This window comes from Grampus griseus (genome assembly GCF_964374135.1).
Source record: "Grampus griseus genome assembly, chromosome: 2".
NCBI classification, from domain to species: Eukaryota; Metazoa; Chordata; class Mammalia; order Artiodactyla; family Delphinidae; genus Grampus; species Grampus griseus.
In genome coordinates, this window is record NC_139018.1 from 107,848,363 (window position 1) to 107,918,078 (window position 69,716).

At 53.9% G+C, this 69,716-nt stretch overlaps 2 protein-coding genes across 2 annotated transcripts; one reads left to right on the top strand and one right to left on the bottom strand.

Annotated features, from left to right (window-relative positions):
• Positions 1-7,910: 7,910 nt before the first annotated feature.
• Positions 7,911-14,371, bottom strand: PIF1 (PIF1 5'-to-3' DNA helicase; the record flags this gene model as incomplete). Its single annotated transcript, XM_082649273.1, has 12 exons — positions 13,784-14,371; positions 12,794-12,926; positions 12,584-12,709; positions 12,312-12,465; positions 12,106-12,220; positions 11,924-12,030; positions 10,569-10,708; positions 10,090-10,196; positions 9,301-9,388; positions 8,999-9,144; positions 8,181-8,372; positions 7,911-7,970 (listed from the first exon to the last, which is right to left on the bottom strand). Exons 1-12 carry the CDS (start codon positions 14,339-14,341, stop codon positions 7,911-7,913), a joined length of 1,926 nt encoding a protein of 641 aa, XP_082505399.1. The 5' UTR covers positions 14,342-14,371.
• A 10,901-nt stretch (positions 14,372-25,272) lies between these two features.
• PLEKHO2 (pleckstrin homology domain containing O2) lies at positions 25,273-47,867 on the top strand. The gene is made up of 6 exons (XM_082649747.1): positions 25,273-25,378; positions 31,470-31,619; positions 36,479-36,595; positions 40,867-40,971; positions 42,487-42,585; positions 44,905-47,867. The coding sequence occupies exons 1-6, from the start codon at positions 25,367-25,369 to the stop codon at positions 45,928-45,930; spliced, it is 1,509 nt and encodes a 502-aa protein (XP_082505873.1). The 5' UTR covers positions 25,273-25,366; the 3' UTR covers positions 45,931-47,867.
• Positions 47,868-69,716: the final 21,849 nt, after the last annotated feature.

A 69,716-nucleotide genomic window follows, 5' to 3' on the forward strand; every position in this document is an offset into this window, starting at 1 on the left:
AAACAGTAAGGGATCTTAAAGACCATCTACCCAACCCACTTGTTTTACACAAGAAAACTGAGGCCCAAAGAGGGAAAGGGGATTGTGCAAGGGCAAACAAGAGGTAAAAGGTAGAACCAAGCTAGAAAGACCCTGAAAAGTTCAAGGACACCCCACCCCGATTAAACACTGAGCCGAGTTTCCTCCTATAATTGACCCTTCTTCCCCTGGGATCAAACCCCACCTGAGGTTACCAGGGGTCCCAGTAAGACCCAGCTCAGCTTCTGTCTCACTGTGAGCCCCCGGGGCCTCTCCTCCTCTTCCCTGGGCCACAGTTGCTCATCTGTGAAATGAGGCCATTGGACCAGCTGACCGCATTGGCCCCTATCTGCTCTATGTGCCCAGAGGAAGACAAGGCTAGGGCTTCTTCCTCACTCTGGTCCCCCACCCCCTAGTCCAGCATGACACTGACACGCGGGTGGGGCTGGCCTCTTGGGGCTTACATGCCTGGGGAGGCAACATGATCTGTAAAGGATCCCTGACCCTCTCCTTTTGAACCCCAAAGAGGGCGTCTCCGTCATGTGAGGACCACAGGGGGATTAGCCACTCTGAGATGGGAGGCTGCGGAGGCGGCCAGGACACCTGGGGGAAAGAGGAAGAGAAGGAAGCGGGAGAGGGAGGGCCTCCGGGCCTCAAGGGGGAAGAACAGAGTGTCTGGGAAGGGCCCTGCGGGGGGTCCTGCAGTGAGAAGGAGCCTAGCCTCGCTGCTTCACTCCTTCGTAGGAGTGTGGGACATGCCACTTTCTGGCTGTAAGTTTCTGAGTACGTGACCAAGTTAAGGTGAGCTAAGCCGGGGGCCAGGCCAGAAGCAGGGGGATGCCTGGGCCAGGAACCTGGGAGGAGGGGAAGGAGAGGTGTGGTTGGCCTGGAGAAAAGAAGAGGGAGGCAGAAGCAAAGGAGTCAGGGTCCCTGCCTGAGAGCTATGCAGGCAGGAAGAGTGTAGGGGGGACTTGGTTTTTGTTTTCGTTTTTTTAAATTTATTTTTTATTTATTTATTTTTGGCTGCGTTGAGTCTTCGTTGCTGCACGCAGTCTTTCTCTAGTTGCGGTGAGCAGGGGCTACTCTTCGTTGCGGTGCGCGGGCTTCTCATTGCAGTGGCTTCTCTTGTTGTGGAGCACGGGCTCTAGGCACACGGGTATCAGTAGTTGTGGCTCACGGGCTCTACAGCGCAGGCTCAGTAGTTGTGGCGCACGGGCTTAGTTGCTCCGTGGCATGTGGGATCTTCCCGGACCAGGGCTCGAACGCATGTCCCCTGCATTGGTAGGTGGATTCCGGACCACTGTGCCACCAGGGAAGTCCCGTGTGGGGGACTTTGAATGATGCCTGGTCCCTGATGAGTCACTGTCTGGTGTCACATACAGCCCCAGACACAAGGAGACCTGGCATGGAGGGGCAGAAAGCATAAATTTGGAGCAGAGCGAGGCCTAGATTTCAGACCTTTCCACTCACTAGTTGTGTGGCCCTGGGCTGGTCTCTTGGCCTCTCTGAGCCTCTGATTCTAGAAGGGAATAGCAGTTGTTTCATCCTTACTGGCAGGCTGTGAGATCAGATGTCAGTCTTACCCCAGACCCTCCCACTCCCCTTGCTGGTCAAATGCCACTTCTTCACCCAAGCACGCCACCCCCCAGGCCTTGGGAGTGGCATTATTCCTCAGTCTCCCACACCACCACAGTCCCTGGGGCTACAGGAAGCCTTCTGGGAGTGCCCCAGTCCCTCTAAAGGGGTTGGAGCCAATCCAGGGCCTGTGCAGTGAGGGGACCAAATGGGAGGCTGGGGTAGGGAGTGCAAGGACCCTCCCAAACCTGCTTCACCACCGTGTTCCCCCCACTCTCTGATGGGATATTTGCAACTCCCTCCCCTTTTTCTAAGCTCAGGCCCTGCTTGTCTGTTCCACAACAAGGAGTGAATGTTATTTAAAAGGAGATCAGGAGATTTGCCTTAAATAGGCATGGAGTGCAGTGCCAGGGCCCAGGGTGCAGGGCGGGGGAGGAGGCCACCCTGGGTGTTGGAGAGAAAGGACTGGAGCTGAACAGAGAGAACACCCTCCCTAAGGGTGTGCACAGCCCTTCACAGTTTACCCAGATTAGTCCTGGGCTGTGGTGGATCGGTTACACGGGACTTATTCTCACCCTACCCCCATTCTGAGGATGGGGAAACTGAGGCCTAGCTGACGGGTGTGCTAGTTGCCAGGTGGCATCTGAGGAGGATGCCATGGTCTTTCTGCTTCAGTCCCCAGGAGCTGGGGCCTCCAGCAGCAGGGAGGAGGCCCCTGCAGGGTTGGGGGGTAGGTCCTGAGGCCTCCCCCTGACACCTACCCCCACCACCAGGTCCCAGGCCTTTGGCTCCTGCCCCTGGGTTGCCCCTGCTTGCCCTCCCAGCCCCAGCTTGTAACTGGACGCCCTCCTCACTCGACACCTTCCCAGGTGAGCTGGGGCTCTGCTTACTGAACCCAACACCAGCTGGGGGAGGGGAGTGAGGGGGCACCCCTGGCGCGGGCATCTGCCGGGAGGCTGCGAGGCTGCAGGAGGGAGCTGGAGGTGGTGGGAGTCCAAGGAGTGGAAGGTGGGCTGACTATCAGCCTCCTCCCCGCAGGGCTAGTCTGGCACCCGGGTTCACTGCCCCATTCAGGGTCTCCTACCAAGCCCCTCCCCTTCCATCTCATCCCCTCCCAGCCATTTATGTCTCAGCAGGTGATGCTCTTGGAATCCTAAAGAAATGGAGTCTTGAGTGTGGGGTTTCAGGAACAAAGCTAGGGGAAAGGAAGCAGCGCCTGCTTCCTCCTTTTTGCAAAGGTCCTGAACACCAAGGTGAGGCTTCAGACACCTGGGTGCCATCCTGGCTCTGCCATTTACAGCCCTGTGACCTTGAGCTGCCCACCTTCTGTGAGCCTCCTCTGTAAACTAGGTCTAAAGATCCCCCTCATAGAGTCATCAAAGATGCTCAGATAAGAAGGTGGACAGAGGCAAGAAGAGGGGCAGTTATGATACACACAGTCACCGACCAGGGCTGGGACTCAAGTTTGTTTTGGGAAGGAGAGGGGACAAGACCTCATTCTCCCCTTCCCCTTAGAGGCTGGGCACAGCCTGGGTCCTCCAGGAGGGAAGACTGAAAGAGAGTTTACTCTGGGCTCCTGCTAATTCTCTTTGTTATTCTCTGGCCACCCTAGAGGCTGGGGGACAGGGGGAGGGAGAGATGAGGAGGGTTGCAGGGTGGCCTCTTCAGGTAAGTGCAATAAAGGCCAATAGGAACTAACCATGAGGGTTTACCACATGCCTGTCCCCACCCCAGCTCTTTACCTGTCCTAACTCCATGGCTAATGATGAAATTTGGGCTGAGGTTTTAGGCAGCATGTCCAAGGTTACACAGCAAGTTGTGGAGCCAGTATCTGGCTTCAGTGCCCTCTGCTGACCTTGCAAATATCCCAGGACCCTGGGACTTGGGTTCCAGACCCAGCCTGCAGTGTGACCTTGGCCAAGTCACCTAACCTTACAGGGGATTAGTTTCATTTCCCCATAAGGTGGGGATAATGTCCCACTCTCCTCTTGGGGTTATTGTGGAAAAACAAGGGGGCTAATGAACTCAAACCATGAGACACTCAACAGATACCTGGTACTAGCTTCTCAACAAAGAAGCTTCCCTATGCCTACTGGCCGCCCCAGCTCCTGAGGTGGCCCACCCAGGCACAGAGACTGGAAGACAAAGGACCCGACAGGTCTCTGGGCAGAGACCGACTGACAACTTGGCGCCACCTAGTGGTGTCTGGTGTGTGGTGCTTGGGGAGCAGGAGGCCCACTACTCTGGGATGCAGCGGTCTGAGCACCACCATTGGCCCTGTAGGGGTGAGCAAACTGTGCCAGGATCTCAGAAAGGAGCAGCTCATGCCTCGCTAAACCCTCCCCATGCCTCCGACTGAGGGTAGGGTGAAGGTGGGCCCTCCACCAGTCCCTCTGTCTCAGCCCCACCTCTTACTCCCTTTGGACAGCTCTGTGAACACCAAGTGGAGTGCACAGGGTTCCAGTTCCAGCTCTGCCACTGCCTAGCTCCCCAGGCCTCAGCTACCTCCTCTGCAAAATGGGAGTAAAAATCCCCACCTCTCAGGGGATGGCACTGTCCCTGAATTCTTTAAATATCAAACATTTTATGAAGTGTCTCCTTTCTAAAGTAATTGTGCTCAGTGCTTTGGTGCACAAAGACATCTAAGCCAGGTCTCTTGCTACTGTGGGGTCTCCAGTGTCTAGCCAGCACCTGGATAAATATTTGTGAAATGAATGAATGAATAAATGAACGCACAAGACGGGCAGGAGGTCTCCTTTATCCCAGTGTGACAGGATATTACTGAGGATGTTTTCTTGGTTCTGTCGGTCCTTATCCCTCCACCCTGCCCCCAAATTCTAAGTGGGGTCACCAGGCTTCTTTGTCTCAAATCTGGAAGCTATCTGAGGACGCAGTGTTTCCTGGCTTTTGCATCCTAGGTCCACTTCCTTGAGGGGATTACGTTGGGGGTAAGGAGAATCAGAGAGGAAGGTCTCCAAGACAGGGGAGGGTCCAGTGATCAGAGGGTCCCCTGGGAGTACCACAGGGAGATGCAGGGTTCCAGAGGGCATGGTGTGAGGCCCCCAGAGAGGTTATGGCTCTGGGAACGCCCTCCCCCACCCTGCCCCCGGGCCTGGGCAGAGTTATGGCCTGTGGATGCTGGTCACTGCGGGTGTCAGCAGCTACCACGAGGCCCTGGAGCTGAGAGGCCTGCTCCTATGAGGCCTACTCCTGCCTGTATGACCCTGAGGGTGGGGAGCCCCCAATCCTGACTGAGATAGGGGTTTCCCTACACCCCCCAGGGATTCAGGTTTAAAGTTAGATTAAATGAGATGCCAAGAAAATAAAGAACTGGGAGGTTCCTTGCACACCTCCCTCATGAGGCAGTCTACTCTCATGATCTGGCCTGAGGGGCAGGGATGTCTGGAGCTCCCCCTCCTATGAACATGTTTGCCCTCCTCCAGGGGCCTTCAGGAGAGCATCCACACCTTGAGAGAGGATTGCTAAGGACAGGACTTTCTGGTGCCCAGTCGGTCTCATGAGGAAGACATCTTTAAGCAGGGTGAGTTCATCTGAGAGCAGGGAAAGCTGAAATCAGTCCCTGCGGAAGGGAAAGGGGCTGGAGGTGGTGGGGATGCCTCAGCAGTGTAAGTTGAGGGGCGGGGTCAGAGAGGAGAGTCCCAGGAGAGTGTACAGAAGAAATAACTGCATCTCCAAGACATCTTCAAGAGCCTGGCTCTGGAGGATGATGGGAGATTCATCTCTGGGCAGAAGCCCTGGTCCTTCTTGCACCCTGAGAGCATATTCAGCCTCTTGTCAGTGGCTGCAGGCTCTGCAGGAGACCAAGCTCAACCAGAGACATGCCCACCTGTGTAGCTCAGGACTCCTTCCCTGGTGGCTGTGCTCGCTGTCCAGGGGTGGTCTCAGAGGTCCTCCTGGCCAGCTGCTCCCAGCTCCACCTTCAGTGACTAGCCTCCCTGGTTCCCACTGGTTCCCAAGCCTGGGTTTCTGGGCTTCATATCAGTTCTTTGCGCTAGGCTTCTGTTCTGCCACCTTCCTTTCCCGCTCAAGTTATCTTGACTTGGGAACACCCTGATCCTTGAATGGTACCGCATTTAAAAGCCCCCATGGTTGCCCACTTGTGTGTGTGGGGTCACCCTGATGGGCTTGGCTTCTCCTAAGACTGTCTTGTATTTGGGGCAGAGGAAAGGGTTCATGCCACAGAAAAACATTTGATTCCTCAGGGTCAGGAAGGGTGGTGGCAAGTGCAAGGCAGGCAGGGGTCATCCAGGGGGCCTGGCTGGCACCCCTTTAAGGCCCCACATCTTGTTTGCCAAAGGAGCCAGTGTAGGAACAGGCAGGACTGTGCTCTACGGACACCACGGTGATGATAACCATTAGTCATCATAAATTTCATTTATTTATTTTGGCTGCGTTGGGTCTTCGTTGCTGCACGTGGGCTTTCTCTAGTTGCGGCGAGCGGGGGCTACTCTTCGTTGTGGTGCGCGGGGTTCTCATTGCAGTGGCTTCTCTTGTTGTAGAGCACAGGCTCTAGGCGCGCAGGCTTCAGTAGTTGCGGCACGTGGGCTCAGTAGTCGTGGCGCACGGGCTTAGTTGCTCCGCGGCATGTGGGATCTTCCTGGACCAGGGCTCGAACCCGTGTCCCCTGCATTGGCAGGCGGATTCTAAACCACTGCGCCACCAGGGAAGTCCCATAAATGTTAATAACAGCTACTGATTGACCTCCTGCCATGTGGCTGGCCTTTCTCCCAACAAACCTATGTGGATGTCAGTTACCACCTGCACTTTATAGGTAAGGACACCCTCTCAGAGTGGTTGTGTAACATGCCTAAAGTTGCACAGCTGGTGAGTGGTAAAACCAGGATGGAAAGCCAGGTCTCTCCCCAGTCTATAACCATCAGTCAAATTCTCCACAGGCTGTGCCTCCTCCACGAAGCCCACCGTGAATGTCTGAGGCCCTGTAGCCCCTCTGAAACACCATGGCACTGAGCCCCCATTTAAGCAGACACTCCCTGAGCACCCAAGCTTTGTGTGCTGGAGCCTCTGCTGGCTTTTGGGAGACAAAGACAAACACCTTCAAGCACCTGAGATTTCATATCCCCTAGCAACCAGCATGGTTTCCGCCTTCTTAAGCTCTCCCACCATTGGCAATTTTACATTTAACTAACCGTTGCTCTCTAGAGCTGCCACTGCACGCTTCCACTATAACCTGTATTTATCAGCCAGAACTGATAACCTTTTCACTCATAAGCAGTGAACCTTAATAGTCTTTGCCAGCCTATGAGGGCCCCTGAGCAATTTACATATCAGCTGAAGCTATGATGGTCAAAACATCCAAGCTGGAGCCCCAGTAAGGCACAAAATGAGAAAGTTTCAACCGAGGCCCCCGGCATTTGGACATTGTGACAGGCCCATTTCCCATCGTGTGAATTCTCTAGTGTGTCCTTGTCAGACTGTTGGGTGACGGCAATTCGCTATGAGTCACCAACCTCAGGTAACTCAGCTTTGCCAAATAACCAGTGATACTAACAAAAGCTCATATAAGGGTGCTCTGAGCTCAGCCATCAAGGCGTTAACAGACACCTCTGTGTGACCAGGTATGCGGGGTGGGGTAGGGGTAGCACCCCGGAAAGGGTCAGCCAGTGCCCCACGTAGGGGTTCTTAAAGGGACCATAAGACTCAACTCACAGTCCTCACACAGTTCACAGGTTTATTTGTCCAAAATAAATACAGTCTGAGAACATCCATTTCAATACTCCTACACACGACTTCTTCACCAAAAGAGCAGCGTAAGATACAGACACACAGTTCGCAGTGCATGTTCTCAGGTTAGGCTCAGGAGGGTGTTTGCCCTGGCTTGTGCTGGGCTGGGTCTAGCTGTGAAGATCCCCCCGCCCCCAGCAAGGTTCCCTTCTCTGCTTGGGACCTGAGTGCCCTGCCAGGACCCCTACAGCCTGTTCCTGCTCCTGGAGGACCTGCCACCTCTCGTCTCTGCAGCCTAAAGAGAGCGGCATTCACAACCGTGTGGCCCTGTGGCCAGCCCCTCGCAGAGAGCTCTGTCCTATAACACCAGCTACCGCTGCAGGCCCATTGCCGACTCCTGACCCCGGAAGCAGCTCACCCCGGGCAAGGGGAAAAACTGAGGCACAGCTGGCAAATGGATGGGAAGCACTCTCTCCTGAGCCCTGCCAGGAGACTGAGAGCCCCTGATGAAGGGAGAAAGGGACATTCACTACCCTCCCCCAGGTATCCCCTGGGGCCTGGCCCACCAGGGAGCAGGAAGAGGGGGAGACCACCCTTTGTCCTCTCTTTGCAGATCAAAGGTTCGGGTCCACGTTCTCCTGGTCTGAGGCTGCCTCATCGTCATCTGGGGACTCCTATATCAGAGCCAGAGAAACCCAGTCATGGGCTTGTGCCACCCCCGGGTCGTAGCCTGGGGGCCAGCATCTCCTTCCTCTCGGCCCTGCTGCCAACGGAGCCAGAGGAGGCTCTGCCACCCCCTCCCCATGGTCCTTTGGCCTTCCCTCTGTCCTAGCTCCCAGGCTGCCCACGGCCACATGGCCCACCATTGGGTGACTCCCTCTTACCAGGCTGAGGCCCCTGTCCTGCCGCAGGGTAGCATAGAAGCTCAGCACACGGGGGTCACAGCGAATCACCATGGGGTCAAAGTCCAACACACATAGGCCCTGCAGGCTGCGGGCCCGGGAAAGGGCCACATAGGCCTGGCCGCTGGCAAACACACGGCCCAGAGAGATCTCCACGCAATCCAGGGACATGCCCTGGGGGATGGAGGGACAGGGCTGGAGCCAGCTCAGGCTGAATTCACTTGTGCCCAGGAACCTGACCCCACCTGGACCTCCACCAGCCCAGCTATTGCCCCTGATCTCCTTGCCCAGTCCAGAGATTCTGAGTCAGAGAGACAGGATGATGGGTGTCTGAGTAGGGGGGTGTCCAGGAAATACAGATCCAAGATAAGAGTAGAGGGATAAGGGTGAAAGGCAAGAGCTCAGGTCTGGGTCAGACAGGCATAGAAATGAATCTTGGCTCTGCAGGGCACTAGCTGTGTGACCTTGGACAAGTTACTTAACCTCCCTGAGCCTTGGTTTCCTCTTCTGTAAAACAAGAACAATTATTACAACTATACCTCCCACAGTTGTCGTAATACGTTAAAATTAACATATCCAATAGTGGCTCAGAAAATGGCAGGGCCCGAGATGACAGAGGGGAAGTGTATGTGTCTAGGAAAGAGAGAGGAAGTGGGATGGGAAATGCACTAACGAAAGGTTTATTCTACAGCTGGTCTGGAACTTTCCATCCAGGGCAAGTTCAACCCTCACAAAGCCTCTAAGACCCCCCCACCCTTCAACATGCCCCAGGCCTATCCTGCCCCCGTCCCCACACTCACCTGGCTCTTGTGGATGGATATGGCCCAGGCCAGCTGGAGGGGCAGCTGCTGCCGGCTGAGAAGCCGGCCCCCAGTGGCCTGCACCATCCAGCGGTCTGCACGGATGACCTCGGTGACTCCACACAGGAACCGCACCTGGGGCAGCCCTGAGGGAGGCGTGGAGAAGTCCCACCTTTCAGTCCCGCTCCAGGGCTCCAAGGTGAGGACAGGCCTCACCTTTCCATGCTAGCCTTTTCCTCTGCACACTAACCCCAGGGCCCTGCTGCAAACCCGAGCAGTAGGACTGCTCCCCTATCACTTACCTCTCCCCTCGGCTTCAAACCCAACTACTACCCCTCGGGCACCATTTACCAGGCCCCGAGACACTGCCAAGTTCTTCACCAGCATCACCTGCGAGAGAAGGAAAACTGGAGGCATGGACAGCAGGGCATCCCTACGCCTGGCCTCAGCTCCAGGGGTCGCTTCGGCAGATCTCTGAGGCTGGGGTCTGTCACGGAGGGGCACTGAGTCTGCTGGGGCCCCTGCGACAAACTGCTTTATTTCCTTAGGTCTCAATTTCCCCTTGTGCCAAAGGGGAATGACATTTGCTCAGTTTGCCTCAGAAGGAGGGGGTAAAGAACAATAAGGTGACAGGGCACAATGACCATGTCTATTAGAGGGAATGTGTATGGACCTCGATCTTGAGGGATAGCCCTCTTCCAACCACTGTGCCTGCATTTCCCCCTAGGTGCCCTTTGGAACCTGAGAAAAGGATCCCACCCGCACCATTGTGGAAGGAAGGAGGATGCTCACAGTAGAGGCGACACTACAGAAGACAACTGAGTGCGGTAGGTATTTTACTCTGAATTTAGAGATGGGGAAACCCAGCTTCAGCAAAGGAAAAGGATTTGTCTAAAGCAACACTGCCTGGAGCTTCAGGTGGAGGAAGAGGAGGGCAGTGGAAAATGGAAAGCAGGAAGGTGACTGGGAACAGGAGGGAAGAAGTTTGCTATGGTCACATCTGGGCCCTCTGGCTGTGGAGCAGCCCGTGCAGAGGGGCTAGGATCAGGGAGGCCGATGCTCACAGGGTCTAGGCCCTGCTTCCCACTCACCTGAGCCCCCAGCTTTAGCTGAAGGAGCCGGCTAACGGGACATTGGGCATCCAGGGTCTGGGCTTGCTCAGGGTCACTGTCCATGGCCTCAAAGCTGTGTACCTCACCTGGGAAAAGAGAGTTGGGCAAACAGATTACAAGTCACTGACTTGTGGCTCAATTTCCGAAAAAACACATTAGACCAGGGCATGGAGAGAGGTAGTGAGCACAGCTCAAACCTAGCTGGGCTTTGGAATCAGAGGCCTGGGTTCAAGTCTCATTTTTAGTGTTTATTGGCTGAATGACTTTGACCCAGGAAAGGTCACATCTCTCAAAGACACAATAACATCTGCAAATGTAAGGGACTTTATGGTCACAGGGGCTGGGACCGAGATATCTGAGATATCTAAATGACACCAAGGGCCCAGGCTGCCTGGGGGGCCATGCCTGCCTGATGGCCTCTCCCAGCTGGTCTGGCCCAGCCCCAGCTCCCTGCTCACCTGGTAGTTTCTGCAGCTGCCTCTCGTTGGTAAGGGCCACATCATCCTGGTGGGTGCAGAGCCTCGTGGCCACAATCCCATCTCGCCCCACCCTGTGGGCAGCCGTGGCCCGGAGCTGGCGGGTGACCTCATCTGAGCACCTGCAGAGGCCAGGCTATCAGGGCAGAGCCTACCTGAACACCAGGGAAGGCGGGGCACGTGGGTGATACGGCCCATGCAGCAGGCCGTGGACCAGGCTTGGGGACTGGATGGGGCACCAGGGCAAGATTTGCTGGTTCCCCAAGCTGGCCAACTTGTTCCTTCCTCACGTGGACCCCAGACATGGAGAATGAGCACGGGGGTGGTGCTTGGCTGTGATCATGGGCAGGCACCCTTCCCTGTGTCTGCCCCCAGGTTGGAGCTAGCCGCTCCCCTGAGGAAGTTAGATATGAGGAGTGAGCATAGGCCAGAGATTTAGAGACTGAGGTGAGGCTCTGATGTTGATACCCTGTAATACTGGTACCCTATAATCAGATCGGTCTCCAAGCTACAATTTTCTAGCCCCTTGCCTGCTGCCTTAGGGGAAAAAAAAAATCTAGCCTGTGTTTCTATTTTCCCCACTTCAAGCCTTCCTCCAGGGAAGTCTGGGTGCTGCAGCAACTCAAGTGAGAGGAGGGGGAAGAAGTTGGAAACACCTCTCACTGTTCTGCCACTCAGCCTTTCTCTTGTCCCCCACACTTGCTGGTGTATGCTGTGCACCTTCCTACCTGCCTCCTGTCCCCAGGCATAGAAAGCCCCTCACCACCACCACCTGCTTCCTTCATCCCATCCCAATCTGACCTGGGTCCCAAGACCCAGCTGCGGTCCATATCTTCTGCCGTCCTGGCCTCCTTTCCACTCCCAAGTTAGAGTACCTGTAGCATTTCAACCTTTTGTCCTAGCTGGGGTGGGATCATGTCTGCAACCTCCTCTCCCCCACCAAGTGGCCGCACAGGCTCAAAGAGTAGAAGGAACTTGGGTTTTAGAGTCAGACCTGAGTTCAAATCCTAGCTCAGCCACTTACTAGCCATGACTTTGGACAAGTCACTTCACCTCTTTGAACCCCAGTTTCTGCATCTGTAAAATGGGAGTGTTAACATCTCTGAATAACTCTTGTGTCTCCATCTGCCCATAATTCCGAGATGTACTCTGTGCCAGGCCCTGTGCTGGATGATAGGGACCCAACCCTGGGGGAGGCTGGGCCCCAGTGCTCACAGAGTGACCATCCCCAATGGGGCCATGAAGCATTTCTCTCCCTTCTCTGGGTTCCTGTGCTCCTCTCTGACCCACGCTTGGATCCGCATCCCATGGCCCCTTCTCTATTCAGCGGGGCCCACCTGCCCAGCCGCACAGCTTGCAGCAGAGAGATGAAGGTCTTGTCTGTCTGCCTCCACACCTCAGTCAGCTCCAGGGTCACTGGGACACATCTCCTCCAGCTCTTGGCCTGGTGGGGGCAAGATGGGGCGTCAGGGAGCAGAGCAGACCCCTATGGGGGTTAGGGCCAGAGGGTGAGTGCTACCTGGAAGCAGAACTGCGGGGGCTGGGATCCCTTTGTTACAGGCGGCAGCTGCAGGAAGTCCCCACAGATGATGAGCTGGATCCCTCCAAATGGCTTGTTCTGCTGCCGGACAGCTCTGGAGAGGAGCATGTGGTGCTTTAGGCGCTGGGGTGAGCGAGTTCCACATGGAAGACCACCAGAACCCAGTCCTCACTGCCCATACTGACCTGGCCACGGCCTCCAGCTTATCAAATAGGTCCGCTTCCACCATGGAGATCTCATCAATGACTAGCCGCTGGCAGTTCAGCCAGCCCTGCCGCACGCCTGGCCGCTGGGCCAGGGCCACACACTGGGCCAGGGGAGCCTGACCCGAGCCAATGCCTGTGAGTGACACTATTCAGCCTGGGCTGAGATCCCAGCCCTGTCTCAACCCTGACCTCCCCTCTCTTCCCACCTGCCTGGCTTGCTCCCAGCTTAAGTCCCAGAGGCTCTCACTTACCTGCAAAGGCATGGAGGGTAGTACCCCCGATGTGGCAGGCTGCCACCCCAGTGCTGGCAGTGGCCACAGTGCCTGTGGGAGGCAGTGAGCCCAGGATACGCTTCAGCAGATAAGACTTCCCCGTCCCTGGGCAGAAGGCAAAGTCAGGGCCACTTCTCCTCCATCCTAGCACACCACTGTTCTCCCCACACCCACTCTGCCCCCGACTACCTGCACTCCCAGTGAAGAAAATGCTCTGGCCTTTCAGGACAACCCTCAGCACAGCAGCCTGTTCCCTGGAAAGCTCTGGTTTGGTGGGGGGCAAGCTCAGCTTCTTCACAGGCAGGGGCCACCTTGGGACTTCCTGGGGGGATAGGGCTGTCTCAGGGCCTCCCCACATTCCCTAGGCATTGCCCCCTCCCTTCTTGGCCTGGTAGCCCTTTGTGTCTCTGCTGGCTTCTCTCCTTGGAGCCCTTGGGCAGCCTCGGTTCACCTGGAGATCTTGCCAGTAACCACAGGGGTCCAGGTCTCTCCTTGAGGAAGGGACCGAGGCTGGATCTCCACTGACTCCTGGTGCCCTGAAGACCCCAGTGTGCAGGTCCAGATTCTCCTTCAGCTTTCTCCCCTGGGTTCCCTAACTCTCCTGGTTCTCTTACCCATCCTTCCTTCTCACTACCCTTCCTGTCACAGATGTGTCTCTCTTGCCTCAAAACACCCAAGCAAAACCCTGCCTAGCCAGGGCGCCTTCTTGCCGCATCTCCTTCTTCTCACCAGCTTGTCTCAAACCTCTGTGGTCTGTGATCCATTTGTTCCAGTTCCCGAACACTGTCAGACCCACCAGACTTTGTCCCCCTATCTGATTGGACCTGTTGGCTGCCCCTACACAGCTGACCGCTTCGTTCTCTCCAAAACCTCCTCTCCTCCTCCAGGGCGACCAAGTTCCCACTTTTCTTCTGAAGCACCTTCTCTGCTTTCTCTTTTAATGTGACCTTGGCCCCCTTTTCCTAGTCTCCTTACTCAGTCTCAGGGATTGCACCATGAGAAACATGCACAATTCCCATATTCCTGTCATTCTCATAAGTCTGATGAGCATCTCGTCTGAGATAACCAGTAGCCATCTGAATACCTCCACCATCTTCCCCCCACACTTGGGCTTTCTCGGTCTCTTCCGTCTCAGTGGCACACCCACTCCCCAAGGCGTCCCCCCTTTCCTGTCCTCACGGTGCTGGGCTTGGCCCCGGACCGGGACTCCGTGGGCTGCTTCACCGGCGTGGAGTCCGTGACCCAGGTGGCCGCCGCGCGCCGCAGTTCCTCGGGCTGCACCGGGCTGATGGTGACGAAGTCGCGGGGCCGCGGGCCAAGCAGCTGCGTGCGGGCGGAGGCCGGCCCGGGACCCGGGGCCGCGGCCAGCTTGAGGCGCAGAGTGCGCAGGAAGCGGCGCAGGCGGTCAGGGGGGCAGTCGGAGAGCAGCAGCTGCACCGCGCCGGTCCGGGGAGCGCCGTCGGCGGGAAGCCGCAGAGTGCTGCGCCCGGACGCGGCGAAGCGCGTGAAGAGGCGCGCGGCGCGCAGGGGAAAGCACCGCGGCCGCCCCGCGGGCCCGGGCGCCTGCAGCCTCAGCATCAACTCGCGGCGCTCGTTACGACCCAGTCTCAGCTCCGCGGTGCGCAGGGCCTGGCGCCTTCGCGGCTGCCCGCCCGGGCTCAACTCCTCCACAGCAACACGGCACCGCAGCTCCGCGTCCGCGCATTCCGCTGCCACTGCCTGGGTGCCCGACAGCATCGCCACCAACTCTGCAGGTCTGCAAAAAGACCGGAGCGCAGGGGTCATCACAGGTGGTATAGAGGTCAGGACGGAGAGCCGGGTCATGGCCACAAAGGGTCCCGGGGCTGTCACTGGTAACACAAAGAGTTCACGGAGAAGGTAAAAGGGTCCTGGGGCGAACCGGAAATTCTCTTAGAAATTACTCTCCTACACAATAATTTCCAGAGCGGCGGATGGGCGGCGTCGAGTACACCCAGGGTTGGGGAACCTCGGCTGTCCGACAAGGGCCACAGAAGGGATCCCCTGAGCAGAAAAGAAGCCTGCTTCCAAGAGACCCAGGGCGGGCACGAGAATCCTGAGTCTCCCCCCCCCCCCCCCAGGAAGCAGGGGACGTGTGGAGGTAAGCAGGGGACTGACATGTAATCAGTGCCTTCTGTCTTCCAGGTACGTTCACTGGTTTATATGCAGCCAAGCAGGTCTCACTATTCCCCGTGTACAGAAGTGGAAAACAGGCTGAGAGAGGCCACAACGGCTGGTGGGAGTCAGGGCTTGTGTGATTCTGAAGCCCCGGCGCTTCCCATCTCCAAGGTGGGATGGGGTAGAAAATATTTGGCTAGGGAAATCGCGGAGGGACCCTGGCGTCCGGCTTTCCGTTCACCCACCGTCTGACCCACTCGTACGCACCCTCCCGGCAGGGACCCCTTGAAGAGGCAGGCGCTCTGCCTCCCACCTCTAGGATCGGGTGAACACTCACTTGCGCCAGCACTCGGGCGAACAAGCTGAACAAAGTCGGCATGCAGTCAAAAGTAGGGACACTAGAAACTTTCAAATACTGGGGGTAGAGAATCACCCTATCACCGGCCGGATCTTTAAATTTTCCAGCCAATCAGAGACACCGGGCGTGACAACGAGAGTGTCTTTCTTTGGGTTTCAACTCGCGGGGCTTGGGCTGTACCAATAGCACGCCGGAGGAAGGAGGCTTATTGTGGTGGCGGAGCATACCAAGTCGCGCGGACTAGTGGGTGTGGTGGGAGGGGGCGGGGACTGCAGCGGGGCCGCGCGTGGTGTTGTGTCACCAATCGCGTCTTTGAAGGTTTATTTTCAGAACCATACCTCCAACGCGCACTCCCTCCTCTCTAGCCCTCGCACTAAGGCTGAACTTGGCCTTGCGGAAGAGCTGCCTCTGATCCCTCTCATCTCTGTTTACACTCACTGGACCTTTGCCCATTTCTGGGCAGACCCCCCCAAACCTTCGCGCGCGCGCGCGCGCGGACACACACACACACACACACACACACACACACCCATGGCCTACTGCTGTCGCTGCCCACCCCGCCCCCAACAGCTCTTTACACGCTTATCTGTCTCTGTAACCATCATTTTACGCATTTGTCTTTCCCATGTGTCTGAGACCCGTCAGTGAGGAACTCTTGAGACCTGTGGCCAGGTGCTCAGAGAGTACAAGGGAAGTGTGTGGGCCGCTGTCTTCGGGAATCCGCATCCCTCTCATTGAACTGAATGCTTAGGGAATTCATTTTTAATTATCTTTTTCCTTCCTCATTAAATCTTGGAATGACATAGCTAGAAGGCATCTTACAGGTGAGTCAGCCTGCTCATTTATTGAATTGCCCCCATTTTTCAAATGAGGAAACCAAGGCTCCAAGAAGTTTTACCAGATGTCACATAGCTTGTAGATAGCAAAACAAAGCCTTGAACCCAAGTCTAAGCCTGCTAGTTTAACTGCTACACCACACTGCTCCCAGGTGACTGGTCTAACTTGGTGAAGGGAGTCCAGCCCTGGACTGGAATCTCAGCTCCTGACAGCCAGTGCATTGCCCCAGGCCTGCCAGTCAGATGTTACTCTAAGCAAGTTTCCTTAATGTCTCAAGCCTTTGTTTCCTCATATTTAAAAATGGAGAAAGATGAAGATGTGATGATTGCACAACTCTGTGACTATACTAAAAAGCATTAAATTATTTGCTTTAAATTGTATGGTATGTGAATTATATCTCAATAAGACTGTTAGGAAAAAATCATGAGAAATATTTTTCCTCTTAAGTGTTGTCTTGACATATGAGTACTAGTGGCACAGGAAAATTTTTAATGTCACTGTGGTAGGCAGAATAATGACCCCCCCGCCCCCACCCCCCGCAAACTGCAAAGATGTCTGCATCCTAATCCCCAGATTCCTTTTGTGAATATGTTACCTTACATGGCAAAAGGGACTTTGCAGATGTGATAAATTAAGGATCTTGAGATGGGGAGATTACCCTGGGTTGTCTGGGTAGGCCCAACTAGGATTCTTACAAGGGAGGCTAGAGAGTCAGAGAAGGAGATGTTATGAGGAGGAAGCAGAAGTGTGTGTGTGTGTGTGTGTGTGTGTGTGTGTGTGTGTGTGTAAGAGGGAGAGACAGACAGAGAGAGAAAGATTGATTTGAAGATGTTACTGCTGGCCTAGAAAAGAGAAGAAAGGGCCATGAGACAAGCCATAGAATACAGGAGGTTTCTAGAAGCTGGAAAAGGTGAGGAAGTGGGTATCCCCCTCTAGATTCTCCAGAAGGAACACAGCTCTTGATTTTAGTCTAGTGAGACACATTTTAGGCCTCCAGTACTGTAAGATAATAAATTTGTGTTGTTTTAATCCACTAAATATGTGATAATTTGTTACAGCAGCTATAGCAATAAGAAACAAATACAATCATAAGCTAGAAAGCGAAAGCTGGGATTATGAACCCATGTCTGTTTATTTCCAAAGCCTGTGTTCTCTCTTTCCACTACCCTCTGCTCAGTGGGCCTAGCACACTCACACTGTCGGCTACCTTCTCCCTTCTCTCTGTGCAGTACCCCAGACCAGTTCTAGAGAAAGCATGGAGGCTTCCACATGAATTTTCCCCTAACATTTTCTTTCTTTTGGCTTTCAATTTTTTTTTTTTTTTTTTTTTTGGCCTCGTCACTCGGCTTGCGGGATGTTAGCTCCCGACCAGGGACCGAAACCCGCCCCCCGCAGTGAAAACCCCGAGTCCTAACCCCTGGACCGCCAGGGAATCCCCTCAAGTTTTTTTTTTTTCCCGGTACGCGGGCCTCTCACTGTTGTGACCTCTCCCGTTGCGGAGCACAGGCTCCAGACGCGCAGGCTCAGCGGCCATGGCTCACGGGCCCAGCCGCTCCGCGGCATGTGGGATCCTCCCGGACCGGGGCACGAACCCACGTCCCCTGCATCGGCAGGCGGACCCTCAACCACTGCGCCACCAGGGAAGCCCCCAAGGTTCTTTAAATTGTAAAATATACATAACGTAAAATTTACCACGTTGACTATTTTTATGTGTACAATTCATTGCCATTAAGTACATTCAAATGTTGTATAACCATCACCTCTATTTCTAGAAAAGTTTCATTATTCCGAAACAGAAACTTTGTACCCATTAGACAATGGTTAGACAACCATTAGACAACTCCCCATTCCTCTCTCCTCTCAGCCCCTGGTACCCCAAACATTTTATTCTGAAAATATTCCAACATATACAGAAAGATAGAAAGACTTTCACAGTGAACACCATATACCTACCACCAAGATTCTACAATTAATATTTTGCTGTATTTGTTTTAACACATCTAACCATCTATCCATCTCCCCATTCATCAATCCATTTTTTAAAACATCTTTATTGGAGTATAATTGCTTTACAATGTGTGTTAGTTTCTGCTTTATAACAAAGCGAATCAGCTATACATATACATATATCTCCATATCTCCTCCCTCTTGCGTCTCCCTCCCACTCTCCCTATCCCACCCCTCTAGGTGGTCACAAAGCACCGAGCGTCAATCCATTTTTTTGTTATTCATTTCAAAGTTGCAGACAACAGTTCATTTCACGTCTGAACACTTCAACATGCATAGAATTAACTAGAGTTTATGCTTACCTTTTAAAAAAAAGAATTTATTTATTTATTTGGCTGCACCGGGTCTTAGTTGCAGCAGGCGGGTTGTAGTTCCCTGACCAGGGGTCCAACCCTGGCCCCCTGCATTGGGAGTGCAGTCTTAACCACTGGACCACTAGGGAAGTCCCTATGCTTACCTTTTTTTTTTCTTCTTAAATAAATTTATTTATTTATTTTTGGCTGCATTGGGTCTTCGTTGTTGGGTCTTCGTTGCTGCCCGTGGGCTTTCTCTAGGAGCAGCGAGCAGGGGATACTCTTCATTGCGGTGCTCGGGCTTCTCATTGCGGTGGCTTCTCTTGTTGCAGAGCTCAGGCTCTAGGCATGTGGACTTCAGTAGTTGTGGCTCGCGGGCTCTAGAGCGTAGGCTCAGTAGTTGTGGCACATGGGCTCAGTTGCTCCGTGGCATGTGGGATCTTCCCGGACCAGAGCTCAAACCTGTGTCCCCTGCATTGGCAGGCGGATTCTTAACCACTGAGCCACCAGGGACGTCCCAGTTGGTTCCTTTTTAATGCTGAGTAATACTGCATTGTATGGATATACTACAGTTTACCCATTTTCCTATTGATGGAGATCTGGGATTTATGCTTTAATTTCTCTTGAATAAGTTCCTAGGTGAGAAATTGCTGGTCGTGGAGTTTATAATTTAGTTTTATATGAAGCTGCAAGAGCTTTTTCCAAAGTGGTTTTCTGCCCACCAGGTTAACAGTGAGTCTTTGGAGCGAAAGAAGTCGGAGGAAAGCTAGATACCGCCTAGCTATAGATTAACGGTCTTCAGACTCCGCCCTCCTCCCCGCCCCTGCGCCACCGGCCGTCAGCTGGATCTTGATTGGCCGGTGGAGGAGGGAGGCGGAGGCAGAGGGACTCCTCAAATCTGGGGCCGGACTTCCTCACATCTGGGGCCGGACTTCCTCCCTCTAGGCTCTGGGCCCTCTTCGCATCCGCGGGGCTTTTGCTCGCTGCTGCCGCGAGGGGTCAATTCCGAGTGAAGCGCAACACTGCTCCCGATCTCCTCGCCTAATCCAAAGCCTGGTTTTAACGCAAGCTGTCAGGAGGAACGGGTTTTCTTCGCTATGAAATTTCCTCCTCCAGAACTCTTTCTATACGTCTTACCTGCTTTCTCCCACTGGCGGTCTCAGTCCAATCCCCGGCTCACTAATAATAACGACGACATCAGCACAGGACTAGGTGGTTTACTAATTGCACTCTTGGCGTTTTCTCATTTGATACTTGAAAGAGCCAGCCCCTTCCTTCCTCTCCTCCTGCGGTCCTTTCTCGCTGTGCTTTTGCCCTCTCCACCTTTACAGCCCTCAGCTTACAACAGTCTGGCAGAGGAGCTGAAAGGGTGTTTCGCGGGCTTCCAGCTTCCAGAGCACTTCACCTCGTGTAGCTTCTTCTTTGGGCAGCTGACACTCATTTTATTGAGCCTCTGATCTGGTACAGCTGATTATACCTCATTGAAATACTCTCTTAACTTCCACAACATGCTCCCCTCGTTTTTCCTACATATTGGCTGCTTCATGTCTGTCTCCTTTGCTAATCCCTTTCCCTCAACCAGACCTCTCAGTGTGGGAGGACTTTCTTTTTTCCTATCTTTTCCAATTTCATGGCTTAATTATCAGCTACATGCTGATTCTCAATATTATAACCCCAGCCTGCCCTTCTCCCCTGAACTCGACTGTATTGCCATTTGTCCTCCTGATGATATCTCCATACAGATGCCTAAATGGCATTTTTTTAATTAATTAATTAATTTACTTATTTTTGGCTGTGTTGGGTCTTTGTTGCTGCGCATGGGCTTTCTTTGTAGTTGCTGTGAGGGCGGGGGGGGGGGAACTACTCTTCATTGCAGTGCGTGGGCTTCTCATTGGGTGGCTTCTCTTGTCGCGGAGCACCGGCTCTAGGCGTAAGGGCTCTAGAGCGCAGGCTCAGTAGTTGTGGCGCACGAGCCTAGCTGCTTTGCAGCATGTGGGATCTTCCTGAACCAGGGCTCGAACCCGTGTCCCCTGCATTGACAGGCGGATTCTTAACCACTGCGCCACCAGGGAAGCCCCTAAATGGCATGTTAAACTCACTCTCTCCAAAACAGAGCTTTTAATCTCCTTCAATACCATATAGACCTGTTTTTCTCCTGTCTTCATCATCTCTGTAAATGGCACCTCCATTTTTGGCTCAAGTTAAAAACCCATACCATATCCTTGATTCCTTCTTCACCTACCACGTCCAATCCACCATCGAAACCTGTTGTTTCTGCCTCCAAAATGTTTCGTTTTTTAGAATTGTAGTATAGTTGACATGAAAAGACAACCTATGGACTGGGAGAAAATATTTGCAAAGAATGCGACTGACAAGGGCTTAATTTCCAAAATATACAAACAACTCATACAACTCAGTAATAACAACAAAAAAACAAACAACCCAATCAAAAAATTGGCAGAAGACCTAAATAGACATTTCTCCAAAGAAGACATATACAAATGGCCAATAGGCACATGAAAAGATGCTCAACATCGCTAATTATCAGAGAAATGCAAATCAAAACTACAATGAGGATCACCTCACACCGGTCAGAAAGGCCATCATTAAAAAGTCCACAAACAACAAATGCTGGAGCAGGTGTGGAGAATGCACACTGTTGGTGGGAATGTAAATTTGGTGCAGCCACTGTGGAAAAGAGTATGGAGATTCTCTACAAAACGAAAAATAGGGCTTCCCTGGTGGCGCAGTGGTTGAGGGTCCGCCTGCTGATGCAGGGGACGCGGGTTCGTGCCCTGGTCCGGGAGGATCCCACATGCCGCGGAGCGGCTAGGCCCGTGAGCCATGGCCGCTGAGCCTGCGCGTCCGGAGCCTGTGCTCCGCAACGAGAGAGGCCACAACAGTGAGAGGCCTGCGTACCGCAAAAAAAAACAAAACTAAAAATAAACTTACCATATGATCCAGCAATCCCACTCCTGGGCATGTATCAGGAGAAAACTCTGATGCAAAAAGATACATGCACCCCAGTGTTCATAGCAGCACTATTTACAATAGCCAAGACATGGAAGCAACCTAAATGGCCACCAACAGATACATGGATAAGGAAAAAATTGAAATATAGTTGATTTAAAATGTGTTTCAGGTGTATAGCAAAGTGATTTTTATATATATATATGTATATATAAATCATATCCTTTTTCAGATTCTTTTCCATTATAGGTTATCAAAATGTATTTTGAATCTATTCACTTCCCTCAACCTCCACCCCACAACCTAGAACTAGCAACCTGTCAGCTCTCCCCTGGAGTACAGCAGTAGTCTCATAATCTCACTGGATTCCTAGATTCCACTCTGGTCCTCCTACAATCTCTTCTCCGAACAGCAGCAGGTGGGATCTTTTCAAACACATAAATCAGATTTTGCTACTGCTCTAGTTAAAAGCTCTCAATGCCTCCCCAGGCTATTCCTTTTAGAATAAAATCCACAGTTCTTACCATAGCCTGAGGCCAACTCCCTCCCCTTTTTCCTCTGTGATCTCAAATCTACCACTTTCTTCTTTACTCACTATACTTCTGTCACACTGGCCTCCTTGGTGTTCCTTGAAGACCCTATGCCGGAGGCTTTGCATTTGCTCTTTCTTCTGCATGAAATATCTTCCGCCTTTCACTGTGACTGTCTGCTACTTTTTGGTGACTGTCTCTTTCTCATCTTTCAGGTTTCAGCTGAAATTTCCACTCTGTGGAAAAGCTCCACCCCACCACTCACACCATATCTAAAATTGGCTCCCCAATTATTATTTTATTACCTGTTTACTTTCCTTAGAGAACTTATCACATTCTGTTGTTATTGTGGTCATTTGTTTATTTGCCTATCATCTCTCTCTTCCGGCTTCAAGAGGGCAGAGATCACCCCTGTCATGTTTATGGCTTTGTGCCCTGTGTTTAGAACAGTGCCTGAGACATGGTAGCCTCTCAACAGATATTTATTGAATGGATATTTATCAATGAATAATGAAACCATTCTCTCCAAGTCCCGACCCCTCTATCTCTACTATCTTTTGAATCTGCTCCTGCCATCCTTATAACCACTGGCTTGGTTCAAGCTCCGTCACCTCCAACCTGGATTTCTGTAACAATCTCTGACCCAATGGGTCTCCATGTCTCTCTTGCCCTGTCACCGTTCTTCACACAGCAGTTATGAAAATGAGGTTTCAGAATGAAAATGATGTCAGGCCCTGCTTCACTGCTTCAGTGGCCCCCAGCTCTTTGCAGGAGGAATTTCAAATCTCTCAGGTCAGCACTCAAAGCCCTTAGTGCCCTAGCTCCTGCTGCCTCCTTGGTGCCATCTTTCCGAACTCCCCACCAACATCACATGTATATGACCACAGAAATCTGCCTACAGTCCCCTAACAAGTCAGGGTCTTCTACAAGTTCTTACTTTTGTGAGATGTTCCCACTTCCTAAATTCCCGCTGCACCCCCTCTCCCCCATCCATAGAACCCTGCTAGAATACAACTTAGTTGCTCCAGCCCCTCTGGGAACCAGCTCTCAGCACACACCGTGTACCCTTCTCAGGACGAGTCTACCCTCCTACTGGTTCATCAGCTCTACAAGCCAGGGCCTGGGCCTTTCTGTGGCCTGGTCACACAGTGCTGCCAAAACACATCATTTAGAGAGAGCACTGGAGTCAGGAGAGGTTTGAATCCTTGGGCCACCACTTACCAGTCAAGAGACCTTAAACAGGTCCAAGCCTTGGATTCTTGATCTGTAAAATGAGGATAAAAATTCTATTTATTTCATGGATGGGTACCTACTTTTGTGAGGAGTTTAGTACAGTGAGCAGATAACAGAGGTGCCCCAAATTCTTTTGAGTGAACAGATAAATGCCAGGATGAAGTATTGGAAAACACCCCACTTCAGAGGCACTCAATAAACTTTGTTGATTAAATGGCACATATGCAAAATAGACTCCATCCCTTCCACAGCCCCAGACTTTCAGTGACTTCCCATTGGCCTGAGGTTGAAATGTAGTCTCCTCAACACAGCTTCAAGGTCCTCTCTACACTGAGCTCTGTCTGCTTCTCCAGCCTGGCCTCCCTACACGCGCACACACACACACACACACACACACACACACACACACGCACACACAATACTCTTTCATGCCTCCATGTTGTTCACACTGTCTCCTCTGCCTGGAATGCCTGTTCCTTCTGTCCCGGTTTTAGTGCCCTTCCTTCCTCTATGCCTTTATCCTCACATTTAACACGTAGTTTTCTCTGTTTACATGCCTTTCTCTCCTGAAAAAGGACAGGGACCCTGGGTCCTGCCATTATCTTCCAGCCATTAGTGTAGGGCCTGACGAATAATCAAGGCAAATAAAGTATTTGTGATGAAAAAAATGCGTGTGGTGTGGAGGCAACAACCAGAGGGCCAGTATGGGCTGAGTGGGGAAACTGAGACCCAAGTGGTTATCAGTGGCTCACTCTCAAGGGACAGAGCTGCCCGGATATCAAAACTGACCTCACCCCCAACCCACCATGAGTTGCTTCTGTGCAACAGCATGAATTCCCCAGGGGCTCTGGTCTCCAGCAGGCGGAACATGAGTTTCCAGATACAGGATCTTCTGAGTCCTCAGGCACAGGGTACAACGGCTGCACAGCTCTGCAAGTTGAGGGAATAAAACCGTGTGGTGGCCACAAGAGGTGGTTGTCATGTATACTCATTTTCTCAGTTTCCCAGGCTGGATTTTCTTCATCCTTTTAGATAAAGGAACCCAGGCCCAGGTGTGAAGAAAAAGTCTGACTCCATCTTCTTTCCCCTTGGCCCTGGAGTTCCAGGCTGCCCTTTTCCATGCTGACTGGAAGTGACTTGGAAGCCTGAGGGCCAGCAGAAGGCAGTGAAAGGGGAGCTGGGTCAACTGGTACAGCCGCTGCTATGGCAACCAGAGCCAAAGGAGGTCACCATTGATTCCACACGCACTTAATTCTTCCTGCAGAGGCATTGGGCAGGGTTGACCCAGAGAGCTAAGAGGGAAAAGGTGTGTGTGTGGAGGGAACAGGACCGTGATGGAGGTTGGGATGTAGCCAGTCACTTTCTCTCCCTAGGCCTCTGATTCTCTAAGTGTAAAGTGAGAGTACAAGGTATAACTAACACCATTATCTGGTCCCTACATTTCACTCCTCGGCAAGGTTGTCAAGGCTGCAAGATTCACTGCTGGATGGGGTGGGGGCGGGGCCCTCAGATATAGGAACCAGAGGAGGACGGCTCTGAGCAATGCCCAACGAGGGCAGGAGAACACTGCATTTGGGGACCCCCGAGAGTCAGAGGCAGACCTCCTCCCCCAAAGGGACCCTGGAGTCCAGACTCTCAGCCCCAGGTCTTCCCGTTAAACGACTCTCCGGACGGGATCCGAGCTCCAGGCGCCGCCCTGCCAGGAGGTTCTAGGGAGAAGAGGACCAGGTAGTCACCACTACCCTAGCGTCAGGTAGGAAAGAAGGACTCTCTGGATGCCCCCATTTCCGGGCCGCCCAGGCCGGCTTGGCCCGGTCAGGCAACCCCAGCCCACTCGGTCAGGAGACCTGAAATGCAGAAGCCGCCACCTCCTCGGGCGCTCTCTCGGTCTTGCCCCACCCCGGCCCCGCCCTCGGACCCCGCCCGCTTCCCTCGCCTCTGCCTCTGGCCGGAAGCCCCCTCCCCTCCCCCTGCCGGTGCCCCACACCCTTTATCCCTTTCCAGTCCCACTCCTTCCGCGAGTCAGGGAAACCTCTCTGCGCTCGGTTCCCCACCCCACCCCCGTCTTCCTCCAGCCCCGGCTCCTCCATCCAGTCCCCGAGCCCCCGCCCGGCCCCGCCCAGGCTCCTCCCTCAGCCCGGCCCCGGCCCTAGTTTCCCGCCCCAGACCAGGGCCTCAGGGCCCCGCTAGTCCCCTCCTCGGGCCCCGCCCCCGGCCCCCGGAAGCCTCTCTCCGCCCTCGGCCCCGCCCCCCCGAAGTTTCTTGGGCCCCCGGCAGCCAGCGGGACAGAACGCACTGAGCCGCCGCCCGGCCGGCGGTGGATGGAGGTAACGGAGACCGCGCGGCGCCGGGAGTGAGCGGCCGAGCGGTCGAGCGGCCGGACCTCAGCGGACTCGTCATGGAAGAGGAGGTGAGGACCGGGCCAGTCGGGGGACCTGGGCTGGGGTCTTCGAGACCCTCGCGGCGGTTGGGGTCCCTGGCTCAGGCCCTTGTTCCAGCCAGCCCCTCTCCCGCGGGTCTCCAGGCAAAGCCTAGGCAAATGAGATGAGCAGGGGCGGGGGTAGGGATAGCAGACCCATCCTCCTTCATTATTTCTGTCTTCTCTCACCAACTATGGGCATGGGGGTTGTTATTGTTCCCATTGGATTGATGGGGAGACTGAGGCTCTGGTCAGTTTGATGACTTGCTGAAAGTGTCCTAGGTTGGGCTCGAACCCTGGTTACCACTGACTCCCTGTGCCGTCCACGTCGGATCCTTAGGGCACACTGTGTGTGTGTGTGTGTGTGTGTGTGTGTGTGTGTGTGTGTGTGTGTGTGTGTGTTTTGTGGTGGGTCTGTGGGTTCTGGAGTCCCTGTCTCAAGGAATTTTGAGGTTTTGACCCTGTCTGGTGTCCGCAGGACTGGAAAAGTTGCGTTTTCTCCCCTGTTTAAGTCCCTGTGAGTCTACCTTCTCCCCTGCTTGGGTGTCAGGCCCTTGTAGGGGCTGATTCCTGCCCCTGCCTTTCCCACATCCCTGGAGGGCTGATTCCCTGGAGGAGCTGGGCAGCTGGACCAGCAATGCCCCTTGAGCCTCCCTCTTCCCCCTCAGGACCCTCTTGGTCTGGGGTGGGGTCAGACACTCTGTGACCCCTGCCCTTTAGTTGCAGACTCAGTTCTCTCAGTAGCCCCCTCATCCAGGCACACTGCCAGCACTTAATGTGTGACTGTGGAATGCATAAACTAGGGAGGGGCCTGCTGTGGCTAGAGGATTTTGCTTCTGGTCCCCCAAGGGGTCTCAGCTTCTGCCCCTCCCAGACCGAGGGGAGGGGATGTGTCTTTGCCTGGATAAGTGGGGAGGAAATATGAAACTTCACTCTTGGGGCAACCTTGGCTAGCTGGGGACCAGGCTGCCTGTGTCCCCATCAGTGCTCGTCTCCCTGCTTCCTGGGACCACTGCCCAGGGACAGCTGGTGTATCCATCAGAGTTCTCTCCAGGCTAGGCCCTGCATTTCTGTGGGATGGTAGATAAGTCACTTCCCCTCTAAGCCTGCATTTCCTCTTCTATAAAATATAGGGCCTGGTCTCCTCCCCGGGTCCTGATTGTAGCCCCTTCTCTCAGAATGGGTGGAAATAGGGGGCAAAGTCAGGCCACTATGATTGGCTGTGTTTTCTTGCTGACAGGGGTGGGGCTTCCCCACCCCTGCTGTGAGGGCTGGGCTGTCTGGCTGTGGCCCCTCTCCTTCTCCCAGGGGATTTGGGACAGGATTACTCCATCTCCTGATCTGCTCTGGCCCCCAATTAAAGGAAGTTCTCCTGGGGCCTCCTGGGCCAATGGCTTGTCTGGAGGTCCGCCCAGCCCTGTACTCCCTCTGGTCTTGAGTCTCTAACATTGCCACTTACTGACTCCCAGATGCCGAAAGCTCCCCGCACATCTGGGCTATCTACGGTCTTGCCCACCACCTCCCCACACAGCCGGGAGCTCCCTGTTCCCTACCCCGCCCCCCCTTTGACATCCCTCTTTTCCTCTCATTTCTTTTCCCCTTAACTTCCTCTTGTTTCTCCAGGCCTCAGTGCCCATCCTCCTTTCTCTAAAACACCTCTTAGATCTTAGTCGTCTGCTCTGCCCCATGACCCCAGGCTGGCCTCATCACCTCACTCCCAAATGGCTGCTTTTAGTCCTCCCCTGGCTTTGAACTTCCTCCCCATGCCCCAGGAACCCTGATGCCAAGCCCCCTCAGCCTCAGTGACCTCCTCCATGCAATGGGTTGGTAGTCCCCATCAGCCTGAGATTTGGTGCAAAAGTGCAGGTCTGGGCATGGGGCATCTAACCATTTGTGTTCTCAGGGCCTCAGTTTCCCCATCTATAAAATGAGGGAGGTGGGCAGTCCAGAAATGTGATGGTTTATGTGCAAAAGCTTTGAAAGCTTCAGTTATCAGTGTGAGGTATTGTTGCAACTGGACTCAGGCTTTTCTATCTCTGCCCTGGGGTTCTGCCCCTCTTCCTCTCAGTCATGCCTTTCCCTGGCTTGACCTCCAGTGGCACCAGGCTGCTCCTTTGCCCTAACACATCTAGAGAGTGGCAGGGCAGTGTCCTGTCGCAACACTGGTTTTGTGACCTTAAGCTAATCTTCGACCCTTTCTGGCCTGCACTTTCTCATCCTGTAGTGAAAGGGTTGAGAGTATAGGGTCTTTGGTACCTTCTGTGCCTTTCCTTCTTCTGTGGGCCAAGATGTGTGTCTCTTTCCCTCCTCACAGTCTTACCAAAACCCTTCCTTCTGCAAGGGCTTCCCAAACTAACCCCAAGTCCTTCCCCTACCAGAGAGCCAAGACCGGGGTATCCGTCTGGGTCAGTGCTAGAGCCCTCCCAGTGGGCTGGGATCCTCTCAAGCAGGGGATGCCTACCCAACCCCCAGACTGGGGATTTCCCTTGTGCAGGGTCTGTGTTGCCCCCATCAGACTGGAAGTTCTTCAGGTCAGAGCCTGTGCTTCCTCTCTCTGATTGCCCCATCACAGGGCTCTGACATGGTAGGTTCTTAGCAGAGTTTGGTCAGGGCATCATGGGGTTTAGGCAAAGGGCAAAGGTCATTATCCTAAGCTCCCTGTGATGTAAGGTGCCAACAAGTTCTCTTCTGCTGGTCTCTATCTCCCTGTCATGGCCTGTGTTGTGGCTTTCCACGTGCTCCTTTCTGTGCACAGTGTTGGGCTGACTGACCTGGTGTCTTTTTCCTTTTTTTTTATTTTTATTTTTAATGAATGACCCAGAGGCCCTCCCATCTCAGGCAAAGCAGAGCCAGGCTGGTGCCCAGAGGTGCCTCAGGAGCTGCTCGCGGTGGGCGGGGGGAGGGCCTGAGTGAGGATGGGTGGGAGAAGAGAGAGCGAAACAGGAAGAACAGTGGTCAGCTGGTCAATAAGAGGAGAGGAGGCCGAGAAACCGGGCTGAGCAGGACAAAACCTCCCCTGTGAGCCCTGCCAAGGGGAGGGCCCGCTTATTAAAACTTACTGGGGCATCTCCGGCCCCCTGGTGGGAGAGTGTCTGAGGGGCAGGGAGAGGGGCTGGTGAAGGATGGCAGGACTCTGACCTCCAGCCAGGCCTGTCTTCTGGTGGCTCTTGCTGTGGCTGATTCCTGGCAAGGAGACCTTCTCCTGGGCTTCGGTTCATGCCACCTCCAGCCCCTCAGCTGTCACTCCCCCCATCCTCAAGTGCGTTCTCTCCTCAGTGCCATCCTGGTACTCCCATCCCTGAAGGCTCTGGACTGGCTTCCCTAGCTAATTCAGTCATGGCATTCACCAGGCACTTCTCTGCTCCATGCGGAGAGGATGGTGGTCAGGGTACCAGCTTCCAGCCCGGCCCCCGGGAGCTTCCAGCTGGCAGGAAGTTATCATGTCTCAGGCTGTGGGTGAGGCAAGTAGGGGAGGTCACAAGTGGAGGGGGATGTGAGATCCCATGGGGTCGTGGGTGGGCCTCTGCAAACAGGAGGCGAGCTTGGAGCTCAAAAGTAGATCTGGGCAGCATGCTCCGCGGTCTTGTTTGAGAGAAGCCTAGAGTCTGCAGGCCTAGGGGATGGCCATCTGCTGTAGTTGCTAATGGAGGGGTGTGACATGTCAGATGTTGAGGTGGGGTTTCCCATTTCCCACTTCTACCCCTCCAGCCCTGGTGGAGGCCGGCATAGAGGGGTCTCTGTGTGGATGAGGCCCCAGCGGGTCACACAGCCCATGGGGCTGAACACAGGGTCTCTGGTGATGGGGTGGGCGGGCACTGGGTGCATGGTAGGATGCTAGAGCCTCCCCCTTCTTGTCAAAGGGCCCTGAAGTCCCCTCTTTCCCTGATCAGGGTGGCTCATAACTGGCCTGTCAGCAAGCCTCTCACTTCCTCATTTCTCCATCCAGGAAGACCATTTGGGACCATTCCACTTCTCCATTTCTCTTGCCATCTACAAGTTAGGGAGAGACCCTGAGGGGGCATCTCGTATTCCTGGAGCTCCTGGGAGCATTGAGGCCCAGCAGCTAAGCCCAGAAAGGCCTTGTCCTGAATTCTGAACCAGGCCCAGGGAAAGGGTTCCAGAGAGCCAGAGGGGATGGCAGTGACAACAGTAACAATAATGACAGCTGCCATTTACTAAGTTTAGGGTATCTTAGGCATTGCTTTGTATGTCATATCTTTTTATTCAGCAACAAACATTTATTGAGCACCTATTGTGTGCCAGACACTGCCTAGGCATTGGGGATACAGCAGTAATCAAAACAAAAAACCCTGCCCTCACGGAGTTATAATCCTTGCAACTTCTGTTAATATCATCATTTCACAAATGAAGAAACTGAGGCTTAGAGAGACCAAGTGACCTGCCTCTGGTCTGTGTGACTTGGGCTTCAGAGCTCAGACTCCTGACCACTGGAGTATGCAGTTCAGAGGGGGAGGGGGCCACAGTAAGAACCAGACTGGGGATTCCCTGCCATGATGGAGCACAGGGAAGCCATGCCCTGTCCAGCCCCTGACAGCCTACCACACTTCTGTCTGGACTTGTCCTTCCAAAGGCAGCTGTGGCCACAGGGTATCCCTGGGGAGAGGTATGCTCCTTTTAACTAGAGCCCCATTTTTTTTTTTTTTTTTGTGGTACACAAGCATGTGGGATCTTCCTGGACCGGGGCACAAACCCGTGTCCCTGCATCGGCAGGCGGACTCTCAATCACTGCGCCACCAGGGAAGCCCTGGAGCCCCATTTTTAAGCTTTATGTAAATTATAAAGCAGTCAGAATTAGTCAGTGCTGATTTCCTTCTAGCATCCTGTGGATTCTGACATGCTCTTAGCCCTCCTCTCCTGCACTCTCCCCTTCACACTCACCACTGTGGGTACCAGTCATTGAAGCAAAGTGGTTAGCAAATTGGGTGTATTTTTATTTTCATTTCACAGATATTTCTTGAGCACCCATTATGTGTAAAGGAACGGTGCTGGGTTCTGGGGACCAAATGTGAATTCGACCCCATCTGGTAGGCATATACCTGGCGCCCAGCTACTTAAGCAGGTAATCAAGAGGCACAAGATGTCAGTGACTGGCCTGGAGACTCCAGGGTGGCTGCCATGTCCTAGAGAAGGGTTTGAGTTTACCTCCTGTACCTGCCTGTGGTCGAAGGCAGTGTCCTTGGAGCCCTCGCCAGACAAGGTGGCTACCCTAAAGTCCTGGCCTGGGGCAGGGATGAGGGCAGCGGAACCTCCTGTTTTGGGGTAGGATGCAGGGGCCGCAGAGTGGGCTCTCTAGAAGGGCAGGGGTAGGGAGGAAAATTACCACTCTGCCTGCCTGCCTCCTTCCATCCTTCGGATCCTGCATGAACGTCCTTTCCTCTGGGAGGCCTTCCTGAGCCACACGGACCTGAGCCAGGTCCCCCGCTGTCCTCTCGCACTCCCTCCTCTTCACTTCCCCTTCACTGATTCCTTCATAGCATTTCATGGTTGTTAATGTATTTATGTCTGGTGTTTATTTGTTCAGCTCCTCCTTCCCCACATTGCCAGCCCCATGAGGGCAAAGATGTGTTCTTTTTATTCTTCCCTGCCTACTCCAGCATCTGTGACATTGTAGGTGCTCAGTACAGCGTGTGTTGACGAGGTTGAATGAATGCACGGGAGGCAGAATGGTGGAGGGGAGAACATGGGGTCAAAGAGACCCAGTTTGAATTCTGGTTTTGTCCTTCCAGCGGTGTGACTCTGGCGAGTCACCTCCCCTCTCGGAGCTTCAGTCTGCTGTGACATGTGGATAATGATGCTACCACCTGGGAGGGTGGTCGCGCGGGTTAAATGAGACAGTTTGGGTAAAACATAATACAGTGGTTCAGTATAAGGTGACTGCAGCTGTTATCGTTGTGGCTGCTGTTGTTAACTGTTATTTCTGATATTGGATTGAGAATATCTGCCTCAGGCGTTGTGGGGAAGCTCAAATGGGGTGATATCAGTAGGTATCCAGCAGAGGGACACATCCCTATGTGGCCTCACGGCAGCAACCCTCACGGCGCGTCCGGATGCTGTGTTACAGGGCGTGAAGGAAGGGGGCCAGAAGCCTCGGGGAGCGCAGACAGCGGACAAGGCTGGCTGGATCAAGAAGAGCAGCGGGGGCTTCCTGGGCCTCTGGAAAGACCGCTACCTGCTCCTCTGCCAGGCCCAGCTGCTGGTCTACGAGAACGAGGTAAGGACCTGCCTGGTCCTGAGTTTGGGGGTGCCGGGTCAGGGAGCAAAGTGAGGGCAGCCCAGGCCACAAGAGGATTCCAGAACCCGGACTGGAAGGCCTGCTTCGCTTTTGACCCGCTGTGCAACCTTGGGCGATTGCCTGGTCTTCTCTGGGTCGGTGTGGTACAAGGACAATACCTCTAGGTGCGAGCGTAGGACTCCTGGATGAGGGGCTCTTTGAAGCATATGTGCACAGGGATGTGTGTGTCTCCTCAGCTGTCCACCTACACTGCAGCTCCCTGACCCGGGGCTAGGTTCCACATCTCTGAAGTTTCCAGAAAACTGAAGCTTGCTCCACTCAGTAATGATAGTAGAAATAATACTTATTGCTCATGCTTGTTTGGAGGTCTTACATACCTCTTGGAGGATGCTCACAATAGTCCCTTAAGAGTGGTCATCATGGGGACTTCCCTGGTGGTCCAGTGGTTAAGACTCCGTGCTCCCAATGCAGGGGGCCCGGGTTCAATCCCTGGTCAGGGAACTAGAGCTCACATGCCGCAACTAAGAGCCCACATGCCGCAACTAAAGATCCTGCACACGGCAACGAAGATCCTGCATGCCTCAGCTGAGATCTGGCACAGCCAAATAAATAAATAAATATTAAAAAAAAAAAGAGTGGTCATCATGTCACATTCTACAGAGGAGCACCCTGAGGCCCAATGTGCTCAAATCCTGTTCAGCATCTCAGTGAATGAAGGTCAGATCTAGAGCCAAAGCCAGGGATCTCTCCACCCAGCTATGTCAGCAAGTAAACTCTAAAACTTATTCTTGGTGGAAGTCCTCTAAAGTACGCTGGATATTGTCTGCCTTTCAACAGAAGGTACTGGCCTAATGGAGTCTTTCCTTGGTGGCTCAGAGTCACTGAGGATCAGGCTGTTCCGTACTGCCAGACGGTGCTTTTCAGCTTTGCATTCTCCTCTAACATCAAGCTGCCAGTTGCCGCTTTTGCCGTCCTTGTGCCTCTCACAGTCCTCATATCTTCCCACTTCAGACTTGTGCCCCTTTTCATTTCAGCAGGTTTGGAACTTGGACAACCCAGGATGTAGAAGTTGTGTGTTAAATAAGTGTCAATAAAGTTCTGGGTGAAGACCTGAGGCCAAAAGGTGGCCTTTACTTAGAGATGCTGTTTATGTTCTGGGGTTGAGGCTCTCAGAGGGCCTGTCCACTGCAACTGGGCTATTACTGTATGACTCTGACAGACGGAGTACACGGGGAAGAGCTGGCCTGGGGGCAGAGGAAGGGGGATCCTGCCTGTTCCCCATCAGCCTCTGTCAGCATGCCTCAGGCCGTCTTGGCAAATTCATAACTGTCGCAGACCAAGAAAGATCTAGGTGTTCAAAGGAGCTGCCTTTGAGAAGCATCTCACCTTTCCTGACCAAGTCCCCAGGCTCATGGAGTTGGGGTGTCAGAGAAGCAGCCGGAGGAGGCCAAGGGGGTGAATGGTGCAGACAGCCCCCCAGATGTTCTCTACTGCTGCTGGCCCCAAATTAGGATGTGCTGTGGCGGCGGCAGGGGGCTATTTTTATAAATAAAGGGGGCTGTCGCAGCTTCCTCCAGTCCCAGCTGCCATAAGAGTTCAGTGACAGGCCCCCCAGCTGTCAGCCCATCAGGCGCTACCAGACTTGTCCTGGGTCACCTCTCTACATCTGGCCCACGTCTGGGAAGCAGGAAGGATTTCATATCCCCTAAACACAAAAAAGTCTAAATCATGCTTTAAAAAAAAAAAATCACTATTCAAAACCTCAGGGCAGTTTTAAGAACTTAGCACTCGGAGGTGGGGGAGCTTGGCACAGGAGAAGGAGTTGAGAAATGCTTACTAGTTCAATTCCTCTTTCTGATGTAAGGAACTAGGCGAGTGCGAATGACTCTTGGCTGTTTCTTTGCTGTCAGTGAGGCTGACATTCCAAAAATGCTGCCCCCGCCCAGTGCCTGCTGGTTTATCCGACTTTTCTGAGAGGCAGAAGGGCGGGATGATTCAGCGTTTCAGGTTGAGAGGAGACCCAGGTCAGGCAGCCGTGGGGAGCTGGGTGGTGGAGATGGAGTGACTTTTGTTTCCAGACAGAGGAAGGTATGTTTGGGCCGGTAGCTGCCTAGTCGGGGGAGACCTGTGCCCATGGAGTAGGTGAACCTCTCTCTCTGGGATGGGGGTCGGGGGGACGTCCTTTCTGGTGTCTCACTCTGAGTCAGGCATTCAGTTCAGCAAACTTTTCCTCTTGAGGGCTGCCCCTTGTAGGGTGCTGTAGGGGGAACAGAAAGGAGAGCAGACACATGCAGCAGAGGGTAGAGAGAGATGGCTCAGCAGGGAGTTAGGACCATTCTTCCCCATGACAGGGTGTCCCTAGCACCTAGTAAGATGCCTGCAGAAGTGCCCTCTGATGGGGACCCTTAGAGGAGGGAGAGAGCACCGAGGCTTAGGCTCTTGCAGGTGAGCAGGGCAGCTTCCTGGAGCAGGTGGATTTTACCAGCCCTTGTGTTGAGTGCAGGAACCTGGAAGGGACTGGAGACTAAGGATTGGAAAGAGGTGCGTGGAGGCAAAAATGGGAAAAGACACCTGTTTGAATCTAGATGGGAAAGATCAGGCCACCCTGGCCACCTGTTCCTCTTTCCCTGAAAGGCTGAAGAGAGAGTAGGTCAGTGGTTACTCACCTTAGCTGTACAATCATCTGCTTTGAAAAATACTGTTGTCCGAGCTCTGTTCCCTGGGGATCCTGATGTAATTGGTCTGGGATGTTGCCTGGGCACTGGGGTTTTTTTAAGCTACCAGGTGCCGCCAAGGTTGAGAATCTCTGGTATAGAGCAGAGGTTCGCAAACTTTTGTATAAGGGCTTGTTAAAACTCAGATTGCCAGGCCCATTCCCCCAAGATTATGATTCAGTAGGGATGGGCCTTGAGAATTTGCATTTCTTTTTTTTTCCAATTATCCAATTTTTTATTATTAGATTTAACAGACAGAAAATTATATTTCAATAACTTTAACTAGAACAAACGTAACATAGGGGTAAAAAAAGATTACAAAAACTTAAACTACATCTTGACGAAGACCTGTCGGAAATAATGTGCAAACCAGCGCTGGTCCCCAGATACACTTTGCATTAACTTTTTTTTTTTTCACACACACACACACTGTATTTTATTTTTATAAGAGATAAATAAACTGACACCAAGCATTGTAAATGGATGACCACAACAAAAGCAACAATGATTGCAATTACCAAACACGAAACACACTCACACTATGTCATAATATTGACATTCAGTCCAGGAATCCTCCACTGTAACAGCTCCTTTACTTTGCAGTGAAAATTGATTTGTATATTTTTTGCCTCTGAGTCCTTGTGGGATATATATATATATTTTTTTATTCAAGAGAATTTGCATTTCTAACAAGTCCTCAGGTGATGCTGTGGCTGCTGGCCCAGGTACCACACCTGGGGGACCACTGGTGCAGAGCAGCCTGCAGCTAGGGCACTGTCCAGCTTCTGGCTCTGCCTGGAAGGAGTTTGATATGCTACAAAGGGCTCTGGCTTGGGAGTCAGAGGATGGGTGTTTGCGTTTGGCCCTGCTCCTTACATTTGGGTCTGTGCCCAAGGGTAAATCTCTTCGCCTCCAGCTCTCATTCTCTTCCTCTATAAAATGAGACAAATACTGGGGCTCTAGGATTTCAGGGTGCTTGAGGGACTCAGGAGAATCGGGGATGCAGAAGTGCTCGCTAAGTGTCAGGGTTTCTTAGTGTATGCGACTTATCATGGAGGGAAATTGGGGCATTTCCTCTGCATATAATCGAGTCACTGCCTCCCGGATATTCCACCCCAAACTGTGGAGCACTGAGGCGGTCCCTGGTTGGATGCTCTGCATGATGTCCAAGAGCAGGAGTTGGCTTAACTTGCGTGCCCGTCTCCAGGGCCTGCATCTGCTTCCCTCGAGTCTCCAGGGGGCGAGTGTGCCACACCCAGGAAGCTGTTCCAGCTGGGTGTCCCCTGGAAGTGGAACCAACTGACCAACACTGAGGGAGGAGGGTGTCCCAGACAGCTGGCTGGAGAGGCACCTGGTGGGTAGAGCCCATGAGGAGAAAACACTCAAGGGCCAGGGCTGGCAGGCAGAAAGGCAGCCCAGCCAGTGTCCAGGGGTGGCCGAGAAGAGGCTGGCCACTGTCCTGGCCACCAGCCTTACTAGTGATGAGGCCTCACGGTGGCAGACTCAGGGGGCACTCTAGAAGGAACCCTTGCCTTCTCCATTGTGCAGGCCATGGAGAGTGGCCTCTCACCCCAAGCCAAGGGTCAGCAGAGGAAGATGCCAAGTGGGGAAGTCAACTCCGGATCACTGTGGTGAAGGCGGGTTGTGTAACCTCAAACAGCCTTATTCACGCTTCTCTCTGTGGCTCTGCCTGGAAAGCCTTTTTTTCCCCTCGTTTGTGACAACTTGCTCCTCCTTCCAGACCACCTCTTTCACAGGTCTCTGCCTGGCTTCTGGGCCTGCGTGGACTCCCTGGCGCACTTTCCTAAGCCTTTCTAGCTTCCCCGTTGCCTCCTTTGACCTTAGGCGCATTTGAGTCAGCCCTGCCGCCCGCCTTCGGGCTGTGAGCCCCATTTCTCCTATGGATGGTGAGCCTGGAGGGCATCCCTCCAACCGGCGTGGACTGAACACCGTCTCCTTGCCAGGGTCTGAATGCTGCATCTTGGTGGTTGATTGGCAGCCCGAGGGCCCCCTCTGACCAAGCAGTGCCCTCACTGAGTGGGATCAGGTTCTGGGGCGGGACCTGGGTGTTTGAGGGTCTAGGGCATCTAGCTCTCACCATGTCCCCTGTGTCTCCCTCCCCAGGATGAGCAGAAGTGTGTGGAGACAGTGGAGCTGGGCAGCTATGAGAAGTGCCAGGACCTTCGTGCCCTCCTCAAGCGGAAACACCGCTTTATCCTGCTGCGGTCCCCAGGGAACAAGGTAGGGCGAGGCCTGCTGCTGACTGACCTCACGCCAGGCCAGGGTCTGCTGGGCAAGGTCACCCCTGGAAGGCTCTCTGAGACAGGCTGGGCCCCTGGATGCAAGTCTGCAGGTTCTCTGTTGAATGTGGCTGAGGCCCAGACCCAGGGGCTGCCACAGGTTGGACCTTTGGCTTGCTTTTAACTTGAAGTCGCCCCAGCCCCTGGTTGATAGGAGGCGTATTTAGAGCTCTGCTGAGAGCTCTGCTCCCCTCTCCCCTTCTAGGCCCTGGGGCCTCCTTCCCAGGCTGTAGTTGGAGAGTAGTCTTTGGGAGGTGGGGCCCTTGGCCATCTCCCGGACCCAGGAGGCCCAGGACTGAGGCAAGAAAGCTGGGGATGAGGCCTTCACCCCGCCAGGCCTCTGACACCCTGACGTAGTCAGGCGGCCACACCCTCCCCTCATCCCAGGCCTTCCTGGGTGGGCCACCTCTCCTACCTTTCATCCTAGGCTCAGTGCTTGGACCTGCAGCCCCCCAGCTTTCCTCCCTTTGCACTGTTCTTTCTTGGCTGAAGCTGGAGGAAGTCTCTTGCCTGAGAGGTTTTCGCCCTGGGACATGCTGTGTGTGTGGATGAAGTTCGCTGTTGCACCCCGCACCTCTGGCAGGGGGTCCGGGTGGGTGTTAACATGTGGTAGAGTTTCACAGATGTCAGGAGGGAGATCAGATTGGAGGCTGGCATTTACAGCACCTCTCGCCAGGTCACGCCAGTCTGCAGCTGGGCCGTGCCTTGCCCCAACCTCTGCATGTCATGTGGAGCCTCGCAGAGCGGGGCTGAGTCACAGAGGCTGGGGGTTGGAGAGTGGGCCTCGTCTGGGCTTGCCCGAAGCCATTCTGTCTCTTTCATAGGTTTAAGGGCCAGAAACCCAGTCCTCTGTGGTCCCCAGAGCTCTGGGCCCTGGAGGAGACCATGATGCTTTACTCACGAACCCTCTGTCCCACTTGGCGGTGGTTGGGGGCAAGGGAGCCACCGTGGAGCTCTGACCCTGGGCGGGGGTGGGGGGGGGTGTGCCCAGGGTAGGGGCAGGTTTCATTGACCTCTGATGCTTAGGGCTCTGTGAGGAAGGGGAGAGCCACATTTTGGTCTTTCAGGCCCTGGAACCCCGACCCTGTCCTGGAGATCCACTTCCTCTCTCAGTGGCGCTGTGTGTGTGTGTGTATCTGGGAAAGGTGTAGAGTGCGCTATATGTGAAGGTCTGCCTGTGTGCCTGATACGCGTGTGTGCACCTCTTTATGTGCCACTGAGTGTTCACCTGGCCCAGGGGCTGCCTGGGTCTTTGTGTGTCCCTTAGTGAGCATATGTGGTTGTGAGGTGGAGGGGACCTTGCTTCTCTGTCCTCTGCCAGCACGGTTCTGTGGGCCACCTCCTTTCGCGGCTCTGAGAATCATCTGGTGGTGGGCCAGGTGGGTTGGACCCCACTCGGGGTGGGGGTGGGGGCGTCACCTTCCGAGAGGCCTGTTTGTGCAGCTGCATTGTCAGCTGCTTCGGCCAGCACCCTCCCTTTCATCCCTGAATCGTGCCAAGAGTTCAGGTCAGCTCTGGGTGACCCTGGGAGCAGGGCGAGGGTCGGGGAGATAGGACCGTGGGGTGATTGGTGGGGGCTGCTGGGCAGCGGGAGCGCAGCCCACGCTGGTTCCGGCTCAAGGGCCCCTGACCCTCGGCACCCAGGAGCTCACACAGAGAGTGGGCGCTCTCCAAAGGCCAGATGGTAGACGGCCCCGCCCCCCCCAGCATCCTCTCTCCTTTCCTATCGCCCTGGGTGTTCCCCTCCTCGGGGAGGCTGCAGGCTGGCCGGGAGGTCACATGACCCCGGCTGTCTGGTCCAGAGGCCGCCTTTTTTTCCCTCTAATCAAATAAACAAAGACTCCAGTGTCTTGCGTGCCCCTCTCCCTCCTGCCTCCCTGTCCCCACGCCCCTGCCATGAGGTCACAGGCAGACGCTGCCAGGAAGCAGGGTGGCCTCTGCTGGGCCTTGCTGCCCCGCTGGTTTCAGCCAGCTTGGCCCTTTCCTCTTTCCTGTCTCCTCTCTCCCCCTCCCGCTTCTTTCCTCTCTGCCATTTTGTCCTCCCCCCTTTTCCAGCCATGTGGGCCTTCTCTGTGTCCAGTCCCGTTAGCTTCTCCTAGTGGGGCCTGTGCTAGGAAGGGCTTGAGGAGGGACGTGTGCAGCCTTCAGGACACAGGGGTGGGGCAAGAGGAGCAACTTCTTGGTCTCCTGTTTGTCCCCATTCGGACCACCTTGTGGGATGCCTGGCTCATTCAGCAGGATTTCAGGGTTCCTTAGGGTGACGCTGGGTCCCATTTAACTTCGTATTCCCTCTCCTAGGGGAGGCCCTGGGCCAACACCCTCCCCCCAGCCTGCCTAGGTGGGCTGTCAATGGGAAAGGGTCACAGCTTGGGTTGAGTCCAGTGGTTGTGTTTTTGTCCCACTGAGGCCCTGAGTAGTAAAGAGACCTGTGCAGGTCTCATTGCAGGTTGGTGCGACTAGAACGCTGTGAACTTGACTCTCAGGCCAGTGCTCTTTCTCTTGCTGCATCTGTTGCTGAGTTCAAGTGTATGCCTCTCAAGCTCTCTGGGATGCTAAGTCCTGCACCAGGCAGGGACCCCACCAACTCAGGGCCTGTGAGCAGGAGAAGCGTAGCTGGGCTCATGGGCTGCCCTGGGTCACCTTACTCGCAGCCCTCATTCAGGGCTGGGTGGGCCCTTTCAGAGCCCAGATGCAGCGCTGTCCCTTCCTGAGCCCCTACCGGCCCTGATGGCTGGGCTGAGGCAGTTGCCAAGGTGCCCTGGGGTTTTCGACTTAGCTGCCTCTCTGCTGCCAGGATCAAATTTACCCTGGTCATGCAAATGAGCATTGGGCTGTGCCTGGCATGGGGAGGTGGGTGGAACCAGGGCCCTGTGTGAGGAGAAGGCAGAGGCAGCCAGGAGGAAGTTATATAACAAGGATGCTGAGGGGGCCAGGCGGGCTGCATGTTACATAACTGGGAGAGCAGCAGGAGGGAAAGCGCTATCTTAACACCCGGGCAGGGATGGGCAGCTGGCGACCCGCCTGACAAAGAACTAGGGCTTCCTAGTGTCAGAGTGCGCAGCGGCCCCAAAACAGGAACCTTGGGCCAGTTCATTCATTGGTTAGCTATTCATTCAGTAACCATTTCTGAGTACCTACTATGTGCCAGGCTGTGGCTTTAGTCATGTTTAATTCCCTCAGCATTGCTTTGTGGTAGGCGGTGTCATCCCTTTTTCCAGATGAGGAAACTAGGACTGTTTTGTCCAGAAGGAGATTAATGGTGATAATTCCTATTACTGAGCACCCGCTCTGTGCCCACTTCCACGTTTAACACTTTGCTGCATCACTGATCTTCATAGCTCCCTGAGGCTCCGAGTCAGCCAGCTGTGAGTGCTGGTCTGTCCAGCTCAGAGGCCCTACTGCTGTGTCCACCATAGGGGTGGCTCCTGGGTTTGTGTGGCCTCACTCCTTCCACTGTTTCCTGTCTGACCATGGGGCCTGGCAGGAAGGGGCCTCTCTGAGCTGCCTTCTGATGCTAATGTAGGAGTTCGGAGCTCCTGCCTGAGGTGGGAAGGAACCCGTGGGGTGGCATGGGATGAGGTTGGGTGTGAGGTCAAGTCATGGGGTTACTTTAGGCCACCTTGGCCAAGTCCCATCCCGTCTGATGAGCCTCTTTTTTCTTATCTATATGATGAGGGGGCTGGAATTGACCCCCTAATGCCCTTTCTCTCTTGCAGCCTGTGATTCAAGGCCAGAAAGGAGACCCTGGGACTTTTTCACTTGTCCAGGACTGGTTGTGGGGCCCACTGGGCAGCTGCAGGCGGCCCTGGTTCCAGTGGGCCTTCACCAATGGACACCCCTCATGCCTGTCACCTCTGTCCTTGTACTCAGTCTGATGGAAGTAGACTGGGACTACTCCTACTCTACAGAGAAAACTCAGAGGTCAGGCAGCTGGTCTGGGGGAGTCACATGGAGTGAGACCAGATCTGGGCAAGGCTGATTTGAATCCAAATCTCTGGCAGCTGTATACATGGAGAGGGCCCCTCCTCTGCTGGATCTGTCCCCTCCCTTGCTCTGAAGCCCCAGTGTCAGACCTGACGTGGGGGTCATTGTGGTTTGCTCCTGACCAGCTGTGTGGGGGCAGACTTCAATCTTGGGTGGGAAGCTTCCTCAAGACCCCAAATGGGAACCCTTTTAAACATCTACTATCCACCCCACGCATGCCCCTTGCAGGTCAGCGACATCAAGTTCCAGGCATCCAATGGGGAGGAGAAGGAATCCTGGATCAAAGCCCTCAATGAAGGGATCAACCGAGGCAAGAACAAGGCTTTCGACGAGGTGCGATGAGGTCCTGTGGACGGCTCTGGGTCTCCTTTCCCACCGTGTGTGATCTCAGAGTGGACCCTGCCCCACCCCACCCTGACAGCCCCTTGATTATGTCACTGCTACAAACACTGGGGCATCTGTGGTTGTTACCTCGTTTAATCCTCACAACACCCCTCAAAGTAGGTGGTTGTGTTCCCATGTTACAGATGAGGACACTGAGGGGTAAGGAAGTTAAGTAACTTGTTTTAAATTAAAACGTGGGTAAGTGGTGGGGTAGAACTTAACTGGGTGCAGCCATGCATCCTTTCCAACCCAGCCCCAGCCGGAAACAGCAGGAAACAGCAGAGAGGTCTGTGGGTGAGCTGAGAGGCTGACAGCTCACTCTTCAGTTGGGCGGTGAAGTCCAAGCTTGGCTGGCTCTAACCCTGGGCCTCCTTATCTGCTTGCAGTGGCCACCCAGCCCCCTGTGCTGTAGTGGTGATGGCAGCAGGGCCATGATCAGGCTTTTGGCAGGCAGGGTGTCCCAGGGGGCCAGATCTCCTAGGGAGGGTTTATCTTTGATATCATGGAGTCATAGCTGTTTGGGCAAAAATGGGCTTGGGGGGCCACCTAGAGTGACCCCTTGGATTGCAGAAGACTGAGACCCAAGGGGAGCGAATTTTCCCACGCAGGTTCCCTCTTAACACCCAGGTTCCCTGCCTCACAGCCATGGCTCCTGGATCACGTCTTACGTGACTGTGCCATGCTCAGCCCTTCACTTGCTTGGGAAAGTGTCCCCATTTCAGGGGAGAGAGTGTTGGAGGCCACAGGAGCATGGGCTGGGTCTCGGCCCACAGCCTTGGCGGAGCAGGACCAGCTCCTCCACTGCAAAGACCCTCAGGTGGGCCTGAGCCTCACCTGTGGGCAGAAGAGTCTTAGCCCACCCCCCCCACCGCAGGGACAGGCTGCTCCGGGATTCAGAGTCTGGATTTCCCACGTGACTCTTCCTATGGCTTCCCGGCTACTCCCCACCCCCATTCCTTATCCTTAGAGAGGAGATGCTGCCCCCCAGACTCCCTGACCCCTGGGGGTGGAGGCCCTGCTCTTTCTTGAGCTATCCCCAGGGGTCCTGGGAGAGTGACTGGGGCCAGGGAAGGTCTTTTCTGGAAGCCAGGTACTAGGGGATCGTGGGCTGTCTTCTCCCCGCTCCCCCCCAAGCTAAGCGCAAGAGCAGCCTCGGGGCTGCTTACGTATTGCAGTGGACTGAGGGGTGAGGGCTGATAGCCCACATTTGGGCAGGAAGACTGAGGCTGTGCAATCAGCTGCAGAGAAGGGAGAGCCTCAGACTGCAGAGAGATGACACAGGCTGTGGAGAGTCGGGGGGGAAAGCAGGGAGGTGCCTCAAAGAGAGGGACAGCTGGGGCCCTTGACCCTGTCAAGCAAGGATGCAGGTGCAGACCCTGCCTCTGAGTCTCAGGTTAACGCCTGGGCGTTTCCTCCTCTCCTCAAGGCCTGCTGGGGACTGACGTGGTTCCCTGTCCTTCCCAGGTAAAGGTGGACAAGAGCTGTGCCCTGGAGCATGTGACACGGGACCGCGTACGTGGGGGTCAGCGGCGCCGGCCCCCTACAAGAGTCCATCTGAAGGAGGTAAGGCCTTGGCCCCAGCTTGGGAAGGTTGGGAGTCAGATGAGCCTGGGACCACAGCTCCTTAGGTGGCCGCGGGCTTGGGCCACCTTTTTCCTGAGCACTCTTGGTATCGGGCTGCCTGAGTGGCATGCGGGGTGTCGGTGTGGAGGCGTGAGTGCTGTATGTCCTCAGGGAGTGGGTGCGCCTGCTTCCCGTGTTGAGTCCATGGGCCTTAACCCAAGCTGGTGCTGGAGGGAAACTGAGAGCCTGAGGCTAGTCCCCGCCTCTCAGAGCTCAGCTTCCAGCCGGAGAGGAGACCTGTCCACGGACTGCTCCAAGCAGCGCTGTCTAATTTTGGTACAGAGGGCGGCTCAGGCAGGCTGAGCAGGAGGGACCACGGAGGACCCACAGACACCTGAGCTGACCCTTGAAGCATGGGAACAGTTTCAGTGGGCAGACTTGGAGTGAGGGAGGTCCTGGGTGGAGGGAATGGTGCGAGCTTGAGGCCCAGGGCAGGGGAGTTTGAGGTGTGCCTGGTCCCTTTGGCTGGGAGATGTGTCTGGGAAGGTGGGGTAGGGGGGAGGAAATTGTGGAGGCCTTGAAAGCAGGAGTCGGGGGCAGGAGGGATGGGAGGGTGCGTTGCAGAGGTCAGGTGGAGGCCCTGGGTAGGATGGGTCAGGTTGATGGAGGGAAAGGCAGGGGGCCAGGAAATAGAGGCAGGGGTGGGGCCTCTAGGCCCCAGGAGGGGGTGAAAAGGGAGGGGCCGGTGCAAGAGACACTGGGAAGCAAGAGCCACCTGGGCTTGTGATTGAATTCAGGACTCGGGGAGGCGGACTGGACCAAGAGGGAGGGTTGTCAGGAGTGCCCCCAAGCCTGGAGACCCGGCGAAGGGAGGCCCTGGACACAGGGAATGTGGGAGAAGTTATGGGCAAGGGGGAGGGGGAAGGGAGGAGCCCTTCGTCAGACCAGTGTTACTGATGGGTGTCGATAGTTGGGGGAGAGACCTTGGAGGCCAGGAAAGAACCTCAGCAGATGCTGCCTTTGGGGAATGGGGGGCAGTAGGGAGCAAAGGAAGAGGAAGCCAGAGAGTGGCGCATCCGGAGAGAAGGGCACAGGACTGGGGGTCATCAGCCAGATTGGCAGCCACAAGTCACGAGGCAGGACTGAGGAAAAGGCAGATGGTGACGTTTACAGCACATTTTCTCAGCTTAGGGCTGTCATGGGGTGCAGGGCTGGGGATGCTGGAGAGAAGGAGATAGACCATGGCGGGGAAGGAGGGAGACAGAAAGGGGCCAAGGTCATTGGAGGGTTTGCTGGTGAGATGAGATAGCCTGTTCATGTCTGTCAGCGGAGGGAAAAAAGCCTGCAGAGGGAGTGACTGAAGTACCCAGAGAGGAAAGTCATGTCTGAGGGAGGAGGCCTAGGAGGTGTGGGGCAGGCCAGCCTTGGAGAGGGGAACCCTCTGAGAAGAATTCAGGGAGGCACTCGTGTCCAGTGACTGAGCGCATGTGTAGGCCAGGTCACCCTGTGTGTGTAAAAGGGAGTGAGGGACCTTGAGGGACCTTGGGAAGGGCCTCCTGCCCAGCCCCGCTCCAGGCCCTCTGAGGCTCCCTGGGAGTTTTCCCCATGACCGTGGGGCTGCTGGGTGTCCCTGTGGGCCCCTGGGGCCAGATGGGGCCAGCTGCCTGCTGGGTGCAGCTGTTCTCCTCTGGCACTCAGCTGTGGTCTGGGGCTGCCCGTGTCTGGGGCCACATGTGACGACAGCACGAGGAGAGTGGGCACCAGCTGCTGAGCAGCTGGGCAGGCGAAGGCTGGAGAGCTCTGGCCCGGAGGGCTGGCCGACCGGACAGAGGTCTGCAGGGCGAGCAAGCTCAGGATGACGCAGGAGACCCATATGTGGGTTCTGGTCCTGTCGCCTGCTGACTGTGGGGACCCTGGGTGGGTGGTTGCAGAGAAGGGACCCTCCCAAGGCCCACAGCCAGGCTGGAACCATGTCCCCTGACACCCAGGCCAGCACAATTGCCATTCAAAAGAGCGGCCTATCACACAGGCTGGAAGAAGCCAGGCTGGGGCGCTGAGAGCGCACCCTAGCTCTGGCTTCCTGGACTGTGATTTCAAAACCAGGAATTCTATGGAAGTGAGAGACAGGAGAGGATTCATCAGAGAATCACTTTAGCTTCTAATCAGGTGGCTTTGGAAACCAGAGCAGAGGGCATGGAGAGTAGGGGGCCAGGGGCCTGGGCAGCCTAAATGGGAGGGCTTAAATACCTTGTAGGTGGGCACACCTGACCCAGTGGCTGGTCATCCAAGTTGATGCCCATATCCTGCCCCTCCACCCAGGTAGCCAGTGCAGCATCCGATGGGCTTTCGCGCCTGGACCTTGATGTTCCTGACAGCGGGCTGCCAGTGTTTGCCCCCAGCAATGACGTCAGGGCAGCCCAGCCCCGGGAGACACCCCGGCCGCCCATGCCTCCTACCAAGCCTTCTGCAGCACCTGAGACGACCAGTCTTGGTGACGGAGTGGAGACCCCTGTAGGGGAGAGAGCCTCAACCCCCACCCCAGCAAGCTCTGAGGCCCACCCTGAAAGCCGAGAAGACTCAGAGACTCCAGTGGGGGAGGACAGGGGCTCTGAGCAGCCCCCCAGCAGGGTCCTGCCTGACAAACTGAAGGTGAGCTGGGAGAGCCCCAGCCCTGAGGAGCCCCCTGACCCTGAGAGTACAGAACCGCCCCAGGTGCCCGATTCTGGGACTTCCAAGGCCGTGCCTAGGGAGGGTGGGAAGCCCGCTCCACCCCCGACACCCCCAGCCAAGATCTTATCGGAGAAACTGAGAGCCTCCATGAGCGGCGTGCCGGCTTCTGGGCCAGCCCAGAGTCTTGGGGCCTCTGAGACCTCTGCCCAAGGCCCAGCACAGGTCTCGGTGAATGGTGTGGATGACAGCCCTGAGCCCATCAAGCCATCCCGGGATGCAGGCACCCCAGGAACTTGCCCAAAGGATGCAACGACGTCCACAGCACTGCCCCACTGGGACCCGCAGCCTCAGTTCCATCCCCGCTGCTCCTCCCTGGGGGACCTGCTTGGGGAAGGCCCCCGACGTCCACGGAAGCCTGGGGAACAGCTGTATCGGGCCCAGCTGGAGGTGAAAGTGGCCTCGGAACAGACGGAGAAACTGTTGAACAAGGTGCTGGGCAGTGAGCCGGCTGCTGGGAATGCCGAGGCGCTGCTCAGCCAGGCTGTGGAGCAGCTGAGGCAGGCCACCCAGGTCCTGCAGGAGATCAGAGATCTGGGAGAGCTGAGCCAGGAAGCACCTGGGCTCCGGGAGAAGCGGAAGGAGCTGGTGACCCTCTACAGGAGAAGCGCACCCTAGGGCCTGCCAGCCCAGAGCATGGTCCCTCCCGGCCGCCTCAGTCCACTGGAGCCCAGCCCTGCCGAGAAATGTGCTTCTTTCCAGGCTGTAGAAGGGCCATCAGGCATGTCAGGGTTTGGCCAGGACCTGCAGAGACTCCTGGGATCCTTCTCGCCCTGCCCTGGCCAGAGGTGCCAAGTGCCACCCAGGGCTGCTCTCTGGCCGGGCCTCCAGCTCTGGGCTTGGGCCGGGAGCACGCATGCGGTACCTCTGTGCTGGCGTGGTTGTTCTGAACAGCCCCAGGGCCCTGGCACAGCGCTCGGGTTTTTGAGGGCGGTGTCATCTCTGCTTCGCGCCCTCAATAGTTTACATTCCTGACTTCTGAATAGAGCACAGCTGAGCCCCCCTGCCGCCTCCATGTCCAGATGTTCCCAGGCAGAGGCAGCTTCAAGCCATAAGCAACCCTCCCCACCCCCCCTATTCCTAGTAGCTGCAGGGGCCTTGGGTCTAGACTAGAGGTTTGTCCTTCAGCTGAGTGAGACCTGGAACCCAGCTAGGGCCTCTGAAAGCAGGTGGGAGGCATCTGTGTGAGAAAGCCACTAGCTGTGGGCCCCCTCCCTGGGCCTGTTTCCTATTCTGCAGGCCTTCCCCTCTGGTGAGCCGTGATTGGGGGACTCCAGGGTGGAGGAGGAACTCAAAGGGTCTCGTAGTCTAGTCCCTGCCCCTGGACCCGCTTGTGTCCAGCCTTGCACATTCCTGTACAGGTGAACCCGATGTCGACATCAGAACATCCTGTATGTAATTCATTATAAATCAACCTTCAGAAGAGAAGCTGCCCCAACTTCTGTGCCTCCCAGATGGGATTTATATCTGGGTCTCTGTGGTTGCTTCTGAACCCAAACAGGTCCGGTATCCCAGTTATTTCTTCAAATGCCGTTGGGAGTGTGTTGGGACCTGAACCCACTTCCCTCTCCCCTTTCCCCTCACCCCTCTGGCTCAGGCTAGAGGGACTGCTCCTCCTGAACTTCTTGTGGAAGGAGCATTAGCTCCTGTCCCTTTCGTGGTCCGTGCCTGCACCCTGGGCCTCTCCCGAGCCCCTCCCCGCCGTCGTCTCGGGCTCCAGGAGCACATCCAGTCTCCATCCTGCTGCAGTGGCCGGACTGAGGGCAGTCTATAGGTGCAGAGGCCCTGAGGGCCACAGCCACTCTCCCTGGGGCCTGTGGGAGTAGGCGCAGCTTCTGACAGGCCTGCTCAGGGGTTTCTGCAAGTGCACTTTTGTTTACTGAAAGAGAAGGAGGGTCACAGCTGCGTGCCTGGCCTTCCTGCCCACTGCCTCACCCCCAGCCACCAGTCATGCCCTCTGAGGCCCGCCGGCACAGCTCACTGCCTTCTTCTCCTTGGTTCTTGAGGACAGTGGCCAGGGATCAGGAGGGGCACGTGTCCACCCTGCAGCCTGTACTGGGCAGGGGTGGGGGCAAGCAGCAAGGTCACGGCTCGTGAGCCCGCCTTGGCCTCCCTAAGCCACACTCCTTGAACAGACTAGGCTCCCATGCCCCAGTCTGATGTCTCTCCATCTGTCTCCAGTGTGAGAGCAAGAATGTCACCAGGGGCCCACAGTCACGTGGCCCCCTGTAGTCTTCCTTTGGGGAAGAGCCTTGCTCCACCAGCAGCCTGGGCTGGCTGGAGCATTAGCCAAGTCACCTCCTTCCTGGGACTAGAGCCTCAGTTTCCTCCTCTGATAAGGGACCAGGCTGAGCAAGTAGCTCTGGGGTCACCTTAGTGACCTAATGCCATTGGTTTCTGTGGGCTTCCTGTGCCTTGGCAGCCTGGACCCGAGGGGGAAGCCAGCTTCCAGGGGAGGGGAGAGGATCGGGAATTCACAGGGGCTGCCTGGCCTGCCTCCTTGAGGAGGGTGGCATTCCATGCCTTCTGCTTATGAAGCGCCTTTCTTGAAGTTTGGCAATAAATCCCTTTTCATGGAACTTCGCTGCCACAAGCCTGTTTGTTGGTGTGGGGACCAGCTCCAGGGCCTCATGGAAGCAGAGGGTAGGTGGTGGTTGACCGGGGCATCACCTTTCCTCCAAGCTCTCTTCGAGGGCCCACTTCCCATAGTCCAGGCTGGGGGCCTCGCCCTCCCTCAGTGCTCACCTTCGCTAAACTCGGCCAGGTGCTCCAGTCTCATCCCCTGCCCCCAACACGTTTCTACAGCCCGGAGGCCAAGTGTCAGGGAACAATGCTTTTCAGTTTTTAAAAACTTCATTTGGAAATAATTTCAAACACAGAGAAAAGTTACGAGAGTAAGTATAGTACAGAGAACACGCATATACTCTACTCAGATTGACCTGTTGGCTTGTCTTTCGAGTGCCTTCTCTCTGTAATATACACACAATTTTTTCTCTGAGTCTTTGGAGGGTTAGTTATCATGGCCCCTTTCCCCTAAATACTTCAGTGTGTATATCCTAAAAATAAGCATATTCTCTCATTAATCGTAGTGCAGTTATCAACTTCAGTAAATTTAACACCGATAGAATACTTACTGTTCATATTCTGATTTTGTCGTTAGACCCAATAATATCGTTTAATCACATGTTGCCTCCAGTGTAGGGTTGAATATTACATACATGTCTCTTCGAGTCTCCTTTAATCTGAAATGTTTCCACAGCCTTTATCTTTCATGATGTGGGTATTTTTGAAGACTACAGTCCTCCCCAGCTTTTTAATAGAATATTGTTCATTTGGGGTTGGTCTGCGGTTACTTCATAATTAGATCAAGGTTATAGAGTCTCAGCCAGAGAACTGCATAGGCAATACTAGGTCCTTCTCAGGGAATCACACCTGGAAACATAGCCTCCATCCGACTTTTACTGGTGATGCTTATTTGGATCACGCAGTCAAAGTGTCTGATTTTTCTGTTGTATGGTTACATATTTTTCTCATGTAACTAAAGCAATCTGGGAGACTTTTTATTAAAGACCATGCGCAAATTTTGATGTTGCACCACATCAAAATTTCCCCTTAGATCTAATCTCCATTGATGAGTCTTGCCTGAACAGGTGTTTCCTATGATGGTTCAAAATGATTCCAGCTGTCATTTTAACCTCAGAGCCTGGTCCTGGTTGGGGTGATCCTGGGCCCTGCCTTACGCCTGGGGCACCCCTAATACATCTCAGCAGGACCCCAGGGCTTTGCTGAGTGCTCTTTGGAAACCCCTGGGCCAGTAGACAGAGCTCCACTCAAGTCAAGCTGCTGGGAAGGTGTCAAGTCCCACCCAGGGACTTCAGTGAATCTCAGCCTCCCGGGGCCTCAGTTTCCTCACCCATAAAAGGGAGATTGCAGTGCCACCCGCTCCCCACGTGGGAAAGCAGTGCTCCCCAAAGGCCGGCTCCCTTCCTTATCTGTGAGGGCTGCTGGAAAGGCCTGGTGGTCAACACAACAGGAAGCACCTGGCCCGGGCTTATTGACTGTTCTATGACTTTCGTATCCCTCCTGAACTCCCCTGCCACTGACCTGACGTGTGTCCACCATACCAAGTGGGTGGCCTGCAGAAGGTGGGCCATTTCACTTTATCGTTAAGGAGGAACCAAAGTAAGGGAGAGAAGTCCCTTTATCGACGGGGGCATACTCCCACCCTGGCCCAGGAACAAAGTCTCCTCCCGAGGGACGCCTTGAAGGGAGCAGCTGCTGGGAAGGTGTCAGTGGCCAGCCAGCCGCAAGACTGAGGAAGGATGTGGTGAGAACTTTCTTTCCTTCTGGCCCTAGGGGCTGGAGGCCTGTGCAGAGAAACGGAGCCTTTTTCTTTTGAATACGAGTCCCCGATATCTCAGTGGCCTGAAGTCCTGTGGGGTTTTGCAAAACAGGTGGCTGCCTTCAGGCGGGACCCAGGACAGAGCGGGAGGGTCTGGTGGGGAAGGGGACATCCAGATTGCCCCTCCCTCTGCCCCCACCTGAGCCTGGACCCCGGAAGCTCCCTGTGTCTTTCTGGAGCCACCATATTTTATGCCGTCCAAGTCCTGTGTTCCTGCCTCCCAGCCTCCCTGACCCCTACTCTCATGTCCCAGACGTGAGGCAGGACTGTCAGAAAAGATCTCACGAACTCACTCAAGTGGAGGTTTCTGTGACGTTACCAGGAGGCTCTGTGGGGGGATGTGGAGGGTGGAGAGGTGATGGTGGAAATTCTGCCCTGTTGTCATAATTGTGTTTACAGGAACAGAGTTCCTGGGGGAAGCAGCAGGGTGTAAGTAGAAAAACATGACTTTAGATTTGGAGGCAGACATATCTAGATTCAAACCCCAGCCATGAATGATTGACCTTAGGTAAAATGTGCCTCGGTTTTTCCTGTCTGTCAAATGGGCTAATTCTCCCTTCTTCATAGGATTGTTGTGGAACGCTTAGCCCATGGTCTGCCTCACAGAAGATGAGGTTAGTAAACCCCAGCCACCCGGCCTCACAGAGCACCTACTACTTGGCAGGCCTGTTTTGGTCTCTCACTGTCACCAGTGGTCTCATGAGGAAGAGGTATTTCTGTTCACTCCTTTGACAGCTTAGGAAACCGAGACTTAAACAACGTGCCTAGGAGACCACAGGTTAGTGTTGGGACCTGGGATTTGACCCTCTGGGTTCCTGACCTGGGCTGACACTCGACTGCTTCCTGTTTCTTCTCTGGAGAGTCTCTGACTTCAGATGGACACTCAGCCCAGGGGAATTCGGGCTGACTTGGGGCTTGGGGCATCCCCACCTTTCCCGAAGGACACCCGGAGGCTGGCCTGGCTCTCCACCAGCCAGCCAGGGCCCCAGGGAGAGGCTCGGGAGGCCCTTCCCTTATAAGGACAACAACTCGGCAGTGATGAAACTTCTCGGCCTCCCGGCTGGGTGGGCGGGGGAAGGGAAACGACAGGCTCCAACGGCTACGGCTGAGAGCCTGAGCCTCCACAGGAACTCGCCCACGAGCCTCCCCTCTCCCCTTCCTGTCGGCTCTGAGTGGGGCTTTCCAGAGGGTCCCACTGGCAGGAGTGGGGAGGAGAAGCCAGGGCCTGGGACGTCAGAGTGGGTGGTGACCCATGGAGGGAAGATGAGTAAACAGGCCAAGAGAGGGGACAGGACTCTTGCAGACCCTGCAGGAAGCATGCAGTCTGGACTCCAAGCTGTAGGCCTATCTAGCCCAGCCCATCCCTCAAGCTGGTCAGGCAGGGCGGGAGAGAGAGTGTTGGGAGGAGGCAGGAGGAGGCCCTTGGGCAAGTGTCTTTCTCCCTTCGCCCTCTAAGGTCAAGTCCTAAAGGGGAGGAGAGCTGGGTGGGGGCTAGGCAGCCTGCAACAGGACCCTACCCTCCTCCTTCCTTAGCTGTGGCCCAACAAAACCTACCAGCCCGCGGTCCATCTGAGAAACTAATTGAGGAATCACAGGATATCAGGACTGATAAGGACCTCCGAGACCATCGAGTACCTCCTGCTGGTTTTAGAGTGGAGGAAGTAACAGCTCTGAGGGAGGACCTGAACTTGCCCATCTGTTTTGTTAAAAAAAAAAAAAAAAAAATTTGGGGGTGCTTTTTCTTGGTTTCCTATTTAAAGTTCCTTTTCAACAAATCCCAACTTGTTAGTTGAAGAAAAGGACAAAGGGCTTTTTCCACACCCAGGTCTGGTTAGCTCTGGTGATTGGGGCTTCCTTGGAGACCCTCGGGTTGGCAGTGGGGGTGAGGTCAGATCCTAAGGGGGAATCACGTGTAGCAGATGGAGAATCCGTCTCTGACACGGCTGTGCACAAGCTGTGTGACCTGAAGCAGCTGCTCAACCTCTCTGAATCTCAGTCTCATCTCTCCCAGCAGCGTGATCTTGAGGATAAAATGAGGTAATTTTGATAAAGCATCTAGCTCAGAGGCTGGCACAGAGTAAGGGCTTAGTAAATGGGTAACAGTACCGTGTGTCGGACACCCACGCCTTGCCAACATTACATTAGGTCCTGTGGATTCCAAGTACGACAAAATGAGACAGACATCCTGACTCAGCAAACACAGTGGGATCAGCCCCGAGTTAGAGGGGCGAGTTCTGCAGCAGCATAGAGGAGAGATCAACAGGCTGCTTTTGCTGAGGGAATCAGGCAAGGCCTCATGGAGGAGGTGACCTTTGCCTGGGCCTTGAAGGAGGAGTAAGAGGTTACCGAACAGGAGCTGGGGAGAGTATTTGAGAGAGGGAACAGCATGTGCAGAAACAGAGAATCACAGCATATTCCTGGAACTGGGCAAATTCTGTGTAGTATCCTGTAGTAGGAGGTGCTGAGGGAAGGGTGAGAGGATGGGAAATGAGGTGGCAGAAGGCAGGGGATCATGATGTTCCCCAGAAAATTTGGACCAAAGGGAGTCATGGGAGGGTTTTAAAGAAGGCAGGGACAGGCTGCAGGGTGAGGACTGGAGGCAGGGAGACCAGTCAGGAGGTGGTTGTGATGGACCAGTTGTGGAGTGGTGAGAGCCTGAGCTGGGACACTGACATTGGAGGTGGAGTGGAGGAATAGATCCTTTTTAGGAAGCAGATTAGGGGATTTGGGGTCTTGTGGATGTGAGAGATGGAGTGGGGGGAGGGGAATCAGAGATGCCTCACGGGGGTGCTGGGGGTGTGGAGGTGCCCTTTCCTGAGATGGGGAGTATCCGGGGAGGGGCAGGTTGGGGAGAGAACAGCAGCTGTGCGGAGTAGTCCAGTGAACTACCAGAACTGGGCTGGGGCAAATCTGAAGGTCACAGACATGTAGACAGTGGGTGATTGAAGCTGCAAGGATAGCAGAGTTATATCTCACGTGTTACTCAGGATGAGATTTGACTGTGACTGACAAGAGGCCATGGCGTCAGGAGAGTTCATCAGAGGCTAAAATCGGCTCTGGGGGAGATAGACAAGATAGCAGTGACTCAAGTTCAGTCCTCCCATGTGAGAAGTCCGGTGGTAGAGCCCATCTCTACCACAGCAGCTCCGTGGTCACCCAGGACCCAGCCTCTTTCTCTCTCACCATGTGTTCTGCCATCTTAGCACTTGCCAACAACGTCATGACCCATGAGTGACCCAGCTCTGGTGATCATACTTGTATTCTACCCAGTGGGAATGGACAAGAGGTCATAAGGACACACACCTTCCCTTTAAAGACACTTCCTGGAAGTTGCACTTCTGCCTACCTCTTCTTGGCCAGATCTTAGTCACATGGCCACACATAACTGCAAGGGTGGTCTTGCACCTTGGTCTTTGACCCTGGTGGCTACGTGTCAGCTGAAAATCAAAAGTCTTATTACCAAAGAAGGGAAGAATGGATCTAGAGCAGTGGTTCTTAACTGGGGACCATGTAGTCCTCCAGGGGACATTTGGCAGAGGCTGGAGATATTTTTGTCTGTCACAACTGGGAGGGGTTTCCAGCGGGGGAGACCGGGGATGCTGCTAAACATACAAGGCACAGGACAGCCATCCACACTATCTGGCCCAAAATGTCAGTCGTGCTGAGGTTGAGAAACCCTGACCTCGGCAGACAATTTATAGTCCCATTGCCACAACCAGGAAAGTGAGTGCAGAGTGAGTGGTCAAGTCACTTGTGGGCCGGCAAGACACCTGTCCCCCGTAGGCCACATGTCAGGGGGGTTCAGGAGCTCAGATCTAGGCTCAAGGGTTTTGTCAGATTTGCCTCAGCTTGGAGGGGCTTCTGCCCTCTTACAAAAGCAAAGGGCCTTTGTTTGTTTGCTTCATTTGTGTATCTTTGTTTTATTCCTTTCTTGATGTTGGTCTCAGAAGTGCAGATTCCCAGGCTGGACTCTCAGGGAAGGGGCTTGTTTAAGCTATAGGTGTTTCTTTGCCCACCAGCTGCCACCGCCCCCCCGCCCCTGGCTGCTGGTGAGGGAAAAAGCCCCATAGTCTGGGCAGCCAGGGCCAGGCTTGGGCTCAGTCCCTCATTTACAGTGCGACATCATCAGGCCTCTTCCCCCAGTCTCCTAGCCACAAGCCAGGGCTGGGTGGCCCAGGAGAGGCCCTTGTGGCCCTGAATCTACAGAGACGCCAGGGCGGCTTTGCTGGTTTTGCCCACAGCCCCGGGCCAGGCCTTTCTGTGCTTCCTCCCTCCCAGGCAGCTTTCCAACAAAGTCAGCGTTTCTGGGCTCCTCCCACCTTCATTTCCTTCCCGGCCTGTGGCCTTGGGTCTGAAGGGAAGCAGGCCTGCCCAACTGCGGCCAGTGCCAGGTCATGCTGGGCTTAGGCCTGTGGGTCCTCAGAGTCCCCAGGACACGATGTGGCCAAGAGTGTGCCTGTCCGTGGGTGGGCAGTATGTGAACAACTCTACCCCTGGGGAGGGCTAGAGAGAGAGATAGCCCCCAGGCCATTCTGAACTGCCTGGGGTCCCTGCTGTGGGTGAGCAAAGGTCTCCCCAGGCCAAACAGCCCCCCACTCTTCTCTGGCTATGCAAAAGCCTCCTGAAAGAAACTGACCTCAGAATCACCTGTTGGACCTGGGCCAGGGTCAGTCTCCGCAGTGGGTCTGGGAGGCAGGCTATCCGCAAGCTCAGGAAGGGATAACTCTGGCCTCCCAACCTGTTTCTGGAGACCCAGAGGGACCTTGGAGATTTTCAGCACTTTCAAATGTCCAAGTTCTTCAACAGGGCTAGGTGATGGATTGGATTGGTGGCACAGACCTTCCCGCCCTGTGACCTCTGACAAGTTGCCTAACCTCACTGATCTCAGTTTCTTCATCTGTTAAATGAGGAGAATAATGCCCCCCGAGTGTTATAAGCAGTACCTAAGGTCAGGCAAGTGAACTGGACAGTGCCTGGCCCATGGGAGGCACTGAGGAAAGAGCAGCTGTTCTTCTTGTCTTTGTATTAGTAGTATACTGTCTCTCAGGAGAGCCTTTTCTACCCTTTATCAGAAGGTCTCCTTAGAGCCACCACTGTGATCTTATCACAGAAAGTCCATGGTGGGAGGGATCTCAGTAACCTGCATTTTGCAGATGGAGAGACAGGGAAGGGACTTGCCCAAGGTCACACAGGGAGCCTGCGGCAGGGTATCAACCGGCCTGGATTCACTGCAGCATTCTCCTCCCGCCCTCTCCAGGGCTCTCCACCCCCACTCAGGAAACAGGCCCAGTCCTTTCATTTGCACCATTGTTGGGAAGAGCCCCAGACACCGAAAGGCTGTTTTCCTTCTGTCCAGCTCAGCTCTGATGCCTGGAATCAGGAAGCAGCGTGATGGGAAGTGTCCTGTCTGACGTCCTCCTGCCAGGGGTGGGGGTGGGGTGGGGTGGGGGCGGGAGCTCAATGGGCTGGGCTTCCTGAAATACAGCTGTGGCAGCAACTGCAGGAGTTGACATAACATTTAGCATTCATTAAAAAAAAAAATCACTGTGGATCAAGAGGTCCCCGGTTCAGATCTGGGTCCCCCCTCCAAAAAACAAACAAACAAATATTGAGAATGGGGTGAGAAGGGAGGAGAGATGGGGTAGATGTAAGGAAACTATCTTTTCCAGCAGAGAATAACTAGAGTTATTCTAGAGTTGATAAATCAAGAAATAGAGGCACCAAGCATATTATTTGCAGTCGAGGAGAGAATTCATGAGAGTTAAAAATCATTACTAAGCCACTGCTGAAGTGATTACCTCTGGGCAGGAGTTCTGGAGGTGGGAAAATTTAACTTCATTTGATATTTTGAGCACTATTTGGATTATTATTATCATTATTTGCCATGTCTGTGTGTTACATCTTTTTTTTTTAATTAATTAATTTATTTTTGGCTGCATTGGGTTTTGTTGCTGCGCGCGGGCTTTCTCTAGTTGTGACGAGTGGGGGCTACTCTTCATTGCGGTGTGTGGGCTTCTCACTGCGGTGGCTTCTCTTGTTGCGGAGCATGGGCTCTAGGCACACGGGCTTCAGTAGTTGTGGCATGCAGGCTCAGTAGTTGTGGCACACGGGCTCTAGAGCTCGGGCTCGGTAGTTGTGGCACACGGGCTTAGTTGCTCTGCAGCATGTGGGATCTTCCCGGGCCATGGCTCGAACCTGTGTCCCCTGCATTGGCAGGCGGGTTCTTAACCACTGCGCCACCAGGGAAGCCCTGTGTGTTACATCTTTAATAAAATAGTTAATGCTGAGCTCAGGTGCAGGCAGGGGCTGCTTGGGCAAAGCTGCCATGTGGCTTCTTTTGTCTCTGGCCTCCTTGGATGTGACCCCCCCTTCCGGAAGTCCTTGTCAGGAGGGAATTCTGTGTCACTAAGACTTCATCTGGGCCCTCCCTTCCTGTCCCCTCAAGATCTGTTAAGATTGGCTCCGGGGTTGGGCGGGGGGCGGGGCGGCGTGGGGAAGGAAAGTTGGCTGCAGAACTGGTCCACAAATGCAGCTAGAAGATTTAATCATCCCCATGGAAAAGATAAAAACCCCACCTCACACCATACACCAAAAATCAGCTCTAGATGGATCAAGAACTTAACAGTTAAACATCAAAACCTTTAGAAAAAAATTTGGTGAATATCTTTCTGATGTGCTACTTCATTAAAATTAAGAACTTCTGCTCATCAAAAGACACCTTGAATAAAATGAAAGACAAGGCTACAGAGGGGGAGAAGATAATTATTTTATACAACCAACAAAGGATTAGTATTAAGAATATATAGAAAAAAACAGAACTCCTACAAATCAGTTAACAAAAAGATAAACAATACAACAGAAAAATGAACAAAAGATATGAATATGTGTAACTAGTAAGCATGAAGAGGTACTCAACCTCATTAGCATTTAGGGAAATGCAAACAAACCCCGTAATGAATTCCATTTACATCCATTTGGCTGGCCAAAGTTTGACAATACAAAGGTAGAAGAGGATATAGACAATGAGATCTCTTTTTTTTTTTTTTTGCGGTACGCCGGCCTCTCACTGTTGTGGCCTCTCCCGTTGCGGAGCACAGGCTCCGGACACGCAGGCTCAGCGGCCATGGCTCTCGGGCCCAGCCGCTCTGCGGCATGTGGGATCTTCCCAGACCAGGGCACGAACCCGTGTCCCCTGCATCGGCAGGCGGACTCTCAACCACTGCGCCACCAGGGAAGCCCAAAGAGATCTTTTAAACACAGCTATTGGGAATCTACATTGGCAGAACCACTTTAGAAAACAATTTGAGGGACCTCCCTGGCCGTCCAGTGGTTAAGACTCCGTACTTCCACTGCAGGGCGTGCGGGTTTGATCCCTGGTCAGGGAACTAAGATCCCACATGCCGCAAGGCATGGCCAAAAAAAAAAAAAAAGAAAAAGAAAGAAAAGAAAAGAAAAAAATTTGACATTTTCCTGTTAAGCTGACTATACATGTACCCAGCAGTAGTTTGAATTGTTATTCCCAAATGAGGAAACCGAGGCACAGAGTGGTTAAGTGACTTGCCCAAGGTTATAGCTAGTAAGTGTCAAAGCTGGGATTTCAACAAGACAGTCTAGCTCCAAAGAAGGAAAAGAGGGCATTGATGAAAATCTCCCAGACGCTGGGGAAATGCCAGCTGGCGCTGAGGTTTTCTGCGATCCCAGAGCGGAAAGCTAAATGAAATATCTGGAAACAATACAATTATAGACATGTGATTATAGTCTCACAGGGAGGTAAGGGGCCTTCCTGGGCTTTGGGCCCTGCTTACAGGTGCCCGGCATTGTGAGTATAAGACGAGAAGCACTGTTCTGTCTTGCAGGAATCAGCCCAATGAGGAGATCAACACATATGAGGCCTGGACAAGTGCCGTGCTGGGTGGCAGCATGGGGGCTGGCACCCTGGATGGCAGGGTGGGTGGCACGTCACCCTGCGACCCAACTGCAGGCATTTCTGTGTCTCACGCAGTGAACGCATGAATCTTAGGAAGACCCTGCTGAGTTGGGGGTTATCGCAGCCCTTTTACTCACAGGGTGTGTAAGCTCAGAGATGGCCAGTGACCTGCCCACGGACACACAGTTTCGGCATGGCAGAGCAGGGTCTGGAATTCAGGCCTTCTGCTGCTAAACCCTGCATGATTCCCAGCAGGTCACCCTCCAGGCCCCCAAGCCAACAGATGCACTCCTCAGCTCCTGAGGTGCAGCCCCTCTCCAGCTTCCCTCCTCAGAAACAGATGCTCCATCCTGCCGTCTCCCTCTGGGCTTGACAATGATTGAGACAAACTGGATGAATCACATCTAAAGCAGAAGCAAATCTTTATCGCCCCCAGCACCTACTTGGTCAATTTCCTGGGTTGGGTGTAGGGGGGGTTTATTTCTTCAGAGTTCTCAAACTCCCACTCAGATCCAAGACCAGACTCTGCCTACAAGAGCATGTCTTGCTTGGGGTATGATTTAGGGGATGGGGTGGGACAATGTGGCAGGGCCCTCTAGCTAAATGGATCTTCACCCCTCCTGAAACACCACCACCGTCATTTCTCCAGAAGGACCCTGATAATTGAAAACATCAGACAGCTTGTCAGCCATGATGAGTCCCATATTACAGCTCTGAAAATGCTTTACAGTTTATGAAGTGATTTCACATCTAAAAATGTTCTTGGTCCTCATAACAGGTATGAAAGGTAGGGCAGCGATTTAAACACATCATGTAATAGATGAGGACACTGAACAAGCTTCAGAGAGGCAGAGGACTTCATAGCTAGCCAGGGCCAGGAGTTGAATGAAGGTCTTTAACTCCAAATTCCTCGTACCTCAGGTAACTGGAAGTTAGTTGCCTTAGAGCAGAGGGTGACGGGACACAGAACAGGTGGGTTTTGATAGGAAAGTGGAAGGGATGAAGGGAAAAGTTTCCAGAGAAGGGGCAGTTGGATGTCAGACCTTGGCTAGAGGGAAGAGCATGATCACCAGGGCATTGACATTTCTGGCACGGGGAAGGGTGGCCTGGCCATGGGGGGAGGCTGAAAAGGAGGAGTGGGGCATGAACTCTAGGGAGTCAGAGCCTGTCGGCCTGGAGTCAGCCTCTGCTGTAGGCCTCCATCTGCCCTCTGGGCTCTGAGAACCGTCCAGCTCCGCCGCCACTGTCTGATTCCTGGCCAAGTGTCTCGTGAGCCTGTCAGCAATGACCTGGTCACACTCGCTTGTGACTGTGTTCCTCATGTGACCGCAGATGCGTCAAGAGGGGAAGCAGGTGCCTAAGGGCTTCCGGGGAATTCCGGGATGCAGGCAGCTTGAGGCCCTGGGTGAGGGAGCCTCAGGGTGCCTCGGAGGCTGGGGCTCCCCAGGGCTGGTTGTGAAGCCACCCTCCTGTCAGGGTCGAGGGCCAGTCAAAATTTTCCCAGACCCAACGCAATTCTTCTCCTGCCAAGTGGCATCAGTGTGAGGCGGGGCACAAAGGCCCCTCTGGTGGAGGAAGGCCTGGCTCAGTGCCAAGCAGTCTGCGGGCATCTGGGGCACAATGTCTTGATGTAGCTCTGGGAGCTCCACTTTGTGGGTGAGCAAACAGAGGCTCTGTTTTCCCTAGAAGAACGAATGGAGTAACCTTAGCAGGAGCTCCAGGCCCTGGGCACAGAGATTCTCATTTATGGAGACCTACCTGTCAGGCACTTTATTTATTTGTAAAATTAATCAGGTTTTGAAAACTGCATTTGATACAATTACACATATGTGCTATAAAAGATAGAACTAGACCAGGAGTTCTTAATCTGGGGTCTGTGGGATCCCTAGAGATCAAAGGATAGAATTCAGGAGTCTGAAAATCGGGAAGAGAAAAAAAAATACATCTTTATTTTCATTGACCTCTACCTGAATTTTTTTTTTTTCCTCTTCAAAGATGTGGCAACAAACCACAGCAGTATTAGCAGGACCCATGATGGTGTCACTGACAGAATTACAGGTATTTTCAAATGACCTTTTTCAGATATTTCGAAATATGGTTTACATTCATCACTGTTTTAAAACTACAGTAGTTGTTAGACCTATTGCTAGATCTTGATATTTCATGCATTAATTAGGAAGCACCATCTACATCAAAAAATTTTTTAATGTTTGATAACTACATTTTCATATAGTTGGTTTCCTTCGTAGCCCTATGTTATTTATTTTATGCATTTAAGAACATCCTTCTGAGATGGGATCCATAGACTTCACCATATGACAAAGGAAGTTATGGCGCAAACACACAAGGGTACGAGCCCCTGATCTAGGCCTGCCCTGCAGTATTTTGAGAGGATCCTGATTTTTAAAAAACTATTTTCCAGTTATATAAGAAAGTTGAATGCTGATCTGTTTATTTTTCTTACTCGAGTGAAATTCAACTCCCTGCCATCACCGGACGGTGAGCAACCCACAGCTCTCCAGGTGAACACTTCTAACAGCCTATTAGCAGAGAAATCTTTCCCCCAAACAGGCATTGACATTGTTTAACGTAACTGAAAAACAACCTTGAGTCGTCCGCATGTTTCTCTCATACTCACTGTAATTAGGCAATGTCCTAAGAGGAATGGTTAAGAATGGAGGTCTTATGGCTAGAAAAGAGGATGGCGGTGGCGGGCTATCGGGGAGAGGACACAGAACAGCTGCCTTGCTTTCATGAAGGGCGGCCCTTACATTCCTGCAAGCAGCCCTAGAAGCCCACCAAGGACAGCCAAAATCAGGATGACCGGAGATCGTCCAGATAGTCTCTGTTTTCTCCTTGCAGCCCACTTCTCTCCCTCGTTGCCCTCTCTCTCTGGGGTCCTGGTTCCTCACGCTGGCTCCCCTTCCTCTTAACAAAATGTGCTCTGGGAGACAGGTCCTGAGAGAGAAGGGCTGTGGGGTGGATGGAGTGACCCACCCAACAGAGTGGCTGGTGGCCAGGGCATTGCAGAACCCGTCACCACACTTCCCTGAGTCTTGTGTTCCTCAGCTGTAAAATAGGCATAATGATATCTGCTCTTTTGGGCATGGACTAAATAAGATGCTAAGTGAGAAAACATTTATGGTACACGGTCACAATGATCATCCACTCACTCAGAGTAAGGTACAGGCGGCTAAAGCTTCAAGGATGGCTATTCTCAATGCGCTTGGTACTGAAATTGGGCATGGAGTTAGGTGGAAGGAACCACCTTCTTCTCTAATGGTGAGCTCTCCCTTCACAGGGATGGGGGAAACAGCACAGGTTCAGAATCACATCGAATCCTGGCTCTTCCCTGACCTATGTCTGACCTTGGGCAAGATGATCTCACTTCTCTGAGACTCAGTTTATCACCTATTAAGTGGAGATAATAACAGGATCAACCCCAGTGTTGTGAAGGTTCCATAAAATCCTGTGTCAAGAGCACTGGGCCCAGAGCTTTGGGGAAAACACCTGAAAAATGTTTCTTGATGAATATGATCTTGATCATTCAGGATTCAAATCCTAGGTGGGTGAATAGGCTGTGAGTCATTAAGGCAGGCTGGACCCACCTGGGGGCTAGTGCAGTGAGGAGGTCGAAAGAAGATGGAGTCCCGCCCCCACCGCCACCATGGGGCTTCCTACTGACACAGGGAAGATGCTGCCCAGAGGTTCCTCTGTGTCAGGCGTTGGAGTGCGCTCACTCAACCTCCTTGATGGCCAGCCCCTGTGGAGGTGACCCCAGACTGCCGGGTCAGCCAGCCAGGCCCTTGCCGGGCTCTGCATCCTCCCTCAGTCCCCTGGGTCCAGGCAGCTGGCGAGGGGCCAGGCCTGATGCTCAGCTGCTTGGAACTGGCTTCTAGGCCAGGCCTGGAGACCCATGAGGAAGGGCCCAGGAGTGGAGCTGCCTCCTTGGGGAGGCGCAGAGTCTCCCTCCTGCCTGGATGGCTTCTCAGAAAATGAGCAAAGGGACTTCCCTGTGGTCCAGTGGTAAAGAATCCGCCTTCCAATGCAGGGGATGCGGGTTCGATCCCTGGTCAGGCAACTAAGATCCCACATGCCGCGAGGCAACTAAGCCCGTGCGCTGCAACTACTGAGCCTGCGTGCCTCAATGAGCGAGAGAGAGAACCTGCATGCCACAACTAGAGAGAAGCCTGCATGCCGCAATGAAAGATCCCGCATGCTGCAACGAAGACACAACGCAGCCAAAAATAAAAAAATTTAATTAAAAAAAAGAAAAATTATTAAAAAATAATAAAGAAAATGAGCAAAGCTGAAACTGGTAGGGACATAGGCGAGTAGGAACCAGGACCCAAAATGAGCTAAAACCGAGAGAGGAAGGGGGCACCCACACAGGGCAGGCTGAGTGGAGAGCTCCCCTGAGTTGACACTAGCGCCCAGGGGCTGCATCTCACTCTTCTGAGCCTCCACAGGCTCCCCTTCCTCCCGCCCACCTCCCTCCGCAGCAGCTCAGCCTGCTCTCCTCTGTCTCACCTCCCCCAGGGCCTGCATGACCTAGGATGAACTGCCCCCCTCACACACACCAGAGCCTGAGCTGCATGGCCAGGACGGACAGGTGGACAGGGTGGGAGTGGAGCACACACTCAGGAGTCACCCTGTTGTTTGCCAATAGAGGCCCGTATTCACTGCCTCCAACCAAGAGATTTCAAGGATTGTTTCTAAAGCTTCAGCCATTCATGCAACACTTTCCAGAGTTTTGCTACCTAAACTATTATCCATTTAATATTTCTCAACTTTCAAAATGTAGCCTAGTCCCAAGCAATAATGTCTGTGAATTCACGAGTATGACAGCTGATTTATTTTTTCCTGATTTATATTTCGATCAATATATTGGTTTTGTTTCATTTTGTTTTTGTTTTTTTAATTTGGCCACGCCACATGGTTTGCAGGATCTTAGTTCCCGACCAGGGATTGAACCCACGCCCTCGGCAGTGAAAGCACACACTCCTAACCACTGGACTGCCAGGGAATCCTGGGATCAATATATTGTTAAAAAAAAACAAAAACAGTTCACCCACATATCATCTAAACTCACTTTATGGATGGTGTTTTTAAATTCACCTTGTGATCTGTGTGTGGGAACTTGTTAGTGGAAAGACAAAGAAAGATTTTGGGGTCATACCACATAGGTCCTAGTTGTGTGAGCTTGGGAAAGTCACTTAACCTTTCTGGGCTTCAGTTTCCTCATCTGTAAAATGGGCACAGGTGTGAGTACTGAGCATGGAGCCCAGCCATGGTAGCTTTCCTCCTCCTCCTGGAATCTTGCCCCCTTCCCTGCAGGATAACTTAGGCAGGAAGCCTGGTCTCTCCAGCCCTCTTCCTAACCATGAGGAGCTACTGCATTCCAGGGAATCCTATACTCTAAAGGCATGCCTGGGAGGAGGTGAGTGTTCTTTTGGCACCTGTCCTGGAGAATCCCTGGGGAAGTGCTTCCTGGCATCTATCCTAAGTACCCATGTACCATGTCAGCTCTTGTTCTTGCGTTCCACCCTCAGTGGAAATGAGAATTTGTTAGGTACACACCTTCATTGAGGGGCAGCCTGTTGATGTGGAAAGGCATGTGGGAAGCTGGGTGCAATCCTGGCACCGTCACTGTCTCACTGTGTGTTTTCTCATCTGTAAAATGTGGGGGGCCAGCTTTGACTGTGAACCTGGCCTCTCCTCCACTTACCCTCCCCCACTGCAGATGGGGTGCGTGGAAGGGGCAGGGACTCCTGCTCTTTCCTACAGAGGAACTAATTTGTTTCTCTTCTGGTTGAGGATGTGGGAACCGGGAGGGAGCAGGTCAGGGTGGGGATGGGAGTGGAGAGGAAGTTGCTGATGAGTGTGGGAGACTGGCTGCCACTAGCCCTTCCCCACTGGAAACATCCTCCCTCTCCCCTCCCCCATACAGCCACAGGGTCTAGCCTAGGTTTCCAACAATGGTCTGGGAAAGGTCAGATCTATGTGAGGTCAGGGGCATGCCTGGTGGGGTTTCGGACTGTGCATGGTGTCTCCATCTGAAGAGTGTACTCTGGATACTAATCTGTCTCCATAAATGAGGGGGTGGGAGGGTTCAGAGATCACCTAGCCTAAATCCCCCATCCTGCTTTTACAGAAAGGGAAACTGAGGCCCAGAGAGGTGTTGTTTGGGGTCATACAATGACTTGGCAGCAGAATCCTGCCCTCTGCTCCCATCCTTCCTGCCCTTCCCACCTCTCCTCCCCTCCCCGAGCTCTGATGACACTCTCAGGGAGATTTGGGGCTTCTATAAAAGATGCTCTAATTGATTCTTAACAGGAAGTGTGGGCTTTTTTTGCTCTGAGTTGACAACCACAGCGGCTACACACACATACAGATAAGCACATATGCCCCCGCATACACCCACCCCGAAGTTTTACACGGTTGCGTGCACACACACAGAGCCACCTGCTTGTACTTGTTTGGCGTTTAGGCACATAGATGAGACACATCTGTGTACTTCTCTCCCTGATGCCAGGAAATGCCCAATCAGAGGCTCTCACCTGGTGCGCTGTGACCTGCCTTTTGTTTCTGTAGTGGAGGGTGGGTTTGAAGGGGTGGAAGTGAAACAAGGGGATCGGGCAGGGCTTTAATGGGTAGCAAAGGCCCCCATGACCCAGGCTGGGCCCCAGGGCTGATGCCCGTCAGTCCTGGGCATGGAGGGGCTGCTCATTCACAGGGCAGACTGACAGGGAAACCACCAGTGTGTCTTGGGGAGTGTCAGTAAGGCCGAAGAGTGGGAGCCCCCAAGAGGTTAACCGACTTGCCCACAATAGCCCAGCATGGAAATGGCAAAGCTTAGATTTGAACCCGGTCTGTTTGACCAAGACCCCAGGCTCCTGGTTCCACAGGCACACCTTTCTTCATTCCAAAGAGGCTGATGCACAGAACTTCTCATGGACAAAATAAAGGAAACAGTATCATTGGGTGTCTAAGTGGGGTTGAGGGAGGCTTCATAGATAAGTTGGCATTTGAAGCTGCTTCAAGAATGAATGACAGGGGGCTGCCCTGGTGGCACAGTGGTTAAGAATCCGCCTGCCAATGCAGGGGACACAGGTTCGAGCCCTGGTCTGGGAAGATCCCACATGCCGCGGAGCAACTAAGTCCTTGCGCCACAACTACTGAGCCTGAGCTCTAGAGCCCGCGAGCCACAACTACTGAAGCCCACACGCCAAGAGCCCGTGATTGGCAACAAAGAGAAGCCACTGCAATGAGAAGCCCGCTCATTGCAACGAAGAGTAGCCCCTGCTCGCCGCAACTAGAGCAAGCCCGCGTGCAGCAACAAAGACCCAATGCAGCCAAAAATAAATAAATTAAAAAAAAAAAAAGAATGAATGAGATTATTAGATGAGTGGAAGGGACAGGGAAGGGCATTCCTGGCAGAGGGAACAGCATGAGCAAAGGCAGTGCAAGAAGGTACAAGGGACAGGGCAGGGCACAGTAACAGTGGATCAGGGGGCAACTGGCCCAAGAGGTGTGTGATCAGAGCTCTGGTTTGGAGCTAGAGGATTGATGTGCAGGTCGGAGGGGTTGGAAGAAACTTGGGTGCCAGGCAAAGGCATTTGGGTGTCAGGATATCCTGGCAGGTGCTTAAAAAAGGGTGTGCCTCCTGTGTTCCAGAGGCTCACTCTGACTCCAGGATGAAGGATGGTAGTGAGTGGCTGCAAGGAGGAGAGGCTGAGGAAGAAAGTGTCCAAGCAGAGGTTGTGAGGCTAGAACCAGGCCTGGGACAGTGGGATGGAGAGGAGGGTGGGTGGGAGAAGAGAGACAGCCTGAGAATAGATAGGGGAAGGGAGGATTATGAAGCCACCAGGCAGAGGTCCTGAGACCACCGAGTGCCCACCTCCACCCCAGTCCAGGCCACTGGGTACAGGCTGGAAGTTCTCAGAGAAAATCGTACCTCTGCCCAGACTCCCTGACCTTTCCAGTTTCTACCCACCTCCTCTACTTCCCCGGGGGGAAGCAGCAGGGACCCCACCTGCAGGCAGAGCAGGATTTTCTCCTTTCTCTCCTTTCTCTCTAAGGAGAAATACTCAAAATTTCTCTGCAGAAAACGAACAAACAAACAGAACAAAAATTTCTCTGCAGAGCTGGAGGGACAACACTAGCTCCCACCACTGGGTACAGACACAGGCTCCACCAGCAGTGAACGAGGGAACCTGCCCCTACAAATGGCTGCTGGTGCCTCTGGGAAGTCAAGTGGGGCTCCCGTTGTTACGGCTCTGATTGCTGTGATGGATCTGTACAGTTACCGATTCACAATACCCGGTCTGGGGTGATTGTGCTGATTGGCCAAGCCTGGTCACATGCCCAGCCTTAGCTGCAAGGGAGGCTGGGAAAGGGAGTATCTGGCATACTTAGCCTCAGGAATGGAAGCTGGGTTCTTCCTCATGCGTGAAGAACACCCCACACAAAGGAAGGGGTTTCAGATGCTGGGTGGCCAACACGAATGACGAATGTCCGATATGCTACCTTATGGGGATGTTGGTGAGAATTAAATGAAATTCCATGTAGAAGTGTTTAGCAAAGCATCTGGTGTAAAGAACATGCTTGGTAAATGTTAGTTCTCACTCTATTACACTGTAAGCTCCATGGGGGGCAGGAGCTGGACCTCGTTTTTGCTTTTACTGTGTCCCTAGAGCCTAGCATGGTGCCTGGCATGTAGCAGGAGCTTGACAAATGTTTGTTGCATGAATGTCTTGCTCCTTGAAGGTGTGCCCTGTCCAGCCTTTCTCTCCTACCCTTTTTCTCTTTGCTCTGACCGTGACCACAGCATTTTCCAAGGAGGAGGCACATGCCAGAGCGGAAAGAGCACTGTAGCAGAGTCAGGGACCCACAATCGGCTCACTGTGTGAGGCAAGTCACCATCCCTCCCTTGGTCTGGGTTTCCACACCTGCAAGATGGGTACAGCAACCTTAGTTGCTGTGCCCCACATCTCTGGTGTGAGAGACAAATGAGAAAATGTGAGAGGTTGATTGCAAAGCCACAAAAAGCCTTCTGCACCAAAGCTGGGGAGGAAGCTGCTGCTCAAGCCATTCACACAGAAGTGTTAAGACCCCGCCCCAGAGGATCTGCCTTTTGAATAGGGGCCAGGGGAATGTGTGTGGGGAAATGGCCTTCCTCTTCCCTCAGTGGAAAGGCCTGGTGCTCACGCATCTGTGAACTGAAGCTATTTTTATGTAGCGCAACTGTGATTATGACAGGGCCTCTTCCGGAAGGGGAAGGGTGGGGAGTAGACCTGATTCATCAGTGGGGCTGCACAGCTGACACAAGTCTGCCATGAAAATCAGCCCTAACCCCAAAAATGACCCTGCCCTTTGCCTTCCTCGGGGAGAGGTGCCAAAGAGCGCCGTGCGGTGGACAACCTGCTCCAGGAAGGACTAGGTCAGTCATTGGGCTCAGAGCCTGTCAATCATTGTTGATCTTCCAGTGAGCTGTGAGCCGGCGGTATCCCTGGGCAGGAACCTGAGGACCCACTGAAAAGAGCTGGTAGAACAATGAAACGTGCCTGACGCATCCTTCCTGCCCACTGCGGGCTAGGCCGGCTGGGCTTGAAGTTTCACGTAGGGTTTATTGGGCACCGATATGTGTGTCCGCACTGTGCTTAGGGGCGTTACAGCTCCTTTTCTTGAATTCTTCCAACACCCTCCCCCTTAGGTAGAGGTGACTTGCCTCCATTTTATAGATAATGGCGCGGAGGCTCCGTGAGGGTGTGACTGACTCAGCTCCACAGCACTCCTGACTGTGAGTCCTGGGTTGAGGGAGCCAACAGGAAGGGTGATTATTTTCTTTACTGGAAGGACAGGGAAAGGCTTCCCAGAGAAGGTGACATTTGAGCCTGGCCCTAAACAATGAGCAGGATTTAGCTCTCCTGGGGGGGGGGGGTGGGGGCAGGGAGAGGGGAGAAGGAAAGGCATGTGACGTAGAGGGACAGGGCATGGACAAAGGCATGGAGGTGTGACAGTGCATGGCTTGTTTGGGTGTGCCAGGTAACTCTTCGTGGCTGGGGAGCGGCAGGGACGGAGGGGAGGGCCTCGCATGCCAGGCTAAAGGCTCTTTGGGTTTCCTGCCGAGCTGTGCAGGCACAAGGCATCCTCTCAGCAGTGTGGTCATGCAGAGAGGGGAGGGGAGCTCACACTGGGGGAGCCCACACGGGGAGGAAGGCGGGAGGCTGTCAGGCCCAGAGGAAGCCGGGTAAATTTCCTGCCCTAGAGCCTGAGCTCAGGCAGTGGTGGGCCTGTGCCTTGCAGGGCTGCTGTCCCTCCATCAGAGCCTTGGAGCCTGGCTCCGCTGTGTCCCCCAGGGCTCCTTTCCTCTGCCGTTCTCTGAGTGCCTTCTCTGTGCCAGCGCCTTTGCATACAGTATTCCCTTTAATCCTCACAGCCACCTGCAAGGTGAGTATCACCCCCATTTCGTGGGGGAGGAAACAGGTGTAGAGAGGTTAGGGGACTTGACCCAGATCACACAGCTTCTCTGGGTGACCTCATGGGGCCTCCACCATCATCCTTCAACAAAAGGATCCTCTCTGAGCCCTGCTTTCAGTCAGGGCAATGACAGCCTTCTTCCTTCAGTGAAAAGGGGGCTCTGAGGCCAACCTAACTGTAACTCATCTGCCTCCCAGGCACCCGCAGTGCAGACTCAGATGTTCAATCCAGAGAGCCCCTTAGAGATCATTTTGTCCATTCTGCATATTACAGATGGGGTAACTGAGGCCCAGAAAGGAAGAGACTTGCTTGGAGTCCCACAAATGGCCCTAGAGGTGACTGGCCAGCCTCTTTTGAACAAGAGTCTCTCACTGGGGCTCTAGCCCAGCTGAGAAGTTGAGCAATGAGGGACAAGTGGGTTAGAGCACAGACCTGGTGGGGGGTGGTGGCTTGTGGGACAGGGGATGGCTTGGGGCTTCTTGGAGATCAGAGCCCAAATGCAATCAGCCCCTTCATCCCACTCGGCTCACTTCAGACAGATGCCCCCTCTCGGGAGCTTTACTGCCATCTGCCTGAAAAGTGTGCCAATAACTGAAAATTTTGGTGACTTTGACGTGACTGCGTCCCCTAGAGTTGCGCAGTGCACAATTTGTACTACTGTGAGTGGCTGCCCAGCCCTGAAAATGGAGTGAGTTATCTGGCAGCTCTTCCCACTTCTCTATCCCCTCTCTTCTTTCCCTTACCCCTTCCCACAGAGCCAGGGAGCAGGGGGCCATGTCCCACCACGGTGGGAGAGGGAAGGAAGGACAGAGACAAGGGAGGAGGAAGGAGAGTAAGGCGGGCAGCAGAGGGAAAGGGTAGGACTCATTTCTGCTCTCAGAAACTGAAACCAAAAGTCCTGGCAGGAGTCAATGTGAACGGCAGATCTGCAGCAAGATGCTAAGATTGCAAAGTGGCACTGAAAGAGCACAGCCTTCATAGCTGACTGGTCAGAGACTCCCTAGCTGCAACCTTGGTGTCACCTAGACCAGACCTTGCCCTTCATGCTGACAAGAAGTGTGCAAGGCCAGAGGCTCTTTTCTCTGAGGATTCAAAAGGCCCCTCCAGACATTACGGTGCCTAGCACGGGGGTTAGGATCTTTGCTGAAAGGGGGAAGGGGCACTCCTCAAGCCATGGAGTCACCTAATGCCCCAAGACTGGGTGACCCTTAGCCTTGGCTGGTGTTAGTGTCTGTGTCTGTGCACACATCCATGAAGCGGGGGCAGCTGGCATCTCTGTGCCTGGAATAATGGGGACTCTATTTCCCCAAGTCGAACTCAGGACATGTGAAGTCACATGGATTTTTGTGACCCATCTAGCCGTGAGAGGTTATTTAGATGCCACAATATTGGATTCTTTGGGGCTCTTGATGCTTTATTCCAATAGTGGGATGGAATATTTGAAACTTGGATTGTCTTTAAAAATTCAGATTGTATGTTTACCATTTCTTAGGACCTTTGTGATTCAATGAGCCAGTCCTGTATCAGGGACCCAGGTGTCACCCCTCCACAGAGGTTTCTGGATCCTTTATGTAGGATACTGTTCCCAGAGTG

Bases quoted from the DNA above. Each gene is read 5' to 3' on its own strand.
- PLEKHO2 (XM_082649747.1), top strand. The intron at 40,972-42,486 runs GTGCGATGAGGT...TGTCCTTCCCAG, and splicing joins AGAACAAGGCTTTCGACGAG to GTAAAGGTGGACAAGAGCTG. The intron at 42,586-44,904 runs GTAAGGCCTTGG...CCCTCCACCCAG, and splicing joins CAAGAGTCCATCTGAAGGAG to GTAGCCAGTGCAGCATCCGA.